This window comes from Gavia stellata, chromosome 26 (assembly GCF_030936135.1).
Source record: "Gavia stellata isolate bGavSte3 chromosome 26, bGavSte3.hap2, whole genome shotgun sequence".
In the NCBI taxonomy this organism is placed as follows: Eukaryota; Metazoa; Chordata; class Aves; order Gaviiformes; family Gaviidae; genus Gavia; species Gavia stellata.
This window is the reverse complement of record NC_082619.1, coordinates 6,271,021-6,343,109: the sequence shown is the minus strand read 5'-3', so window position 1 is coordinate 6,343,109 and position 72,089 is coordinate 6,271,021. Positions and strand designations below refer to the sequence as shown.

The 72,089-nt window shown below is 43.4% G+C and overlaps 1 protein-coding gene across 2 annotated transcripts; it reads right to left on the bottom strand.

Annotated features, from left to right (window-relative positions):
• Positions 1-36,034: 36,034 nt before the first annotated feature.
• On the bottom strand, positions 36,035-57,789 carry ZBTB44 (zinc finger and BTB domain containing 44). Of its 2 annotated transcripts, XM_009809435.2 has the most exons (6): positions 56,772-57,789; positions 51,991-52,075; positions 46,223-46,386; positions 43,592-43,892; positions 40,671-41,483; positions 36,035-36,054 (listed from the first exon to the last, which is right to left on the bottom strand). In XM_009809435.2, the coding sequence occupies exons 1-5, from the start codon at positions 57,787-57,789 to the stop codon at positions 41,201-41,203; spliced, it is 1,851 nt and encodes a 616-aa protein (XP_009807737.1). In that variant the 3' UTR covers positions 36,035-36,054; positions 40,671-41,200. The 2 variants fall into 2 exon arrangements, with proteins under 2 accessions (XP_009807737.1, XP_059685666.1); XM_059829683.1 differs by lacking the exon at positions 36,035-36,054 and having other exon boundaries at positions 41,441-41,483; positions 43,809-43,892.
• Between the last annotated feature and the right edge of the window lie 14,300 nt (positions 57,790-72,089).

Sequence of the window (72,089 nt, the reverse complement as noted above, 5' to 3'; positions counted from 1 at the left end):
CTTGCAGCTTTTCCTCTGTCCAGACCCTCGCTCCCACCTCATCGCTGGTGTGGGCTGCAGGCGTGGGCGCAGTGAGTCCTGCACTGGCTGTTCCTTGTGTGTAGAAGAGCTGTCTGATCCCTGCAGCCCAGCCCAGGCTGATGGTATCACTAAAACAGGAACGGGGAAAGAGGAAAAAAAAAGGTCAGCCAAACACCAAAACTGCTGCTCCCCACCTTCCAAAACTGCTCATGGCCAGAGCGGCTCAGCCATTGTCATCGGTAAGAGACCAGAATTCCGTCCTGGGGGTTACGGCCGCCTGCCCTCGGCTGGGGCACTCGAGGGTTTCCAGCTACACAGTGCTGGAGCAGGAAATCCCTTCCAAACCAGCAGCAGTTTAAGAAATGCAGCACACTGCATGGACTGGTAGTTTGCCACAGAGGCAAGTTCATCCCCAAATTCCTTGCAGGCATTAGGCAGGTAGTGCTGGACATGGAATGGGACTCACCAGCCACGTGTTGTCCAGAGCCAGCTCCCCCCACGCTGCCGGCTGCTGTCAGAGCCGGGGTCTGTGCAGGGCACCTCTCTTGCACAGAGAGGATAAGCAGCAGTTTGCAGCGCTGAGCTACGAAAGCAAATGAAAGCATGAATGGTTTGATTCCACAGTGTCCCAGTTTGCAGTTAGCCCACCCGGACACACGCCCCACAAAAGTTTTCCCTAAAATTGAGGACTTATGGATGATATCCAGGAGATGCCTGGGATAACAGGGTGCCTGACTGAGGACTCCACCCCTGGCACTCCAGTCCTAAATCAGGGACACTAAACTCCCGCACCCCTGTCCTGGCCTCCTGGATTCAGCCACAACTCACAGCCTCAGCCTGGAGCCAAGGGGACTGTACCAAGAGCCACGCCAGCCACCCCATCTCGTGGCAGATTTGGGAACACCAGTTCCTCCGTGTACGACTCCAGGACCTGCGCATCCCGCCCAGCACGGCTTTGCTAGCTAAATATCACAGCCAGCCAAATCCAGCCCACCTCCTGGGGACCTAAGGTCCTCCCAGAGCCAACCACACAGGGAATCCTTCCCATTTTTCTCTCCTCACATTGTCTTATGTGCAAAGGTCTCAACATCACACCCGCCACCGAAGTTTCCAACCCTCCAGTGTGCCCAGTCATGCCTGCTCCCCGCCACACCCCGGGGTACTTCATCACATCAGTTACAGAACAGTCCTGCTTGGACTGGATGTAAGAGAAGAGAAGGAGTAGACCAGCTCACCTGAAGGCATCGAAGCATGGCCGTTGGCTCCCCGGCACCTGCATGCAGGGGAATTGCAGTGGGATGTTTCATCACCTGCCGAGCACAAGATGCAGTGTTTATTCGCTCTCCGCTGCGCCCACACCCGCAGCTCTGGGATCCTGCCTCAGCCAGGCGGCTAGCTGGGCCAAGCAAGAAGAGTGCAGGAGATGCGTTTCCAAACAGAAATGCAAATCCTGTGCAAGCAAAACCAAAAATAAGTGTGTTCATGTGTTCAGACAGGTTTCAGTTTACCGAGTGCAGCGTCGCCCACCATGGCGAGGTGTGACACAGCGTCTCTTTTCCTCCCTAAATGCCTGGAGGACAGGCTGGCACTAAGCACATGAGGGGCTTTCAGGAAGCCAGCTCAGTCCCAGGCAGTGCAGACCCACAGCGGCACGGTGGCCTCCGAGGCCGGCTCTGCCTCGCAGCCTTTCCTGGAGGCACACAGATCAGTGGCGCTTCCCAGCCATCACTTGATACTTAGCCTAGAGCCTATCTCATCTGCCCTGAATTATTGGGGAAGGGGGGGGGATTTCTTAAAAGCATTTTTGGCTCAGGCATCAAATTAATCCTTGCTTTTGCCAGCATATTTCCATTATGCCCCAAACACGCAGACATAACTGGGATCCGATTACCTGGAAAGACTGCGCTCGCTTCTGCTTGGAGCAACCTCTCAGCAAACCTGCTATGAAGGGCTCCTTCCTCCCACCGCTGTGGGCTCACAACGTCAAACCAACTAGAGGGGGATGATTGTAAGCCTTGGGTAATATCATCCGGCGCACGAGGGAGGCAAGCAGAGACGAAAACGCCGCGTTCGCTCTTGGCGTCGCTTTGGACATGTGTTTACCGTGCCTGCAACTCGAGAGGAGTCTTGTTTGGATTGCAGTCTCAAGGGCTTGGGTTTGGCAAAGGGGATATCGAAGAAGTGGTTGGGACAAGAGCCGAGAACATTAACTGATGGCTCAGCTAAGACTCCAGTGTCACCTTCCCCTTGTCAGAGAAAGGCCAGCGCCCTTAAATCCACCTCCACGGTTTGATAACTGGGTCTGGAGTATTTCTATTGTACAGAGAAAGGAGTGAGTACAATTCCCCCTGGAAGAGGGAGGAAACTGGCATTACAATGACCACCCTACCCCAAAGCTTTGCAAGGGCTCGCTGCTTTAAAGCGGTGTGATAACTGCTTTGGATCCCTCCTTGCCCAGCCTTTGTGCTCACCAAGGACTGGTAGGTACCACCACAGAGCTGCAACTCCCTCCCAGCTAGAGCAAGCTAATATTCAGGGTGTTCCAAAACCTCCAGCCACTACCCCCTGGCTTGTACAGGAATCGGGAGAGAAGTATTGAAGTGGCAGAACACACTGGTTTGCTAGCAGCACCCAGTTCTCACCTCAGGTGCCGGCAGCTGACACGCAGGAGCCCCAGGAAGGGTGCATAGAGACCGAAGGGAAAGGTACTTTCCTAAGAGGATCCCATTTCCCTCTTCCTGGCAGCTGCCCCTCTCTGTAAGCCCTCTCACTCATCCCGTATTTCTCCCTCTCTGCCCAAGCTCCCCAGTACAGGAATGGCTGCATCTGCTGAGCTTTCCTCTGGCACCTAACGCAGTTTCCCTCAACCTGGCTGGGGCCTCCCTCCACTGTCATACTAGACAGGACAAGATAACAACAAGACCACTCTGGTTCCTTCTAGGAGGCACCTCGTAGGACCAGAGACCTGCAGGCTCTGGACTCTGGTGGCGAGGCAGATGTGATTTCTCCCCCAGACAAACCCCGCCATTCCCCAGGCTCGCATGAGAACACAGAAACCTTTCCCCTCACGCGCTTTCCTCCCTGCTGCTACTGCTGGCTTATTGCAGCCTATTAGAGCAAGAAGAGGAGGAGGAGTGCCAAGAGCAGGATTTCAATAAGAGACAAAACATTAAGTTCAAGGTTAGCCCTGCTTTGGGGAAGCTGGGAGACATGCGAGGGGCAGGGGGGGCTCTCAGAGGCATGGATCCATCCAAACTAGACAGGTCCTTTTGCTATTGTACAGCCATTTCGCAGGCGTGGTCCTCTCTGCTGCTCCCCTCTGTGAAGGCAGACTCTCCTTCAGCACCCAGATGATGACCAGCTAGTCTCCCAAGGGCTCAACTCACCTTGTCACGACACAAGATGAGGACAGAAAAAACTTCCTCGCTGGAGGAGAGCCACCTCCAGAGAGTGTCAGGGGAACCGAGAGCCCCAACCAAGACTGACACAGCACCAGGTGAGAGTGAAATGCCCAATGAACTGGCCCACCAATGGTCCACTTTGCCCCAGGGCAATCAGTGCAGGACTACTCAGAAACCTCAGCTCCTGCTCCTACAGAAACCAGCCCTTCATAAAGATTAAAAATAAATAAATAAAAATGCAAGAAATGAAAAAAAAAAGGCCAAGTCCCTGAGCTCCAATCCCACTAGATGTCTCTCTCGGCCAAGGCACAAGGGCTCCTGAGGCATCACCAAGAAGAAGGTCCAGGGAAGCAGCAAAGGGGCAGGTCTGCAGGCTGCAAGCCCCAGACCCCTCTCCCAAAGGCCAGAGGAGAGGGAGCCAGGAGGAGAAAGAAAGAAAGAATGAGTGGGCAGGGAAGGGAAACAAGTGTAGGCAGCACTAGATGGAGAACTGAGCTAGGCAGCTCACAGCAGCTGGCCTTGCCTGCAAGGTGCCTAAATGAGGTACTTTGGGGAAAAGCAGCTCTGAATCAGCCTGGAAAGTCCCATCCCTCGTGTTAAAAGTCCAAGTCTAAGAGTTCACTGATGGCCAGCGGCCCACTTGATCTCCACCCCACCCCGCCATCCACCAGCAGTTCCCAAACTATTCCCCCTCTGCCTCAGCACTCAGAGGTGTCAGAGGAAACAGTCCTCCACTTGTTTCACATTAAAAAAAACAGTTATCAGACTCCAAACACTGCATTGCATTTTGACATAGTGCGTTTCTGATACCACGGGATTTAAGCAACACAAACCCAACCCTAGTACTCAGAGCTAGCAGGGGTGAAACGCCGCTGAACTGGGGATGGGAAACTGTTTAGAGTCCCACTGAGAAGCGGCAACACAAGGGGTTTGTATAATCCAGCAGCAGCTTGGAGGTGGAGCAGAGTCAGACTTGTCCCCAGGCACACAAAATATAAGAAGGTCTGACATTTGCATCTCATTGCACCGGTCGTCTTAGAAACTGTGAGAAAAGTAAAGAGATCAGGGAACCCAATGCAATCATTGGGGGCAACCCCTCGCCCCACGAAGCCAACACAAACAATGGGGTCAGGGAACAGGGAGCTGAGAGGATTTCATGCTGCTGGGAGCTATCGGGATACCTATGAGGGGGCAGGGGGGAAGGAAAGGCTGCATCCCCTGGAAGTGAACCCAGGCCTGGAGGTCAGCACCCTGAGTGGCCAGTCCCAAATGGGAACAGATGACTTGTAGGAGGCAAACCACCAGGAAAGCACGCCAGGTCTTTGGGAGAAATTACAACTGATGAATCAAAGGAAAACATCCCACACAATTGCTTGGAAAGCCTTCTCACACAGCCTAGCTGGGGCAGCCCAGCTGCTCCCACAGAGATGCACAGCAAGAGGGGCAGACTAGGGGTCTGCCTCTGCACCCTGAGCTACGTGGACAATCCTGCTCCCCAACCCTGCTCCCTTGGATGCCACAGGCTATTCCAGGCAGTTTCACACACATAGCAGTCTTGGGTACTCAAAAAGACCTTTGGGGATCAAAGAGAATTTGACCCAGGGCACATGAAGCACTTTCTCCTACTCTTTTTCACCTAAAAGCTTTCAGTTTCCTCCAGACGAGCCATTAAGGCTCAGTCTTGCTCAGAGAGATGCCAGCACAGAGACGCCCCGCAGGGCACCAGGCTGACACACCGCAGAGGGCAAGCTGTACAGAAAGGCTCTCTTTGTGCTCCCCCCCCAGCCCCCCGCCGCCGTGCTCCAGCCACGATCGATGGGCACAGCAGCTGCACCCCGCTCTGCTCCGTGCCCAGGCTGCGATTCACTTGATGCCACGCAGCACGGCGCCTGCCACTCTCCCGGCCCCGGATCTCGCGCCAGCTCTCCTTCCGCTTGGCCAATCCTCGTTCTCTTACCTCCTGCCCTTCTGCTTGGCTGGCCCCGGGCATCGATGCACACAACAAGTCCCCAGCTCCCTTACTCTTGGCTAGGCCTTCTACCAGCGGATCTCCTTTTTGCTCACAAAGGCCAGCCCCTCTACCTCTATCTCACCACACAGGATCATGTCCTTCTTCACATCCATTATACCACCTGCTTGCTCACTCCTACAACCGAGCATAGCAAGATTTAGGGGAGACCTTGCTTCCTTCTTGCCCGGCACGTGCACAGCAAACGCCGTGGGGATGGAGAGCCTGCACATAGCCCAAGTAGAGCTGAAGAGGGGGGGAAAACCTCTACAGAGATTTTAGGGCTTGTCTATTTGGGAGACAACAGCCTTTCAAACACATATGCCTGCCCACCAGTAAAGCATCCATCCACACTACCATGTGCTGTAACACTAGCCTGTCCCCACTACTTATGAGCTCTGGAGAAAGCAATTAGATAAAAAAGCAGCTGCGCAGGATCCAACATCCCTCACAAACCAGTAGGCTCAGGTTCTTGCCTCCGTCCTCCAAACCATTTTAGGGCTTGCAAGCAAGAAAGCAGCAAGTTATCTCCAGTCTTCAAATCACCACTTGTATTCTTGCTTTGCAATCACGTCTGTGCCAGCAGGGAGAATCACTTCACATGCCACTGTCTGCCTGCTGATTTGTTTCCCACACATATTCCCCAGCTTGCTGATGGGGAGATGAGCAGGGGAAAAAAGAAAAAATTAAATCCAGCACAGCAGCCAAGACTGTAAGTGGATTGTCTCCATAACATCCTTCAACAACAATGACCTCAATCCACTAGGCAGACTTTCTACCTCACAGTTACTCAAACTCTTATCACGGCTGAAGGCTCACTGTAAGTGCCGAACGCCTCGGCCCCGCTGGGTTTCTCTGCCCAGTAACTCCAGTGTAGGTTGTGCTACTGAACTGGAGCTCTGCAGCCTGGGAGGGCAGGTTCCTCCCTCCCTCCCCAGGCCCAGATCCTGGATGCACTGGGCAAACCAGCTCCCATCTCCTGGGAGCATCACCCCAACAGCGAGAGGCAAATACCTTTTCTCCCCTCCACCCCTTAGGAAACATCAAGTGACACTATTTACAGACATGGCAGCCGCCATAGCGTTCCTGGAAAGCGCCTGACTGAACACACGCCGGTATCCCGGCTGTCTGGCGCAGTTGGCAGGCATCTCGGGAGAAACCCAGGGCTGAGAGCGCATAGCGGGGATGGAGATGTGCTGGGTGGAGGTTCTGCCCAGGTTTGGGAGCACAGACTTTGACAAAACAGCAGTAGGAAAGCTCCAGGGGAGCAGGCTCCCAGCAGCTGCCGCTCGAGCAGACAAGCAAGCCACCTGCGCAGCGAACCAGAGCTTGCACCTACTCCAGCACTTTCTCTCCCAGGGCTCACAGTGGGGGACAAGAGTGACAACAGCTTCTATAATTCAAGAGCACACTGTCACCCACAGGGAACACGAGATGCTTTAGCTAAGCCAGCTCTTACTGTCACCTCATTTAAGTCCAGCTGTCAGATGGTTCAGCTACTCTGAGATAGTGGCTTTGGCTTTCTCCGAAGAGACGGGAGTCTCTCGCTACACACCGATGACCCCAAGATCAAGAATGTAAGCTAAATGCCCACTTTTAAGCAGATGAAGCTGGGTGGAGTCCTTCTGTCTCAGGTCCATATACAAATAAGCAAGGGGGTTCTTTCATACAGAGTTTATCCCCTACCTTGCTCACCCCAACAAAGTACAATCCCCGCAGCAAGAAGAGAACGCCAGACCCCGATTTCCATATTACCAACAGATGAACCTGAAAAGGAAACATAAAAGCAGCCTCTCAATAAGCTGCAGGAGAAAGAACACAAACCTCAAGCCTTGCAGCTCCAGACTGAGTTTTGGCAGTGGTCAACATCGCACTGATGGAGCTCCTATCTAGCATTGTGCGTCTATTAGGTCTAGTCAGAAGATAAAGCATCCACCCTACCCGATTTACAGCCTCTCTTACAGCAGTCCAGAGGACTTCTTCATGGAACACTGGAGGCAGGTAATTGCCCCTCTGAACTGCCAGGTTAGGCATCCACGACAGAGAGGGTAGCTGTTCCTCCAGAGCAATACAGCCAGCAGCTTCTGCTCAAGAGAAGCCCAGAGAAGCCACTATGGGATATGACAGTCTGAGCTGCAGCTCGGCTGTTGCCTTACCAGGAGCACTAACGTTTTAGCGCTGCAAACAACTGCAGGACTGGTAAATCCACCTTGGGACCCCTCATCTGGAATTAGTTCTTTCTGCAGACATGCCAGCGATCCAAGTCCTTGCCTCAGCAGAGATCTCCAGTGATCCTCACGGTAGCCCAGACTCTTCGTGCAAGCACAGCTGGCTACAGACACAGCAACGGGCTTGGGGAGCACGCAGAGAGGGTAACTAGCAGGAGAGAAAGATATTTTGTGACACGATGAGTGGACAGATGGCATCTTTCAGCAGGAAACGCTATACCCGAGGCAGCATTGCTCCTTAGAACAACAGCGTCCTGGTCTAGAGTTCATTGGCACAGGTGAAATCTTTCACATCTGCTGCACTTACAGTAAGAAGGATGACAGCTTCTTTACGAACACACAGAGCTTCCAAAGAAGAACAGCATGGAGGGTTGCCTTGGAGACTGCAGTAAGCAACATGCTGCCAGATGACTAGGTCTCATACCACAGCAGGCACTTGCCAGAAGGGTGATCTCAGCGGTGCACGCTGCATTATCAAACATTCCTGGAGGAAAGACTGAATCCGTGCAAGGATCGGGTGAATCAGGCCACGCGGAAGGTGGTTCTTTATGTTACCGTGAGTCATGTTCTTTGGCTTTGCCCCCTGCCCCCCCTCCAGCATGGCCACAGTGCTTGTCAGAGCAGAGAAACCTCTCCTCCCCACAATAGCAGCAGTTCCATGCTTTGCACCCAAAGGTTAGCGGGACCGGCGCGTGGCACAGGGCTGTGAGGGGAGTGCAGACCCACTAACCACCCTCTGTTTCCCTGGCAGAGGTGCAAATGCAGCATCGCTCCCCACGTGTGGTCAAACCAGGGTAGAAAATAAGGGTTGAAGACCTCACTGCTCATTTCAGATAAACCATGAAACAGCTTCCCAAGCGATCCTTGACAAAAAAAAAAACCACACACCAAGAAAACCAAAGCTTCCCATCGCATGATATATTACACTACCACAGACCTCTTAACCACTACCAACTTTCCGCCCTGCCCTAAATATTTCTGGAATTATCTTAGTAGTGGACCACTGGACTTGCTTCTAGTTTTGTCCCTTGCTCACCCATGCTTTAAACATTTATTTCCCCCTTCTTGTGCGGGCTCCCGTTTGACAGTGTATCCAAGGCCTGATCCCACTCATCTTTCATGGAAAATGGCTTTATCCCGTCATGACCGATCTATTTAGCAGACGATATTTTAAGAATTACTTCAGCATTACAGTCAAGCTACTGGTTACACAGCATTGGCAGCACAGACAGGGTAAGCAAAGAAAGCGATCCATGGGAAAATCCTCAGCTTGTTAAGAAAAAAAAAAATCAAGCTTCTTGACTAAGTGCTAGGCACAAGTAACAGCTAAAATAAAAACAGCAGTTGCCACATGTTTGGTTTGCCATTTAGTTGAATATTTCAGGGGTGATCTTCCCAGTTTCCACCAGTTGCAGGTATGCTTATATTCTGTAAAAGAAAACCTCCCACAAACCTTTAACTCCTATAAAGGACCTCGGCTCTTGGTACTCATGCTACCTACACTATCGATGCTTGTCAGTCTTCAAGATAAGCATCACCATAGTGGCATCATAACATTCTCCTTTCAAAAGCCTTTTTATTCAGGACATGCATTGAAGTGACCCAGAAAGAGTTAACCAGTACTCAAGTAATTTGATGAGCATTAACCCACTGTAGCTTTGTGCAGTCCAGTTCGAGGCTGGAATCAAGGAGGGGAACAGACCAGGTGGAGGATTAGGAAAACATCTCTCATGGTGAGAAATCTGCCAGGGTCCCAAGGGAAACAATGAAAACCCTGCTGCTTGAGTCACTTAAAACTGGACCCAGTACAGGAAAATCTAGTGTAGGGAACAAGCCTTCCCCCATCGGGGAAAAAAGGAGAAGTTGGATGACCTCAGATCTTTCCCTTCTCCAGTTTTTGTGGTTCCAGAAATTTGCAGGGGCGATGCTTACACAGCACAGAATAGGTTAAGTCAGATGATTAATGGTAGCTACCAAACCTGCCAGAGAGAGTCAATCCGATCAACACAGCTCATACAACAGCATTTGGGCCCTGGACTGCTGGGACCACACTCAGCTTGAGGCGAGAAGTGGCTTCTAACGAGAAAAGAAACTTCAGCATCCACAGGAAAACCCACAGCCTATGCAACAGCCAACAAGAGGCAGTGACTTTACAACAGCCACCTTGGCGGCTTTTAATCTCAACTGGTTAAATCTCCAAGCTCAAACATTTGAGACAGAAGTTATCTGACAAGGAATTCACACTTCACATAGTAGAAGTGCGATGTTTACATGTTTTCAGACAAGTTCTTCCACTTACTTACTAAGTCCGAGGCCTCTGAAAAACTAATAGTCGAGGAAACAGCCTCAGTAACCCTGAACGGGATACTGCTGGTTTTGTTGTTGTTTAGGAGCCACACGCTTCAGAAACAGACTTACCTATTACTAGCTGGGGTGAGGAAGAAAAGCTAGGAAAAACTCATTCCTTGATTAGTATCAGCCTCTCGTGCTTTCTTTTGAGACAACTGCTGCTAACGCCTGGAAGTTACTGGACTAGACAGATCATTAGTTTCCCAGCAAGCACAAAGATAACTCGAACACACGGTTCATCCATCAGAGGTCTGCACTGGCCGCTGCATTCCCCAATACACTAGCAGATAAACCCACAAAGAGAAATCAACCTTCCGAGCCTGCCTGCGTCTCTGGAAGGCAGGAATTGCCCATGCAAGGATACTTGCCCTTGACAGAGACTTGGCAGAGCAGCTAGGAGGTCTATTACTATTGTCATTCTAGCAGAGAGCCAGCCTGCCTGTTAAAACAAGGTATTTGCAGGATGATGAATTCTGATTTCAAGATAATTTATAGCCTTAGTAAATAAACAGGCTTACGGCTGTTTAAACACTGTTTAAACAGTCATATACAATAGCCCTGGGCAAGCACACTGAAGAACAGAAGAGCTGGCTGAGCTGGGAACAGATAGCGGAGGAAAGCAAGTGAAACTCAAAACACTTCCCATCAGAAACGACATTCTTCCCCTCTCAAAAACAACACCTCACCCCACTCCCCCAAACACAGCTCTCCTTCACCCTTCTACCCACACCTCTGCACCAGAAATCCAAGACATAATATGACAGAGTATCACATCACCTTTCACCACGTGCCTTTTACGCTGCTCGATCCAACTTGCCGCACATGAGTTCACGCCAGTTTCACCCCCACTTCTTTGGGCAACCTTACAGAGTAAAAATTGTAGTTATAACTTTTGCACTTTCTTGTGTGGTATGGTTTGGTTTTTTAAATAGGATTGATAGGACTGGAAAGCCTGCAGACTGTTTTGGACACCAAATTAAGACACCTTTGAAATCAAGGTCATGGGGATCCACTTCATTTTTGTTCTGTTACCAGAGGTGTTTTAGAGGGGCAGCATGTTCCACAGCACGACTACAGCCATGGTCATCAGAGCTGGGGCAGAGGCAGGGAAGGAGCAGAGATGTCCTTTGCTTCATTTGAGATTTATTCCTGCAGGCAAGCTGCAATAACCTGCTATATTCCAAGAACAAGAGAAATTATTAAGGGCTGGAGGCACCAACTTGGTAGAAAGCAGCTAAAAAGCGCAAGAAAGGAAACAGCGAGCCTGCAGATACTGAAACACACTGATCCGCTGGACAGTGGAATTATTCTGGACAATGCAAGGGACTGGATATTCCCTAGCAGTCATGGGATGAGAGGAAAAGGAAAATTTCAGCTGCCTACCAAGGACTGCTCCCAGGAGGAAGGTTCAGATTAATCTCTTCTTCCAGGGAAGAGACAGAGCGTTCTCCCTGCAACCAGCTTATCACTCTGCCGCGGCACGTGGGAGAATATAGGAACAGCCCTGCCGCAGCCAAGAGCACGGAGAAGATGAACTCATTCCCTCCCCCATGCGCTTGTTCCTATAGATCAAGCGACTCGGAATATTTATCCCACATTTCGACCATGCCTATGGGTCTGCTTGGCTTGCCGCCCTGAAGAGATTACAAGCAAGGAAAGGTAAATTGCTAGCCAAGAGTGGCCAGGTCTCTGGCCCCACACAGCGGTTAGGATGTGCTCAGCAAGACTCCCACCTCAAGCAAAGCTGTTGCAGGCTCCAAGCAGTGTGCCCTGCCGTTTGCTGCTGGGCTTGCTGGCACCTACGCCAGGGACATGGTCAGAGCAGCTAGGAGAGCTCAGCAAGCTGGAAAGCTGTTTCAACCATACCTTACACCACAACCGAAGGAAAGCATGAATTAGAAACAACAGGAGCCACGGATGAGGGAGAAGACAGTCTTGTCCATACAGGATCTGAATAGCCACTCTTGGACAAGAGACAGCTTCTACACCAGCCTGCCGCTGCCTTGTCAAATAGCCTCAGGCAATCCTCTCAGCCCCTCCGTTTACTTCTCTAAGACAGGACAATACTTCAGAACCACCTTTGTAACAAGAAAACACACAAGACATTACTGTTACAGCAGATGACCTCATACAGAAGGCTTCACCCCAGCAAACATGTTTCACCGAGATGACGTTCCCTCACCTGAGGAAAGAGCACAGGGCTGGCAATAGCTCCCGGGAGACTTAAGCGTCCGTCTCTCTCCAATTACTGCATTTCACCTAAAGCAAACACAGCTCACGCGGTGAAGGCTGCCAGGGCTGCCCATCCCTCCCTCGCCCAACAAGAAGGGTTCACAGACAGGTGGAAGGAAGGCTGAGCACATGTCCTGGTGCTGGCCCAGCAGGTTGGCATCAAAGTTCATAGGTTTGGATTTGGAGCAGAATTGCCACAAAACTCAGAGAAGCTCAAACTACAGCCTGTGTCACGTCCATACATGTGCTATGCCTACGTCTGAGCCAGCTGGAAGTCCTGTGGCTGCATTAACTCAGTGCCAAACTGGCACTAAAGGATCCCACCTCTTAACTGAGTTCACCACTGCTGCAGGGTGCCAGTTCAGACCTGGTTCACGTCCAAATGTCTCCAAACACAGGCAAAATGAACATGCATCTACCTGATAAATACGACAGAGCGGCACCCGGAAAGAAACGGGCCAGGTTCAGAGCGAAGTCAGGCTCTCCATCTCAGTCTCCCGAAAGGTTAGTTCCCCGATGTCCTGGAGCACCCTGCCCAGAGCAGGACGAGCCACGGTAGTAAGTTACCTAAAGTCACAGGACACATAAGAAAGATAAACTCAGGGTTGCTAAGGCTTCATCTCACATCTGACCCAGAACACCATGAGGATAGCTAGGGTACCTAACACCAGGCTAGGCACTAGTTGGTGCCACACGAAACACCCAGAGACACCTCTAACTGATTTACTGTCTCCTCTTTCTCAGAAACGTAGAGAGGTTTAGCACATTTCCCAAAGCTTCCCACCAGATCTAGCTTCTGCTCACAGGCGTAGGTGTTACTCAGAATCGCTGCAGCTGGGAAGAATTGTTCAGCAAACACACTTTGAACAGGATCCATATAGAAGAGGTTTGTATTTCCTGAATGGAAACGAAACCCCTTTATATAGGCTGGATTGGAGATTCAATGGCCAAACTGTTCCCTTCAGACCTTATTTTCTTTGGACCTTGAGTATACCCCACATGAGACATCTGGCACAGAGCATACAGGATACAGTTTGCTTTGGCACTGGCTGGGATTTGGAGCTCACAGTGTTTAAATAGGATTTTATGAATTGAACAGTCTCACTCTCTTCTGTAATGCTTCAAATTAAGGTTTCCACATATGCCTTTAATAGAGATTCACTAAGACACTTATTGCATGTTAAATAAACATCACTCAGTGAAATAGAACACCCTCACTGAGGATTAACAAACATACAATTCAGTCAGGCTGCTGCAGCTGTTAAACCTCAAATACAACTTCAATGTCATAATCAGTCATTTTATTAAGATAATAATTGCCCTATTAATGCTAATTAAATGACTAATGCCTTTACACTCCCGCGACACTGTTCACTGATAACCCCTAAAGCAGAGGCAGCAGTCAATTCCCTCTCCATCTCCAGAGGGGCCCAGGTTGGTTAACAGGAGAGCCAGGAGCTGCTCACTGTCCACTGCTCCAAATAAGCTTCCAGACAGAAGTTAGAGAAGCGCGATCTGGTTTTTTGGAGAATGAAGGGGGTGTGCACAAAAAACAAAATTAATATCTTCCTGAAAAATTATGGGCAGGCTAGTTAATCCAAAGAATGAGAGACCCAAGCTTGTTTTTAATCGGGTAAGCAGGGCAGCGCAATAACTACTGGCCAACACCACCAGCTATAGAGCTAGTAAAGTAGAAAGGGACCACTGCCCTAACCACAAGGCCTCCTTACATGCGCACGTCATGCCAAGAACACCTCACCGGGACCGTCTTTGGAGGGCTGGGGGAGCCGAGGCAACCTGCAAGTCCAGCACTCTGCTCAGAGGCACTCAAGCCATCCAGGAGCCAGAAGGGCAATGGAGGATGCCTATTTGGAGCCTGCACCTCCCAGCGCGACCTCGCAAGCTGAGCTCTTTCCCCAGGAGTGTCTTGAGCTATGCAGACTCCCAGCTCTGTGCTCAGTACACCAGACACAGCTGTTCAGCCCCCACAGTCTAGGCACTCACGCAGTAGTCGGGACCAGACTCCGTTGCCTGGCTGTTCAGGCTGACCTTCCATCATGAGATGGACCAGATGTTCCAGCATGGGCTACGAAGGGGCTTAACAGCAGCCTCAGCGCCTGAAGCCAAAGTTATGTTGTAACACTTGGCTTGCTATGCAGAGAGATTCCCCTGCCCCTCATTCCCAGAATTTTAGTAGTGATTATTACTTTAAAAGTTTAAAATAAAGAAAGCAAAAGTGGATTCCTTGCATCCTTGTCATTTTAATTGGAAGAATGTCTTCCATAAATGGTAAACATAATTGACCTCATCTCAAAAGAGGCAGGGAGGAGCAAGTTATCACTTGCCATGTGATAGTAACCTTTATCATAGCTGAGGGATTCAACCTATTAGCACAGGCAGGCTCCCATTTGTTAGACTATAAAATAACACATTGCCAAGCCCTATAATGGACTGCAGATTTAGATATTGATTAATTGTTAAAATATCTCTGAAATGTACTATGTTAAAAGGGAAATGACCTCATGTTTCCTTTGGGACTCTACACCTTCCTCCTGCTCCAAGAATTTCTGCAGCACGGCTTTCTGCAATCCCTGCCACCCCCTTGCTGCATGGGACTCCAGCACGACTCGCATGACCCCTTTTTCAGAGGTCAGTTCACTCTCCAAAGCTATGCCAACCAAACCCAGCTCAAAAAACCAACCCAAAGAGACTCCTTGTTAACCTGTTCACCTCTCACTCAAGCTTCCTCTACTGGCACTGAAGGAAAAAAGGGAAAGAAAAAAGGGGAAAGAAAAGTCAGATTCAAGCCAAAAGGTTTGTGAAGACTGACCTCCATGGTTCAGGTCACTTCATAACTAGACACGCTGTGGTTTGAACATGGAAAACAAGAATGAGAGAGAAGATAGAGCTTCACCGATCCCTTAAATTTTTTCCACAGCAGGTACCGACTGTACTGAGCCCCCGAGCCCATGCATGGTACAGGGAACCGAGACCCCACAGGCCCACCCAGACACCCCACACCTCTGCCCAGCTTGCAAACACAGGGCTGCATCCCTAAGCATACCCATAGGTCATTTTATTTCATTTGCTTCTTTCCTGTTCTTAAGAATCAGTAAGAAGATAAGAGCACAAAAGGCTCTTGAGATACACAAGCACACGTAATCGTCACACCAGCGTGCCAAAGTAGGCACGTTTGAAAATCAAGGTGCTTGGATCAGAGTGTGATCTGAGCAAGAGGAAAACACTGAATCCTGCTCCAAGCCCAGTGTTTCGGAGAAGACATTTGGCAAGACCAGGACGGGGAGTCCAGTAACCATGACAACCACTCAGTTCTTAGTATGAGACAACAAAAATGACTCCTGAAGACACAGACCCCATGACCGCCACCTCCATTTCCCCTGTCCCAGGAGAGCTCTCCATTAGTCATGCCATGCACAGAACTACACCTGGGAATGTAACACAGGCTCCCCCTTAATTCAGAGACACCGCCTTCCCGCCCTCGATTACCATACCTCCTCTCAGCACAAACAGGGGAAGCTGCCAAATTTCATACTTCTGGGTCACAACCTTCCCCATTTCACAACTAATACGGACAGATGCCGGGCAGTCACCTCTGACCATTTGGCTTCCAAAGGCTGAGAAAAACAAATGGAAAAGCCATGCGAAAATTCACAACATGGATGCTAAGAAACAGACAAAGCTTAAGGAAATCCACCATTTTGTGGCAGAGATTCATCCACCTAGAATAGCAGAAAAGATTCTGAAACGTGCAACTTAATTCTCATTGTTATTCACCATACACATCAGGTAAGCAGCTTTCATCTCCACTGGGCAATCACATCACTGATTTTTATGATCTGTGCACAGCGCAGAAAATTAAGAATAAAATTAAAACCATTCAGATCTCAGCACTAACGCGATTGTAGCGCAGACAAAAGGCACTGAACAAAGCAGCATCCTCGCCCTCTCAGCCCACCTCCCAGGCCTCTTAAACAGCTCAAGTAAGTTCTTCCTCCTACCTTTCACTGCCTTTATGTCAGCTGCACCTTCCCAGCACTTAGGGCACCTTTTGATCGTGTTGTCCGCTCAGCATGTTCATCTAGATACAAAACAGAGCTGCTCCAATAAAAGCTTCAGTTCTTCAAGATAGTCATTTGTTGTTGTTATCTGCCCCTGCTTCAGGGAGAGAAAAGGGCTTCTAGGTGCCCAGTCACCTGGGGAAGGGCTCTAGCAGCTGGTCAAGCTAAAAATGGAAACTAAAGAGTGGTGGTGGGGGAAACCCTGCATTACTTTCCCAAGTTGCTTTGAACTTAGCCCCAAATCAGGCTTTTTCTAGGTTACCTTTACTTTTTCAAAGTGAGGGTTTTTTTTCAAAACTAAAACACATGTACCCCTGCCTCTTCTCCCAGCAGCATTCCCTAGCTCTCCACTCCCCAGAGCATGGTTAGATAGAAATATGGTCACTGCACAGCTTTATCCCCCCCACCCCAATTTAAACAGCAGTGGTACTTTAGCATTATGCTGTACTACTGACTTTCTACCTTGGTCTTCCTGCACGTTGCCAGCCACAGGATCCTGAAAGCAGCACAGCTCAGTCTTCTGGATTTGATACAGAGGAATTTCAGCCAGGGTCTCCAACATCCATCTCCTGCAAAATCACATTCCTGTTTGAGCTCTTCTCCTTCAAGCTTCCCGTTCCTCAAGAAGGGCTACAGAAGCTCACCAAGCAGAAGGCAAGGCTAGCCAGCTCTCCTCCCCTGAGAAGCAGCATTTAAGCCCAGCCAGGTACTCACGTTTAGCCTAATTGGCAGATTTGGGTCAAGCTACACCTGGCCCCGAACCAAGCCTAGCCTGAAGTGAACCCACCTTGTCCCCACCACAGACATACACACCCCAATGGCCACCCAATCTAGCCAGCTGCCCAAGCGGCTTCCTCCATGCCAGATAAAACTGCCCCGTGGGCTGGTTCCCAGATAACCGGTTAGCCAGCCGAACCGGGAGTCACGCTGCCTGTGTTTGGCTCCTGGTTCTGTGCAAGTCACACCATTGCCCTGTGCTAAAGCTCCGATGCCAGGACTAGATGCCTGCTCTGTGGAGACCTTTGGGTGGCTATGGACCAGGACACGTACCCTTCCCATGCTAACTCAAAAGCCGATGCAGGGCAGCTTCTCAGCCGCTGCCAAGCTCCTGCCTTCCCCCGCGGCTCTGCCTCAGAGGCCAGCAGTCGCCTGTTCAGATGGGAAGACCAGCCAACAAGAAAACAGCCCGAGAGCCTGTATTTTCCTAGCTAAGGGTTCGTTGTCCTTCAGCACCTGCTTTTCTGGCCTGTGTTCCTTGCAAGGCACTCCGTGCAATCCACATAGCCCAAAGAGAAACTCTGTGCCATAAAGAGAGCCAGGACTGTTTCAGATGTCAGTGTCTACAGCTGCTGTGTTGATTTTGAGGGAACAAATGTGCCTAGAGAAGCAGAGAGGTTAACATAACCCTGTCACTGCTCAACGCTACAAAAAGCATTAAGGTTCAAGGAGTGAGTACAGAGATCTGCGGTGAGCACACAAAAACCTTATTTGGAAATGTACTGATTTAAACACACGAAAGAATAAGAATGGAAACAAAATGCACAGAATTTAAAAACTGACATCATATGAGCTCTGCAGAATGAGCTTTTCATTAAACTATATTAAAGGCCCCTTTTTCAGAAAAAAGGACAGGGACTTAAAGCTGTCTTCTTCTTTAAAAGATTTTGTAAAGTAGTTCTTCTCATGGGGAGACAAAAGTTGCTGAGTTGGGGAAGACAGGTACCACCCTGCCTTTGGCAAGCGGAGCAGAATGGAGAGGAAGAAGGCACTTCTGGCCTGGGACATCATCTGGCTGATCCGGTTCAATCCCTTTCTTTTACAACTAAGTGCAGACCACTCGACCAACAATGATCAGGGGAGAACTCAGGGCAGCATTTTGGACAGAAGAGTCCAAAGCAGACAACTGGTCTGCTTTAACCCCGGCACTGGGGTCTTGTAGGGGCTTTCTATCTGGAGAGCAGATGCACACATGTAGGTTGGGAAATGGGGAGGGCGGAGGGAGAAGATACAGCACGGACAGGAAAGGGGAAAGGCAATTATGGTCTACAACTCTGTGTTGTATTTCGAGCCTGTGGCTGCAAGTTTCTCTTCCTTTACTTTTGAAATACTTCTTAGCCAGCTTTGCCAGGTGCTTTGCAACAGAGAAGAAGGTGCTACATGAACAGAGGGTCTTAATATTGCCTGGGATCCTTCCAGTTGTTGGGAAAAAAAGGAAGAAAATAAAATTTTAAAGGATCCCACAAACAAAAAAAAAAATCAGGAAAAAACTCCGCTGGACTAAATAAGGAAATGAATTCCCCTAATTACCACAAGATGCTCCCCAAGTCTGACAGTATCTCTTGGAGCAGATGTGTTCAAATAATATTTCCTCAGCCTCCAGCCTGCGTGGGCAGATTCCAGCACCAGCCACTAATGTTAAGAAGTACCTAATGAGCATCGACATTAAGAAACTGCCTTGGCTTTTGGTGTCTGCATTTTTCCCATCCTTCAGGCCAAGTTGCAAGCATTTTGTTGGTATTATTCACATCAGAAAGTGCTTGATTTTAAAAAAACCAAACCACTAAAATCTGGACCATGAAAGCAATTGCTAGAAAGGAAGGACTGGAGCCCTTGAAGTTCTTCTTTAGACAGAGTAAGTGCAAAGGGGCAGGTCTGAGCTTTTTCTAGCAGTGACAGCAGACTCTGCCTGCCTTGCTCAGAAGCCCCTGCAGATGTTATTTAGGGATGAAGAATTACACACGCTCACACATACGTCCCAAGCAGGTTTCTCTCACTAATTTCCCGTGTGATTAGCTGTACTTGAAATGCTGCATAGCAGTGGAGGTTCTTGGAGTGATATCGTCGCCCATCAACAAGCAAATTTGCAGCTGCACAAATGCAGCGGATAAAATTATGCCAAGTTTTTCTCCACTGTGCTTCCCTTGCTGCCTGGGAAGGGACTGTCCAAAGATCTCAGAGATTTTGTAGCAGACGCAAGAACAAATGTTCTGAATTCTGCCATCCGTTGCCTCCCCTCTACCACCGGTGTTACATAGCTGCACTACAAATGTTTAAGTGGAGATCATTATAACAGCTTGTAAAGAACAACTTCACAAGAGTCTCTTTTCCACTTCCTTCTCCTCTCTCCCCACTCCCGTGTTCAGAGCAAGCGCTCTCTTTCTCTCCTTAGTAATCTCCATTAAGCTCAGAAAGCAACTGCTTTAGTTAGACGATGATTGCTTTAAACAGAAAAAAGATGCACCGGAATGAGGAGACTCTGGGAAAATTTGCCTTTGCCTGTAGTAGCCACCTGACCTCTTACCAGAGCGATGCTGTGCATGGCCCTCGCAGGGCTCCGTGAGGACACAGATAGGACTGCTTCTTGGAAGAGCTGGCAATTAAGAAATGCTACTTGAAACCTTGCCAATTAATCCTTCAAAGGGTGAGGGACGGGTCCCTACAGCACTAGACTGACAGCAGGTATCTTCCCTGCTTGTTCCGAGCTCAGTTTCAGAATCCAAGATCTTGTCCTCCTCAGGGCCCCCCTCTCTACCCCCACTCTCCATCCTCATTTCTGAACGAGCTCCAAGGTTGATTTCCTGCATGTTTGAATAGGACCAGCTTGACACAGCCTGCCTTGGGATGAAATCACCAACTTGGCTTGCCTTCTGTCTGAAAAACAAATCCTTCTGCAGGGCTTTCATCTAGAAAGAGGACAGGGATTCTGAAACGCAGGCAGGCCTCCGCCAAGTTCCTGTGAACTGCTGCCTGAGTAAAGCTTATGTTTGCTGTGTACTTAGCTTAGCTTTAATAAAGGTTACCTAGCTGAGATTTTACGCTAAAAATAATCACTGAACCTCCTCCTGTTTGCTCCCCTAGTAGCTCAAAATAAGGAAGTAGAAATACAGGTAAGTGAAATAAGGAGTGCTTGCAGGGACTAGCTGTTTTCAAAGAGGAATGGGAAACCGTGCGTGGGGAAATCTCACGCACCGTGTGAGCAAAGGCCAGGGCAAGCTCGGAGAAAGGGAAACTAAGACACCAGCCTCAAAGTGAGAGGGTTCTAAAATAATTCCTTCTTTCCCTTTGCCACCTTCTGTGACCAAATCTTCCAAGGTACTTAGGTACCCGATGGGAATAATGTCTTCTGGGATATCTGGGCTTCGGCTTTCCTGTTACTCTGCAGAAAATGGCGATGATGATGCTAACTTACGGGGAGCTGAGAGCTCTGCACGCATGGTATGCAAGCAGGATCATGCAATGTCATGGTGGTATGACATGCTCTGGGGGTCTGCTGTACACTGTGGTTCCTGCACTGGTTTTGGAACAGGGTTGCTTCTATGACAGTCCTCAAATCTGGTAAGCAATTTATGGTCTGTTCTCTCTAGTGATGGTAGTATTTGCATCCTAAGTGAGTGAGGTGTCAAAATGATAATGTACCTATTGCACTTGGTTTGCCCCTAAACCTTGAAACTAGCCCAAGGCATGTCTCTGCCCTACCCCAATCCCTCTAATCTCCTTTCCCACAACAGAAAATACAGTTTCTGTGCTGACACGGAAAGGAGCAGAGATGGGCAGTACGCTTCCCTCTCCCCAGCAAAGTGCTGGAGCAGAGAAGTACAATAGGAGCTGTGGACTCAGTGATGAGAGTTTGTTACACGAGGGTTCCTGTACCGCAGGAGTTCCTCAGCCAAGCTCATTAGCCCAATCGTCCTCAGCTTAGGTGAAGCTGAACCATAAAACAAGGCACTACCACCGTACCAGGTTGTGAAGGTGTTTGCTGGGAACATGCAAGCAGCTACAGACGAGGCTGGGTTACGTATCTACTCTGCAGGAGCTTGCACTGATTCTTGCTAACACTTCTCCTCGTCGGAGAGCTGGGGTCTGAAAGCCACCATATGGTTATCATTGGTACTGGAGAAGCATGTGGCCAGGACATGTGTAACTCACATTTTCCTCTGGACCACACTCAGTCTGCACTTGTTTATTGTGGGGGAGGGACTGGAAAAATCATTGACTCACCGTCAGGAACAAAACATTTAAAAGCTTGAATTGAAAACGACTCTCTCTTAAGAAAGCTTTTCTGCTGGTGCAGAGAAAGGAACAAGTATTGAATGGGAAAGTGTGGGGGCTGCACAGTGTTTTCCCTCAGTGGATAGAAGTGGGAGGGATATACTGAAGGGACAGCTCTTTCTGGCAGGGCTCTAGCCAATGTCAGGTTTCTACTCTAGCCTCGCTCTAGTCTGTACCTGGTTGAACCCATTCAGAAAAATAAAGAGCCACCCTACCTCTATTCCTCAAGTCATGTCTGGTTTAGGAATTGCTGCATTTAGAAATGTCTCCATCAGAAATGAAACTCAGATGGGAACCCTGTATCTCAAACTACCCACCCGTCAGCTAGGATATAATGGTGTGGACAGACCAAAATGGCACTCTGCAAATAGCCCAGACAGTGCTAAAATGTAGTGTGCTGGGAGTGGAGGGGATTAAAGGTTTAACGTGGAATTCAGTGCATTTCAGGTACAATACACAGCTCTGTGGAACATTTACAGGCAACTTTGTGCATGTCATTTTGCAGCACATTGCTGCAAATGCATTTTGCGTATTAATGGGTCAAAGCTTGCAATGCATGTGTAGTTCTAACAGTCTTGTACGATCTACAGTGGAAGAAGAAAATAAATCTGCAGACAAATCAAAGACATAAAATGTCTGTAGGCAGAAAGTCCTCAAACTTGGGCAACGCTACCCTCTGCCCTGTTCCACAGCTGAATTCAACAGCTGCACTTGTCTGGTTCAGTGAGGCTGGCTGAAATGCATTCATCTACTCACAAAGCTCCTGCAGATCTAAGGAGGCTCTGCTGGGTCTAAGATCTGAGCCAAGCTTAAGCCTGGATTCTGTTGCATCCAGCTCCATTTGCCACGACGGATTCTGCCAAGCTCGCCTGAGCACGGGAAAGGCTTCCAGTTCTAATTCTCAGCTCTGCTCTCTTGCCTCTTTCTGCTCTTCCTCTCTCATTCTGCTGCCGGAAAACACACGAACAATGGAGATTAGCCAGAGCTCAAAGGCCTTTCAAGTGTTTTCCAAAAAGCACGAAACCTCTGCCTCTATGCCTTGCTGGCGTCACACAAAGCCAACTCTCCCCCCACCCCACACACTCTCCCGGACGTCTGAGAACAGTGAGTGCCTCACATAACTGAAGGGGGTTCCTGTCCTCAAATCTAACAAACAATGAGATGACTGAACATCTGGAAGGAATAGATGCTTCTCATATCCCCGGACGGCGCATTTCAATGTGCACTTTATGCCACCCAGCGCATATGTCTACCCACGAAGAAAGGGAATATGGGCTCCTTGGCAGAGTGGAGCCCATCGGCCATGAGTCAGAGAGCTGTTGGTTCACCAATATGTAGATGTGCAGTTGGTGTCTCATTGCAAAGAACAGATCGAACGACACTGTTCACCTGATGATCTCAAAACGCACAGCAAAGATAGGGAGGTATTCACAGCACATGAGGGTAGGATAGATCAGGAATAATAGGGGATAAGCCGCTGGCTGAAGATTGTGCAGACAGGCACGTGCAAAATCAGAGGGCTTGGCCCAACTGCCCCACAGCCCTTCTCTTTAGAAAATCTTATTTCTCAGCTCACGGCAGGGTGCACGGAGAACTGACTTGCTGGTTCAGCCTTTGGACTATCCAATCAGAAAGGCTGATACGCGTTTGTAGGTAAATAACAGGGACCAAACCACAACCATCAACTGCAAAAGAGTGATCTCTTTTTGCAGCCAAAGCCACTACCAGAGCAGGAGCCTTTCGTCTCCTGTTGCAGACCAAGAGCAGACCGGAACAAAATACACCTGTCCTTTAGCTGCGACATCTGAGCGCCCTGCTCAGGTATCACATTTTCTCTGCCGAGCACCCAGGGAAGCAGGAGCCGCTCGCTTCGTTTTCCAGAGAGTACGGCAGCACAGACCAGCGGAGGCTGCCAAGCCAAGGTTTCGTGGGAAGGACACTTTGAAGACAGATCCCGCACTATTTTCACAGCCCAGCCCTTTGCAGTCTCACCTTTGGAGATGGACGAGTGAGATCATACCTGCCGGGTAAGAAAGGGGAGAGGTGTGCTGCGAAGTCCCACCTACTGGCACCAGGAAAGGGAGATGAGGACATTGCAAGTGCCGCAGCTCTAGTCTGTACTCAGCTAAGCTGAGCCCCTGAACTCCAAACTCATGGAAGTTTATAGTTCAAATCCACAAGGTATTAATCTAGTTCAGTCACTTCCAACACAGTCACTAAGCTGCCAAGCAGCAGCGTTGGGAGTTACATAGAAATAATCCCAGCTTGAGCTTCTTGTGGCATCATAAATTGCCTGTGTCGTCAGTCAGCAGAAACCTGAGATGAAATTCTTTCCTTTGCAGTTAATTATTTCCAAGCCTTCGCAGCCTGAGCAGAACTGGTGAAAGGTGCTGAACTGACAGCCCTGGAGAAATAGGCTTTCCATTTGTCCACAGAGATGGGCAGAAGTGAGCCAGTAGCAAGAACTTCAACCTGCTCTGCCAATGTGCTGCAAAGCTTGTGCTCAAGTTGGACTACTCTTCTTTCCTACCAGTCCACGCTAAGCAGCTCTGCTTGCGTGCCCCTGAAAAACCACAGCCTCGAACTTATGTAGCTTTTTCGCAGGACCAAACCCAATGTGAATTTTAGCCCGTGTGTCTGGCAGCCCTCTAAGGGTGAAGCAGGCTCCTCCAGACCCATTGCTGACGTTTATCATGGCCAGGTGCAAATCTTCTTGCACTGGGCTAGCGCCATGAGCCCAGCATGTTTTTAAGAATTTCACCCTCCTACCAGACAGTGTTTTTCAATATTTTGCATTAAATCTTCTGCTGTATTTGATTAGCCTGCAGCAGCTGTTTTCCACTCTCACAACAAATCATAAATCTATAAGCTTATGTGTGAGAGACTGTCTGTGCCTAAGAATGCTTGTGTCTGAGAAACCGCGTGGCTGCACAGCTGTGTATGAGCCTATACCTGAATACAGGCTTGAGTGAGAGAGAGCAAATCAATAAACCCTCATACATAATCAAGTTTGAATCTGTGCTGGAGACCATATTATTATGCAGGGGGGTTTATATATGTTTGTGTATGCATGCGTGTAAGAATTCCTGCTGGGATATGCAGACAAATTTGTGCAATTTCTTAAATGAGTGTTCCACACTGAGAACGTGAGAATCAATGTCAATAAACACTCGATTGCACCAGTGTGAGCTCACGTATGTGCACATGCTTCTACGAAGGAAGGTGAGTTTTAGAACAAGCATGAGCACGGGAATATCCGGGGACAGGTAGAGAAGCGTTACGAAGCCCTGATGCACCCATTCCCATGCACAAAAACACAAGTCCGTGTGCAATGGGGTTTGTGATTGTGCGTACTCAGTCAAGAACTGCTTGTTGTGAAGCCAAGATCTCCTGTCCCATGTCCAATTCAGATAAGGAGAGCAAATGGCTGAAAGAGAAGGGAGGGGAAACTGCTACATACATTAAAAAAAAAAAAAAAAAAGAAAAGGCGTTATTCAAAGACTATAAAAGGCAAAAGTTTGGATGGAGGAGAAGAGAGAGGGTTGCCAAGTCATTACAAAAAAAAAAAAAAAGGAAGGAGCAAGCTGCTGCCAGGTCTTGGCACGTGTGCTTTTACTTGTATAAATCAGTCACTCTAGACCTATGGTAGTTCTTGCTGACAAGCTGTCAAGCTCCTTGGCTGGGGGAATAGGGCATGTGCTTTACATGCACTTACAGAATAGTAAACTGTTATTAAAAGTGGGAAAAAAACCCAGTCTGATTTACTTGTGGTTTTGCCTGCTCGGCTGTATTATCACAGAACAAATTCACTCGTGCGTGGAGTAGTCTGGGTGCATGGAAAACTACAGGCTAACCTTCCTGGGGAAGCACTTGACCTCTTAAGGGGATAGGCAGAAACAAAACATCTCCAAGACCGAGAACATTAAATGAAGAAACAGGCTAAAGCCAAAGCAATGCTTTGCAGATTTCAAACAGCCCAAAGCACCGAGGGACGTGGTTCACCCATGCTTTGAACCGGATAGACGCCTGGGAATGTCTCAGCCTGGTTCAGGAGATGGGGAAAGCACCTCTAGGCAGGCTTAGATCAGGGTTGGGATTGGGCCCATTGCTACGTAAAACCCAGACATATTAGCTGGACCCAGAGAAGAGAAACTGCATAAGCTCAGTTAGCAGCCAGGAGTCCTGAGCTGCCCAGGGGTGCGGCAAAGGGAGGAGAAGGCGTTTTCGATGACGAGGGAAGCGGGAAGGCGTACGCTTTGTCTGAAGGCTGCTGGGACCACTGGCAAGAATGGGCTTTAGACGGCAAAAGATAGGAAGGATGGATGGATGCTCAGCTTGGGGGAGGAAAGGAGAATTAAAAGCAGAAAGGCCAAAAAAGGATTTAGAGAGATGTTACACGAAGAGAATAAATAGATAATTGTCTGAGAAAAACCTGACCAGACTAGTTCTCTCTGTATTGACTTTGCAGTTAAGTAGAGCCTTGTCGCTGCCTTCCCACATTATAGGGCATTCATCCTGTTTTATCACTCAGCGAGCTGCGCAAATGCACGCACGTATATAATCACAGGCACGCACCAGTCTGGACGATCTGCCTGTGTTGCCCCACCAAAACACTGCGTCGGCACTCATCCCGACTCCTATCCAGAACCTGTCAGCCTTCCCAAGACAGATGCCTGTTTTTCTAGTCTATCCCACATAACACACTAACTCATTTTGGGCAGTAACATGGCACTCCCAAGTGTCAGTCCATGCACCAGGTTTTTAGGAAACATGCTTGTCAGGCTGTTTAAACCTACAAGAATAAAAAGTGAAAACCCAACAAAGATACGAAATTTTATGGTGCCGTTTGTAGCAACACTTCCAAAACTTGCTTTGCCTGCAACGCAGAGAGTTGGATCATGCTGATCCAAGACCCACAAAATACACAGAGCATCCTTATTGGAAGAGATTGAGTTTTTCTGTGTGTCTTTTACTGTATTCCTCCGTTTATGGGGTATGACCCCATGCCGCTGCTGTAACCTGTTCTGATCAGTCCCCAGGGCTGGTTTGTCCTCAACAGCACATTTATGCCACTCTCTTGAGTTTTACTGCTTATTTCTTGTAGTCACGTTTGGAGGAAAATGCTTATAAGACGAAAACAGAACTATTTTAAAAAATAACTGTCTGCTAACAAAACAAAAAACAACAACTGCTGGAGCCTAAATCTCAACCCAGATCGAGAGCTTACTTAGCATGCAAGCAGACAAAATTCCAGTAATAATCCTACCACTAATTCACAGGGAGTACAAGTTCTTCAGGACAAGGACTGTGGATACAATGGAAAAAAATCGAGAAATGGAGATGTTTGTGTGGATTTGCAAAGCAAGGCTGTAGCCAAATCAAGCACTCAGGGTTTCCAAATCGCAGCTCCTGGCCCCAGCTGACGGACTCGCTGCCTTGCTAGTAAGACTTCCAACACATGACCAGAACAGCGCACAGGATGCTTTGAAATGGCTTGTGCTGCTGAGGTCTCAGGGTGGATCGTGGGGAGAAGGTCAGGCTTGTGCAAGACTCGTATGTTAAACTAGGTCACTGATCCAACCCATCCATTTAGGGTTATATGCCTTACCGATGACTTCAGCATCTAACTGTCTTGACAACACCAGTGAGGAAGCACTGCTGCCAAAACATTAATGGATCTAGGGCAAAACTCAGCCCCGAGCAGGAAGCCAGTGTAACACCCAGGCACCTTAACCACCTTCAAAACAATGCTTAACCAGGATCTGAAGTTCATATAAGCAAACCAAATCGTTCGCAAGCATGTTCGCAACAACAGTTATGTCCCTGGGTGGTCTCTGCAGTCACACACAGGTCTGCATCTAACGCGTTCAACAACTTTTCTACATGTTACTGAAGATCGCTGCCCGTCTTTTACGGACGGGGACAGTGAGGCGCTTGCCCAAATGGTGGGCTGTGCGACAGAGAACTGTCACTGGACACCATCACAAAAAACATCGGCTCTTACTTTCTGAACAATAACAGCATACACCCAAGCCCAACCGAACCAAAAAATCAAGTACAAACACCTCAGCTGTTAAGTACATAGTTATCTCAGGTCGTTTACTTTGGTCTTCTTTAAAAGGTGTGGCTGTGAACAAGTCATGAGGCATTGGGGATTAAAGGAAAGGGGAGTAAGAGGTTAATTGGATTCTATTTGGAGAGGGATTTAGGTTGGCTGAGTTTTTTCAGTCAGCAGCGCATAGTGGAACATGTCACTTGTAATTGAGCTAATGAAACACCTCTGGAGATAAAAAAACACAAGCTAAATTCAGACTTGGCTTAGAGACTTGAACTTCATTCACCACAAGGTTATGCAGAGATGTAACTGCTTTGTTTAAGGACAGTGGGCTGGAAAGGTAACAACGGAACTGGTTTTACTTTGCAAAATCTGTTTTTTCTCACTGAAGGCTGCTGGACCTAGGAGTAAGATTGTTTTGTTATGGACATTCTTCCAGGATGGGAATCTAAACTCTGCCAATATGCTAATGCAATTTACTAAGTCCAGCCTCTCTCCTGCTCTACTGATATTATATTTGTTTTCTATAAATAGAATAGGGGGGGCAAGCATTTTGCTCCGTGGTTATGGCAATGGAACTACACACGGCTTAGCTGAAAGAGGGCTGCAAATACCTGCCCTTCTCGAAGCACTTTTACTGTGGACCGCCATCTTCCAGCGCACTTCCTTTCAGTTTTCACAAGGGGAATTAAGGGTTTGTTTTCTAGTCTTCAAAACCGTGACAAAACCCCCTCTGCCCCAAAGCCAAACTACCAAACATGACTTGAATGCAAGTAAGGGAGTGCTGGCTTCCTGAGTCTGCCAAAAGGCTAAGCCAGAGTCCTGCAGGGATCTGCGTCCTCTTTGTGAAAAATGTTAATGATCAGAAATTACCATGTCTACCAAGTCAGGAAGAAAACCTTCAATAGCAAGGTATATCATGGAAAAAAAAAGGGAGACATTTTCAGGAGGCAATTTCAAAAACATAGAGATATTTTGTAAAAAAAAAAAAAAAAAGTCTGTCTTTTCAAAATGAACCACCAATTCAGAATGAAAGTTACTTTCTAAATTAAAAAGTTGCAGTGAAAATTAGTTTCCAGTTTTGTGGGTTTTATATTCTTGCTTTGGGGATAATTACAATAATCCAGTAATTTTCTTTCCAAGACATTTTTAGAAAACCAAAACTCCACTTCTTCATTCCCCCTGTCTCCCTTCAGGAGTTTAAGAATAAAGTTAGCTTTAATGAGAAAAGAGGACATACTCGACACCCCTGATAAAAAAAAAAAAACCACACAGTAATGAATTTTATGCAGTTGTATAAAAAATATTACGGGCATGAGGACATCAGTCTCTGAGTGCACTAGACCACTTCTGTGCCAATCTCACAACACAAAGAAACCCTGAAATGATGTGGCTGCACCCTGTGTAAGAGAAAGCTGTAATAGCACACAGCATTGCGTAGAACACTAAGTTACTGCATGAGGAGATAGAGTGTAGACTTACGCCTATAGCCCCTGCATAGATTGAGATGGCAAGGAGATCCAGGAGGCTGGTTTTTTATTTCCTGGTAAGGGTGATGTTTGTTCGGCAGGAACTGCCTCTTTCTCTTTGATTCCTCATGCTGTGGTTTGATTCTTCCCTCTTCCTGCTGAGGTTCGATTTCTCCTTCTCTGGCTTTAGGAAAGAAGACAGATAAGTAGCTGCCTGCTCTACTATCAGGTACCTAGAAAATGGAATGTCTCAGGTCAATTAAGGGCTCAAAATAGCCAAGGTGCTGAAGGAGAGGAAAATGTGCCCTGGCGTGCCAAGCAAGTGGCATTCTGTGCTGTTAGATTCTTTGTCTCTCCCAACATCCAGCTAAGAGTCTCTGTGCTGGACAGCAAACAAAAGAAAGGCTTTTTCAGAACACGGGTCCTGCAACCCCACTTTGAGATGGGAATTCAAGCTGCAGGCTTTCTGGCATCATCACTAGCAATAAAGACAAAAAACGATCGTGCCCGGTTTAAGCTCTGCAGCTGATTCAGTGAATTGGCACAAATGGCAACTGATGGGGAAACGGCACCGTTGCCACCAGAGTTCAGCTAACAGTTCAGCTGCCAGTTCTTGAAAGAAAGGAATCCAGTTCCCTCCCCCAAAGCTGCATTGCTCCTATAGCACTAAGACAAAGAGGGGCAAAACCAGTAGCAAAAAACCTACTTAAGACATCACAGGCAGCGAAAAGGATCATCTCCATGGAACAGCTTTATTGTACCAAGGGCTCCATAGCCACTCCTTTGATGAGAGCCACACTTGAAAGGCAATCTGTCCTGGATTATATACTATATAATATTCGAGGAGCCAAGAGCTTGCTAGTTCACATTAAGTGCTATTAATTGTTCTGGTTATCATGTTGTGCAGTTTGACCTAACCTACTGATTTCCCCCCACTCCTGCTGCAAAACATCCATCACTTTTTAAAGGGTTACATAAAGCTACAGAGAAAGGTTCTGGTTTGTGTTAGTTTGATTGCTATAGACTTTAATAAAGCACCCATCACAGCTGCCTAGCCACACTATAGATCAAGCTCCTATAATTCTTTTCATGTCTCCAGAGGGGAAGGCTAAGCAAAACATAAAATTTAACCTCCCAGTGCTTTATTTCTGGCTTGGAGAGCCGTCAAAGGCCACGCGAGCTTTCACTTTTTCTTTGCTCCCTTAGAATCCCCAGCAACAGACTGAAGAAAAAAAGCAGGAAAGGCAAGCAAGGACAATGATATGGCTCCACAGACCACACTCTTCACGTCACCTCACGGCACACCAAGGGTAACATGCAACAATAAGTTACCGGCCCAGCAAAGACAAGTGTAAACAAATGGCCTTTGGAAACTCAACAGCTAAGGTAGGTAGCTCTGAGATCAGTTTTTTTCCTCAACAACAAGGCTACCGGGGATGAAGCCACCTGTCCAATGTCTACTGTGGCAAACCTGGCAGGGAATCCAGCGCAAAGGCTCATCACAGCTGAGCATGCATGTACGAATAGTAAGCGTGCTATATTTCTTTGGCACTTTGCTCACTGAACCTCTTGCATACAGGGTAGTGAATTCCCTGGATGACTCACGCTAGCACACATGTCAGTGGGATGTGTAGCAAACCCATCTTGTGTAGGAGCCTCCAAAATCTGCTACCTTCTCTCCCAGTGGAAGCAACAAGCTTGAGGCTCCTCTGCCTCCTACCACTCAGGGTGGAAAAGGTGAGGAGGAGCAAAGAAACAACAGGTTTCATTCCTGTCCCCTATCTCTTCCTGGATGCGTTATTCCCTGTATCAACAGGAGAATTCCTAGAGAAACAGAAAAGCCACAGGATTTCTTTGATAAGAGATCCACCCTGGCATTGTTTTGTACACCTACCTCACAACGGCAAATTAATTCCAGGAGGTTAGCTCATGTCCGCACAAAACCATTAATGGTACCGAACCGTAATCTATCAGACAGATCACAGCAAATGAGTTGGGCACAACTCCTGTACAATACAGGCAGGACTCAGGCTTTGCCAGCACAGCCAGCTAGACTAAGAATTTCCCCGAGTTTTCTTTACGTGAATTCAAGCGCTACCAAATGGTATTCGCTCTAAGGAAGCATTCCTCTCTGAGACACCAGACGCTGCCTCGCAATGCGCGGCAGCCACGTTGCCTTCATTTCCACTCAAAAACATCTGAACGCCTGCCAGATGGCGCGTGGAGGAAATAACGTGTATGCACACAGGCATACGTGGGCCCTCTCCTCGGATGGCGTGAATCAGTGACGCTGGAATCACAATACCCAATGATACAATGTGTTAAACAGTTTTTAGAAAAGAGAACTTGAGAAGGAACTTGAGCAAAATTAAAATATTGAATTGGCTCACTGTCAGATTAAAAAAGAAGGAGCTGTGAGCCTTAGAAGATAAACAAAATTCTGCCTCTAACACAAATAGAATTGTTAAGAGCAATTCACTTTGTTCTTCAAGATTTTTCACCCTGGGCTTGCGCTTACTTTTGAAAAAGAGGCTGACCTGAGCATTTTTTTATTTATTTAAAACATAACAAGTCAACCCAAAGCCATTTCTTTTTGTTTGGCTCTTTCTCTGTATTAATTTCAATTCAATCAACCAGGCAGTTGCATAACTCTTGTTTATAATTGCTGTCACGTCAACCCTGAAACTGATCGCTGCAACACTGAAGTTATATAAAAGGTTTTGTTAGGATTTTTGTTATTTTTCTCATTTAAATTGTGGGAAGATGAAGTCCTACCCTGGAGAGATGTTTTGGTTTTCTGAGCTCTGTTGCCTATTAGTCCTGTGCTTTGGTGTCTTTTCTCTCCAGTTTTGTTTTACACAGTGCAAGGGTCTGTTTATGCACACAAACTCTCCAAAAACAGTTCTGTACACCCCTTTAATACACAGGCTATAAAATACACTGTGCTGAGTCAGAGAAGCAACTGGCAAAAGTAAAGTTCACAAAATGGGTAAGCTCTTAAGGAGCTATTTAAACACATTTCTGGAAATTTAAATGCTTAAGTAAGTGGACTGGGATTGTAATTTACCTTATTCTTCTGAAGCCAGTGGACTGTTACCCTTCGGTGGTGTCATATCAAACCCTGAGGGATCATTTCTCCTTGTGTGTGTGTCAAAATGCCTTCTTCACTTACACACACAAAAATGATCCTGGAACTGAGAGTAACCTCCTCCACCAGCCCACAAACACATCATGGTTTCCTTGCTCTGCTCCCAACACTTGCGGTTAGCCCCCTTTGAATATTCAGAGGTGTACTCACCTGGGAGACTTCTCCCCTGCCTCCAAAGAATTCAGATGATCCATTTTACCATTCGTTTTCTGTCCTTCTAGAGGCATGAATGCCAGCGGCACACTCACAGCTATCTTGGGCCCAAGGTAGTTTGAAAGCTATACAGCACTGCAGACATAAATGCTTTAAGCCAACAAATAATTAAGGGCTGCACTTTGTTTTGGTGTAAATGAATACTGCCCATACTTACTCGGTGTTCCTTCATACTTAACAGCAATCTGTTTGTAGCTGACATTGCTTTTTCTTAGAGATAGTCTGGAAAATGTCAGCGTCTACGCAGAGAAAAAACTAAAGAGAAAAATATACTGAAGTACCATCAACACTCCCCCCCCCCCCCAAAAAAAAACCCTCTCAAGACCACAAAATGTATCTGCTTCCTTACAATTAACATCTTGTCCCTAAGTCCTGTCTCCCTGTGGAGGAGAAGCTTGTTTAGAGATGAGCACAGGATTGCAGGAAACAGTGCCTCTCTTCTTCACTCCAAACTCAAGAGGAGTTTGTAAGGGCTAAGAGAAGAGCAAAGCAAGGTTCTTGCTGGAGGTTTAAGCTACTAACCTGTTTCATCCGACGAGAATTAACCAAGAAAAAGACAGTAATACCAGCTGTTTATGTAGGGAAGCAGCAAGGAAAGAGTTGGTCGATCGACGTTTTCTTACGGTCGTTGTTCAAAATTCCATCTGAATGAGCACATTCAGATCGTGTGTTTGTGCGCGCGTGCGAGTACAGGGGAACAAGCAGTACTTTGTGAGAAAAAACTGTTATCTTCTAAATGATGAGAGTATTACAAAACGCAGGGCCTGAGCATCTAGCTTTATGCAGGCATATGGAAGACTGGGAATGCAGTTTAGCCAAATGAGTGGATGTATTCTCAAAGATACTCCCACATAAATCGAATTGGTTGTATTTGAAATGAAGGGGAGGGTGTGTGTCTAAGAGTCAGTGATAGTGGCACAGCCACACAAATTAACATACAGTTGAGCAAAGCACCTCACTTACGCTGAGGTCATTAACTTCAAAATTTGCATAGAAGAGTTCAAATTTCAACAATCAGAGGTAAAGGTTCAAGTGAGATACACAAATAGATGCCCCATGAGTTGCTCTCTAATCTTCATCAGGAGACCTTGTGACTAGGACAAAGGCAACTCATGATCAAGGCAATTAATTCAAACCTTTAGAGTGGTTTTCAAACACACGGTTTTCACTCTGGGTGTCTGTGGCCTATTTCTAAAGGATTTGTGAACGGCAGCTAAGAAAATCAGGGCTACTATCAGCAAGTGTAAAACTGCTATTCAAGACTGCGTATCTCCTCTGAAAAAAAGTGTTAACAGATCCCCAAAATCAGAATGACTGAAAAACCGCATGCCTCTGAGCTGTGTAACCGAGGCTCTAACATGTACACACTTACCCCTGCTCTGCTTGCTCATGGTCTCACAGCAATCTCTGCTCTAAGAATGGTGATGACAAGAGTTATGCTCAGTACTCTGGAGATGCAGCATGCACAAGCAGCTTGTGAAAAACACTTTATACATAATCCAAGCCAGGTTTCTCTTAGCAGCTTCGTTTTCACCCGGGTATCACATATGTAGGAATGGTGCAGTAAGCCCTGGGAGAACTCTATTCCCTGCTCTACTACATTCTCGGTGGCTATGAGTTCAATCTCATCTCAGCTGCTCTCCTCTGTGCAAAAGAAATAGTACTTCATTACCGTCAGGAATAAAATGCTTAAACGCTATAAGGAAGCCACAGAAAAACTTCAATAGTGTACACTTGCTTTGTTAAGGACGTCTAAAAGATGTTTCATACTGAACGTGAACATATGGTTGTGCTTTGGAAAAATCCGCTCGAGTCCCAAGTCTGAACCTTGATATCCATCAAAGGTATGCGTTTTAGCCATCTTGCCTTAGCTTTATGATAGTATATGTTCATATACAGTCATACAGGCTTGAGATTTGTAATGGTCTGCTAAGCATCACTGCATACTCCTAACTGGGTCTGTCTGTCTTCAAAGCAGCAAAACCCTTGCTTTTATGGGAGACCAACAGAGTCAAAGCCTTTACATCTCAAACTTCAGTCTCCCCAAAGCCTTCACCAGGTACGTTCCCTCTTCCAGTTACAGTTGATAAAATACTTCTGTCCCTACGCAAGGTCCTCAGGAAAATGAGAACTCGGAATTTAGAAACTCTCAAACCCCCCCATCCGAGGTTCATTGTGGCTACTTACTCTGCACCATGGAATGCTTTTCCCTTTTCTTTTTCACTCCCCTGTCAGATGCTGAAGACAATTTGACTGCTAGTGTATTAATCATGCCAGCCTGCTTGTTATTCATATAGGCTACTGGGCAGAGTTGTAATCGTTTCAGCCAAGCAGTTACAAAACTTCCATTTTCCTACCTGTGCCCTAGCTATGTGTTGATCCAGCCAGCATTCCGGCTCTGTCAGACAGGTGAGTCTGTAGGAGACAAATTAATTTAATTGCAAGGGTTGCCAGAAACAGCAGAGGTGTATTTTAAGTCCCATGACTCTAGGCTGTTTCGTGACTATTTTGAAGCTCACAGCTGCGATCACGATGACTCTGTCTACTGTCCTTTTTAAACATCTTCTGCTTTGACTAATTTGATTAGGCTCATTCTTGGCTGGCTTTCCATCAATAAAACCCCGTTCAAAAGACGGCCCCACCGCTTTTGCAGAATACAGCCTAAAAGAGAACATTAACAAAAGGAGATGTAATATACAATGGAAAATTAAACAGAAATGTGTACTTTATTCTTAATACCCTTTACTCATGTAACTTCTCCAATCATTTATTAACACTTACTTTGTTTTAAACTACCTTCCTGCCAATGACAGCTTCAGCAACAGTGAGTTCTCCTCATACTCAACTATTTTGAGACTAATTATAAGCAAAAGTTATGAGAGAATGTAGCTCTAGCAACAGAGCTGCACCTTCTTACACAAGGTCAAAGCTCGTCTTTTGTACTATAAAACAAATTCTGGTATAGTTAAATAACGACACAAAGCAAAGATATACTCCATAAAACATTAATATTTTAATGAAAAATCTTAGCTTCATGTTTCTATCCAAAGACACTCAAAACTAGTTTTTCTCCCCCCTTAATTTTGACCTATAATGGGACCAGTTTGGAGATATTTTTTTTGTATTTTAGAACATTTTTTTTTAAAGATTAAACAACCAGGCTAGCAAAAAGGTACCCAATACATACTTTTCTTATATCAAACAAGCTAGTATTTCAATACAATGTAACTATACAGAATATATACATTACACATATGATCACAAAGCAAACACTACAGGCTCAGAACAGATTTGAAAAAACATGATATTCACATTGATTACAATAACTCTAAAAATGATTGTAACGTTGAAACGGCACTTAGTTTACAAAAAAAGTCACAAAAATATATATAGCCACCAAGAACTATGGTTCCTGAAAAATACTAATAGCCAGATAGTATTATATAAAATGTGAAGTGTATTTAAACATCGTATACATTAAAAAACAAAACCAAAACCAAAAAACAATTCTGTTAAGTCAATAAACATGCCAAGTAATCTAGCTGTGGCCAGCATCAACAAGAGAAGCTGTACTGTGGATGAGATGACGACTGGATATACGGCTGGTGACCGGAGACTGGCACAGTTAAGGGGGTTTCACTGTTACTAAAATGCACAAAGAAGCCCAACAATAATTTAATTCACATTTTTTCCTCCAGCTTACTCTTTCCCTCTTTGGGGTTTCACCATAGGGCAGCACCTAGAGTGAAGGCACTGCAGGAACAGGGCAAAGAAGCTGTCCAAGAACGTTGTGCAGCCAGGGCTGTAAGTCAGAATATCAAAAGCATGCATCAGCTAAACGAATGGTTAAACAAAATCACCCCTCTGGGGACTTCAGCAACCCTCAGGAAGACTGTAGGTACAGTTGCCACAGAGGCTGGCAGCACCAGAAACTTACTCGGCTTTTTTTTTAGTGCAACCAGATTTGTAGTTGAGACCTGTGGGACGCTGAATTACTGTGATAGCACACATTGAGTTAACAAAAACCCAGAGCAGTTAAGTACTGTTGCATTAAAAAAATTCACATTTGTTTTTTATGGTACATTTTCTCAAACACTTTGAACTGACTCTATTTACTAGGGACCTCTCATGTGGCTGAGGCACCGTCCGGCCTTGAACCCTCTTATCTGTCATCGAGATGCTATGGAATTTATTATGTCCGTACTTGGAGATGAGAACCCTCCAAAACTGGGTTTCACCTTGTAAGCAAAACTCGAATGTAATCGATCTGAATGAAAATTAGCTATTTTCCATATTCTGATGGTGTGGAAGTTGCAATGAATCTAGGAGCAACAGGTGCTCCTACATCTGCATTTTCTCCATCCCTGCAGGGTGCACAAAGCTCCCGTTCTATTTGCATATAAAATGCTTCATGGTTCGTCTCAGAGAGAGACCGGCAATAGTCTCAGTGCTCTTACATCCTGGGGCTGGAGGGGAAAGCCAGCAACCAAGAAGCGACTGAAGCCCTCATATAAAAACTTTAAACCATAGCTTAAAAACAATAAAATTTTATCCCGTAAGGGACATATAGGGATCATAGTCTTATAAAATATATTTTACTGCATTGGCAGCTATTACTTTTTTAAAAAGTTTAAATTCACACCTTTTAGACTTAAGATACATGTGAACCCAGAACCATTTTCAGTAACTTAGTCTACTAATCTCTCAGTATGAGAGACGTGACCATAGTATCTGCGAGCCTGACAACTCAACTCAAACTGTAGTAAGACAGACAAATCATCAGCAACACCCATCTTTTTTAACGTGGTCTAAGAACAGTGACAAGCAGTTCTGATGGGGAGCTTAATTTGCTGAATCTGTAGGCATCCCCATGGATTTCCAGGGGAGTTGTGCTATGTGTCTGCATCGAAAAACAAAACAAACCCTTACAACTTGGCCAAATCTCCCGCACAGCTAATACATCGCTTCTTCTACTCTTTGCGGGGAAACAGAAAGCTTCTGAATTTTTTCCCTCTCCCAAAACACCACGTTAAGTAAGAAAAAAACCTATCCCTTCCTTTCCCATTGTTCCCATCAGACGTACTGCTCTACACAATATGCAAGGAGTAAAGACCCTGCACAGACTCTGACAATCTGGGTCCCTGGCATACGGCAGAACCTTGCTAGTTCTGTGGTAGTGAAGGCACTCTGCTTGCAAAATAAATGGGTGAGGAAAGGATCTTCCACTGAGTGCAAAGACTGGTGCCACAGGGGAGAAGGATATGCAAAAGCAAGACATACTCAAATCACTTTGTGAATGAATTTGGAGACTACTCATCAATGCAGAAACTGCTCCAGTGAGCTGTATGTGTAGTCATTTGGAAGAAATTCTGAACAACCTAGAAGGGTCACGAATATGATGAAGGGACCAGAGCATCTGCCATCCAGGCTGAGAGAACTCAAGACACTTTTGCCTGGAGAGGAGAAGGCTTTGGGGGATCTTATCCATGTGTAAAACTACTGGATAGAAGGGTGTAAAGAAGATGGAGCCAGACTTTTGTCAGTGGGCACAAACTAAAATACAAGAAATCCCATCTAAACATACTAAAACCTTTTTTTACGGTGAGGGTGGTCAAACACTAGAACAGGTTTCCCAGAGAAGTTGGGGAGTCTCCATCTTTGCAGATATTCAAAACCTGACTGGACTGAGCAACCTGTTCTCGCTGACTCCACTTTGAGCGTGATGGTTGAACTAGATCACCTCCAGAGTCCCCTCCAATCTCAACTATTCTGTGATCCTTGTCAAGCAGAAATATAAATGCATACCAGAGAAAAAAAAAAAGAGAAAAAAAAGAGAAAAAAGAAAATGCAGTCCAGAGTTCAAAACCCTCTAATAAAGTATTGAAAGAAATCTATGCTTTAGGTTTAATCCCAAGTGTAGTTTAAGGCAAGTTTCTTCTAGCTTAGTTAGCTATCTATCTGGCTCAATTTGGAATCTCTGCATATTAGCAACAGAGATTGTTTTAAGATGTCCTATGTATTTACATCTCTCCTGTGAAGAACACCAGCATTTCAAAGAACTCAACACTTCCAACAAGTTAGGGAGGAGAAATAAAATGGTATTTGTATTTAATCTGTGTTCACTTGTATGGAGAAAAGAGATATTAACAAGAAACAATTACAAACAGGAAAATGAACAAGTAAATCCAACCCTACAACAAACAAACAAACAAACAAATCTCTAAGAAGTCTATTGTTCCTGCAGTTGAATCAGATTGAAAAGTGAGAACTAAATTAAGGATGTTACACAAAGATTCCAGGGTTGAAAAGATAATGTGTAACAGTGCAATGAACAATGAAACCCATGAGTTGCCTTGTACCAAGGTGTTATCAGTTAATGACACTCATTTCTTTTCAAGGAAAAACAGATTAGAGCTACAAAGTTTTTTTAACTATTTTTTAAACTATTTTCTCTTTGGTATTCAGAAAGTAGTTTGCCTTCTGACACAAAATTTTAAGTCTGAAAAATCCAATATCCAGATATGTCTATTCTGTATTCGCACATCTCCTCACCGATAACCTGTTTAGCAAAACATCTAATGGATGAAGATCAACAGATTCTAACAAAAGATTATGTCCGTCTATGATTATTACATCTGTACAATCTGGAAACGTGTTTCTGTGTCAAGTACTTTTTATTACATGAATCACAAAGGATTCTCATATACCTGCAAAGTGGAGTGACACTTACCAGAAAAAAAGAAAATTATGTATTTGAGTTCAGTGTCGTAGCCCTATAATTCAGGATAAAACTCAGCAAAAGGCATTGTGTTGTCTCACTGGCTTCTCAGTTATAGAAATCTGAAGTGGAAGAGAACTGGTCTTGAAATTCAGCCCACCAACAGACACTGGACTAATTCACAGTACAGCAGCCCAAAAAAAGAATTTCTCCTTCAAGCCCTTTTAAGAAGACTTATAAAGGTAGACATACAAGACTGAATTGTAGCAGAGAACTTCTTTGCAGCATGTTTCTAAAACACCCTTTGGATCTGGTGGAGAAACTTCATTCTAGTAACTTGGAAAGGACTTAAATCCCAACTGCTTTCGCTCCATTTAACTAAAATGTGTGTTTTTTACCTAAAACACAGCAGAGAAAAATTGTTAAAGTCACTGAAACCCTTTAAGCTCTTTCCAAAGGGCAATAAACTTTTTTTCCTTGCAGAAGTTGGCTATTAGTAGAAACAACTCAGTCCTACAGAGTATCAGAGCTGCCTAAGCTAACTGAATACAAATTGATCTTGCAATATAATACGACTTTTGTGTCTTCTGTTTCTTCAGGAGCAATCTTTCTCTATTGGTTTCATTTCCTCCTCATGTTTGCGTAAAACAAATCCGGACAGAAAACAACAATTTAAAAAAACAAGACTCAAAACTAAGGGGTTATACCATGCCTTTGGAATACTAAGATCAAGTCATACCTACGCGCTCAGCATGTCATCTGTGGGCGATAGGCATTTGGCATCAAACACCAAGTTAACTTCAGAAGCAATAAAAAAAAAAAATCACAAACCTCCTAATGTATTTCCTAATTTAGGTTTCAAAGCAGTACTACAACCCAAACAGCCTCGACAAAACAAGACTCACTGCTCTGAAAATCCCACACCCTAAATTTGCAGCTTTTTCTAAATATGGAAAAATGAAATTGCAAATCTTTCAATTTATTGCTTACTTGAGCTGTGCATGTAGCTGGAGTAATGGCCTTTAATAAACCGAGTTGGCAAGGATTTAAAATGTTTTGAAAGAGGAACAATTCGTCATTGCTATATAGGCTTTTTGTAAACAACCCCCTGTTGGGTTAGAAAGTTGGCCTCTAAAGAGAATAAATTGCTTGTTTTGTCCAAAACAGACTAATAAAAATCGCAGAAACTATACATGCATACGTATAAACAAAAAAATGTGCAATAATGCACAAAAGAGCTCATTTTTTCCCCATCTGTAAACTCCCCTCTAGCTAGCTTGTGGAGATGAGTAAAAATACAGTATATATGATAGGGGGAAGTGACCAGAACTGCAAACAATTTGGCCACTTTTTAAGAATTTCGGTTTGGGAAAACCTTCATTTTCCTATGTGCTTCCCCTTCTACAGAAAGATACAGTCATGAGATATTTGTCAGGCTTGCATGGATATATACTTTTCTATCATCCTCCATTCATTATGCACCATTAGACTTTTCCTGACCATAGTATTTCTACGCCTAACCTTAGATGGGCAAATCTGGACAGGCTATTTGATCAAGCAGTTTCTAAAAGGACTGGAATATAAGAAGTTGGAATACCTGGCATGACATCACTTGGTTTGTCAAAACTGATTCATCTGAGATGAAAAGGGACAATGTGTTTTTAAAAAGTGTGTGACTGTTAAGTTTCAAAAATGCTTACCATTTCCAAGAAAAGGGTTACAGTAAGCGCTTTGAAAAACAGCAGGCACAGAGATAGGAAGTATCATTTTTTTATGCAGAAGATTAAAGCATCCACTCAAATCTAGTCAAAACCGTTCAATAACGATTTCCAACGCATCCTTTTGTTTGTCGTTTTTAAATGGTTTCCTCTGATTTCTTTCCCTTAACGAGACGGTCTGCAGAAGCAAGAGAAACTTAATGAGCTGCTCTAACTGTGGAAGAAGAAATAGTTAAAGTAATCTGAATCAGTTGTTCTTCTTTAGAAGTGTATCACAGCTTCCATGATGTTCTGACAAGATCTTTTTGTGCATTCAGTCTTAAATATTTTCACCGAAGTGATCATTCAGTCATGAAAAATAATGTAACATCTGTTGCAGTTTTCTGTTTAAAGCGTAGCTTACAAAGTAAAAAGGGAAAATCTCCCCACTTTTGTTTAAAAAAATTAAATTAAAATGTACAGGACCAAACACAGGCACTTTCCAAAGAACAAAAATGAAACCAAACCATGAATTATTCAATAGTAATAGATGACAGCTCCGGTTTCGGAGGGTCACCTGTGGCTGCCTCAGCAGTGGCGTTAGTCTTTGGCTGCTCTGGCACATCTTCTTCCTTCTCTGCCAACCCACCCAGAGACCCCAAGGGGAAAGTGCTTTCACAATTCTGAGTTGACGACACCTGTGAAATGACAGGCATTTGGACAGAAGAGTTGCTTTCAAAGCCATGCTCCCCTAGCTCATACTGCCCGAGGGTCTCTTCTTGTTCCTGGTTTAAGTAGTCCGGTACTAGGAAGTCACTAGAAGAGGGGCAAAGGACAGAAGAGAAATGTCATTTCTCGCACAAACATTAGCCATATCAGTTTCTTTTTTACCAGTTACATCGCACAAGCTACATACTGCATTACACAGAGAACAAAGATGCTCATTTCACATTGCTCTAAGATCATCACAGCGACATACTTCACTAAGCACTATAACCTGGTTCTCATTTAAACACACACAGAATTTATTCAAAGGTATCTATTTCGCATTGTTTTGCATCCATATTTCCTACACAGCAACTTCTTATTATTTAGATTGTATCACCTTGATGAGAATGAAAGTTAATGTCTGGAACATCATATGGCACTGAAAACCTCATTGAAAAAAGGGAGCACTCAACCTTTAAAAATAGAAACAAAAACGAGTTCAGCACTGGTAAAGATGTGGGCCTTTTCCACCACTGAGTTAAGACCCACCCAAGAAACAGCAGCAGCACTCCTCTCAGAGTGGACAGGCTGTAAACAGAAGCATGAGGCAAGGAAGCAAGGGTCCTGCTGAAAGCATAAGGAGGCTGCCAACTACAGCCGTGTTTTGTGACGTTGACACGTATCACACTGCTGTGAAAAGAACGTAATTGCATTTCCTTCCCGTTTCAGTCCTTTCTGGACAACAGTTCTGTAACTTACTCTTACCAACTGATGGCTGAGTGTATCCAAAGAAAATCTACCAAACTCTCCAGTAGCATTTTCAGAGCATGAGCACATAATGAAAATAAAATTTCTTTGCGAATTTTCAGTACCAGACATGTAAGTTTGTACTTGAGGCAAGTGTCTACATATTACATATATGCACGTTTGTATGCTTTGGTTCCTCCTTGTAAAAATCCATTTAAAAGCAGTCCTTTTCTTAAACGGCAGCAGCATTCACTGCTTCAAATCCAAATTCACCATCAACTATGCTAAACCTAGTGTTTGTAAATTAAAACTAAAGGAAGGCCTATAGACAACTAAAATCACATACTTTAATCTGACTTTAATTTGGCGACAACAATAAAGTGCTTACCACAATCATGGCATAATCCCTTAGAGTTTTCACTGTAGTTTTGGCACAAGTGCCAAGAACAAGAACTGCGTAAACCCACAGATATGAAGCACTTGCACTTTTAAACAATATTCTGTTGGAAAAACAGTGACTGGCTTTCCTGGTTTGTTTTGCAAAATTTTCATCCTACATCACTTCTGAGATAACCAAATAGAACAAAATGCTGAAATATTTTGTAGGGGAAAAAGCATAATGTCTAGAAATCACGAGGGACGGTATTGTAGAACATCTACAATACAATTCTTTTGCATTTCTGAAGACAGATGACTTATACACACCAAGCTGCATCCTCTCTATAGATTTAAGAGCTGTGAGATCTACCTGCCTCCAATTTCCCTCACCCACTTTCGTATTTTTCTATCTCAGATTCCAACGGTTATAAACATTTATTTCAATATGAGAATACAGTGCTAGTCTCATGCCTCAGAACCCTTTTAATAGTCTTTAGTGAAGTGCATTTGTGAGATATGCCAAGTCTTTTGTGCCCTGATAAACAAGAAATGTCCAACTGGCCTTTACTATTTCAAACCCTATTAGTCTGATCATTTAGCAGTATGTTACCTAGAAAACGAAAAAAGGAGAAGGTATGGAGTCATGCAATCTTTCTACAATATCCACCATCAAGCAAGCACTTAAAATGAAGTCACATGTCTATTCCCTATGTAAGCGAACAGGCTACGTATGAAATTTTGAATAGCAAATCATTTACAGAACTCCACAGACACTATAGCATAGAACACTATGGCTTAACACCATTAGCCTGTCCATAGATACTACTGAAGAGAGAAATTAAGTAGCCCAGAAGCAGCTTCTGCATATCACTCGATTCTTCAGCGCCCTCCTATATAGCTTATATGCTGTAAGACAGATCAGATACAACAGATAGTGGCGCAAGAACAAATTTGACTGGAATTAGCTGGCAACCTGATGAGAGGCACAGCAGGCTGCCCTGAAAGCAGGAAAAGATGATTTAGGAAAAAAAAAAAAAAAGGCAAAAAAAAAAAAGCAAGTTTCCCTGTTAGGTTTTTGCTGTGCACCTCACCTGCTCTGGAAGTAGTTTGCTAGCTCTGACGCTTCATGGTTCAAGCTCCTCAGGTGAACGATTAAATTTCCAGAGTTGGTGAACATGGCGCCACATGTTTTGCACTCGTAAATCCGAGGCTTGCGGATAATATGCCGGGAAACCCGCATGTGGTGTTTATATTCCCCGAAGGAAGTGAAAGTGGCACTACATATCTGGCACCGGAAACAGCGTTTACCTTCGTGCTTCAGGCGATGCATCTTTAGCGAGTAAGCTCGGGTGAACTTTTTCCCACAGCGGTCACACTGAAATGGTTTAATGCCTGCGGAAGAGAGAGCAAAAAAACGTTCACCTTTTGTAATGAGAGGTCACTGGCAAAATCCTTCCAGATTTCTAACAGCAAAAGGACAGCAGCTGTTGCCAGTCACAGCGAAGTACTGTTTCAGGAAGAAAGAAATTCTCTGGTTAACTTTAAAATGGCAGAAACAATTATCACAGAGCTACGCTTTCTCAGAACCAACTGCCAATAGATTTCATAACAGTGTGACCTGTCTGTAACGCTTACACATCTTCTTCCCCATAGTTTAAAATGAACATAAGCTTCCATGGATTATACTATGCTTAAGATCCTGAGCCACAGCCAAAAAGTATCCGATGCAGCAGTCATCTCAAACCATCTTTGAACTCCTTTGATCTCGGGAGATTCTTGTGCCAGACTGGTTCCCAACAATGCAATTATCAGACTACCCTTAATTGCAATGTCTTTTTCTGGCTGCCTTTGGCCTCAGAGAAGTGTTCTGGCAGGGGGACTGTGTGCACAAGGATGCCCCTGTAATGCAGCAGGAATGGTGATAAAAGGGTGAGGTAGCAGCCTTTATATTGCGTGGGAACCTTTCTATACAAGAATCTTCAGCAACTTTGCATGACAGACAGCTCTTTAAGACAGTTTAGGTTCATGCCTCTCATTTTTTTCTCATATTAATTTAGAAATCCTGTCACTAGTTCATTTTTCATTTATTACAGGCACTAATAAAACATACGAGCTCTGCAACATGTTGCAGTGGATGAGAGTACGTAATCACACCCAAACAGAACTATTACAATATAAAAGACTGAATCACCAAAAAGTTCAGATTTAATAAAAAGTCTGAACTCCAGAAAGCGTGAGGCCAAGAATCTGGAATATGGAGCTCTATTCATAATAGGGCTGTCAAGGAATAAAAAAGGTTTTTGAAAAAGGCTGAATGTGCATCAGTCCAGGCTGTTAATTCCACCAGTCTTTCACTCTGCTTTCCTTATGTTCAAAGCGGGAGCTGAACTTTTAATTGGAGCTTTTATACAGAGAAAGCTGTAGTTAAGGTTACACTGAAACTCCTTGTTAAGCATGTGAAAACAAGTTAATATACTAGGATATTGTCTTGCAGAGCTAAAACTTTTCAGGCTTTCGTACTGTCCAAGGGCATCAATTTCCTCTGATAGTTTGAGGAAAATCTCTGCAGCCATTCTGCTTATGTGAAAACACTTTAAACATTTACAAGTTCCGAGAGCTTCTTTTGCATGCTAATTACTCTAGAACAGCTAGTCAAATCTCTCCCAAGTTTGCCCAGCAGTTGCCAGTCGACAGGTCAGCCAGAGATGCTTTGCTGAAACCTGTCTGCTCTCAGTTAAGACTTTAGCAACTGGCTTGGGATAATTTCGCACCTGATACGCCCATAAAGTTTGCTTTTTTAAGTATTAAACACGTATTATTACTGCTGGCCTAAACACAGTATGGTTATTTTGCTTGAAGGGATGTGACAAATAATTGCTGACAGTGAAAAAATTACACCTTGACAATTGTGGTTGCTCTGCCCAAAAATGGTACAGCATCTGTCTGCAGGTAAGAGTCAAGCTCAAACCAGGAGATGCTAAACCGTGAGGCTTAGTGCTCAAGTGCAATAAACCTTTAATACTCCCTTCATTCACTAAAACGTCAATGCTCTTGCCAGATAATGCTGACAAGTCTTGAAAAACACCCACAGCAAAGACATTAGGAGTTCATACTTAGGTTAGAAATCAAAATGAATGCAACAATTTGGGGATTAAGACTCAGAGGAGGCATTCACACAAACCTTTTGCTGCCTCTACTATCTGCAGCAGCTAACTTGATTATCAAACCAATTCAGTTGTCCTGCAATCCCTCCAAAAATTCTGAAATCCAAAGGCATACAACATTCTTCGATGCAAGGATGTAAGATAGATAATACTTTCTTATGGCTGCAAGTTTCCTCAAAAAACACAGCAGACAATTACAACATGTAAGAGGAAGAATTTCAATCTACATCACTTCTTTAGTATAATAAAAAAGCCAAGTATACTATATTTCGTCTCAAATCTTTATCATGAAAATGCCTTACTCTGATGAGTTTCAGGCAATCAGATTTTTTTCAGTCCACACAAATGCTAATCACCCACGAGTAGAGCTATCAGTCAGATCTGATGTATCAAAACAAGCATTCAATGAGACATACCTCTACCCAATCTTTCTGAAATCAATTCTCAAGCACTTGGAAGGTGATTAAGATAGAACTGTGTTATTGTATTTGCTGCACAGTGAGCAAAGCTCTGTGAGTCTATAAATTAGTAATTCTTGGAAACAGTAACATTTCTTACCTGAGTGGATAAGCATGTGTTGTTTTAAGTTCTGAATGCGAGTGAACCGGACCCCACAGGTTGGACACTGAAAAGGTCTGTCTGGACCATTTGGGCTGGGTCTCTCTGTGCTGCTGGTAGAAGGAGCAATGTAGAGTTGGTAGGGATACTGAACGTTCTCCAAACTACAAAGAAAAAATTCACTGATTTACAAGCAAGCTAGAGGACAAAAATAAGAAGCCTTGCCCGTGGAAATCAGAACCTTGAACACATTTGTATGAGAAGACGACCACTGTCCTTTCGCATTTCTGTTGTGACCTATGTTAATGCTGTAAATCTCTGCCTCTATAGCAATACGTCTGACCCGCATCTGAAGTCTTATAGTCACTGACTTTGCACATCTGAACAAACCAGAGAATAACCCGTGCCTTCTGTTTCTTTGGGCAACAGGTCTGAGCACCAGCTGCAAACTGAACTTTATTTTCCAGACATGGGCATTTTTTCAAGCATATCGAAGATTTACAATCAGCAAACAGTCCCTGAGGAAGAATTTAAAGAGCTGAGCAAATTGGAAAGCAAAGGAGTATTCTGCAGCTTCAGTGATGTTTACAAACGAAATTAAAGCCAATTCATTTTCATTTCAATCCAAGTTCAATGAACAAACATTAGTATCTGCAATGATCTATTTCTAAGTTTAAAATATTAATCTAATCAATCAATACTTGCTCCTTGTCTGATTCAATTGGCTCTACGAGAACAGCTCAAGCGCTGTATTTAAAAAACAGCGCACACACACTATAATAAAGGAACAACTTAACTTTCAAAGTAATTTATTTAAAACTGACTAATTGCTCCTACATAGCCTCTAGCTGCAAACTGTTTAAGGGAACTATAGTATTATAATCCAAGTCCTCTGGCAAGGAAATTGCTTCGCTAAAGGGCATAGTGAAATAAAAACAATCCTGCTGGTACAAACATAATAACAATAGGAGTTTGTACTTACCTGGGGTTTCCCTTTCCTGAGCATTAAAGTCTATATTTTTTGTTGAAATAAACATTTCAGCTTGCTCACAGCCTGATGGCAGATCAGATGTCACTGGCAGCAGGGAACTGCTCTGACCCTGAATATTTCATGGCCAGAACAACGCAATTTTAGTTTTACTGAACTGTAATGTCTGAAATGTATGGAGAAAAAAGGACAATGATGTCTCCTGTTGCACATAGTCAGAAAGTCTCCCTAACTGAACAAATCCTTTTGCTGGCCTGCTTCCATCTTGAGCCCAGATTGTTGGTTTCAAGGTTCGGCTGAATTTCTGGACTTCTAACGCTCAGAGGAATGAAACGTGCACTTTGCACAAATACATTTTCCTATGCATCATACAAAAATTCACAGACCAGATCAGCACAGGAGAACAAGAACTAGGATCATCTCTTGAAAATCAATACCTTAATTGCCTTTATCTACTCTGGAAACGGATGTCAATACAACTGTGAGGACTGGGTATCTGAATTCGGAGTACAATGATGGGTCTCAGTGGCAAAAGTTCCAGTTGTAAAATTTATCTGGAGAGAGAGAGCACCAAGCATCTCTCGATACACACAAGATAAGAAAGACTCCTGCAGGAGTTTAGTATCAATCAGTCTGTAAAACCAATAAGGATTCCTGGTCTCATGTGGAATTGGAATAATATTTGCTCTAAGGAAGAAATTTTATTGTCCTTCACTTCTTTTTATACACAGTAGGGTCCTAGAGAGCTGTGGAAAAGATAGATGCAGACAGACTTGTTGATCTTTGCTAAAGGGAATATTTGCAAGAGGGAAGTTACCAGCTCACATCCTGGGCCTGGCAGAATGTAGTTCCCTGCCACTTATGGGTCTAAAAAAGCCAACTGATCGCTCACCAAATGCACTTGAAATAAATGAGGGTATTCTTAAACATTGGTTCTGATTTGTCTAACCAAATTTCTGACAAACTCTGGCACTTCTGTTCCTCTTTGTGAGCGGATCACTAGATAAAGAACAGATTTTACTCTACTCAGATGGGGAAACACTAGTTTTGTATCTGGAGTTCGTATGACCATACGCTTTCCACTTTACCAATGAAAACTCCATCAACACAGACTAACAGACAGGTCTGTTATCCAAAAATAAATACTAAAAAAAAAAGAACAACATTGCAAAAAAAGCATAAGGCATAGAAGTCCAGCTGCCATAATAGCCTAATAATCAAATAGCCAAACTGATCTGGGCCTAGGTTGAACAACTTTCCCCTCATTTGGTATCTGACAAATGTCATGCAGCCTGGCTAAGGGGTAAATCCCTTCAGAAAAGGTTTCCTTGCGCTCAGCTGACTGAAGAATTCACAATTAAAATTTTCACAGCTATGTGCCAACAGAAGTGACAGCTGCAATGCAGGGTGAGAAAGGAACCACTGGCTGGGCAGCAAGAACTCCTGCTCTTAGATGTACATATAGATATACACATGTAGTGTGCTCAAATAAGAATTATGTTTTGGTTTTTTGCGACATTTAACTTGCTTTATAGAGAACTCCGTCTTCGGTAATAAGTTTCTTAGGTCCTTCCTCCCCCATTCCTGCGTTAGGGGATTGCAAAGAAGCAAAAGTGCATCATGCTCCTAGAGCTTTCTAGGGAGACGCTCAAACTAGGGCAGAAATTAGGAGCCACAGCTCTCCTTTTGTTTTCAGCTTTCTCGGGCTAGCTCATCCTCAAAGCCTGTAATGATGCCAGCTTCTCTGCAATTGAAACAGAAAGGAGAAGTGCTATGGGGACAATCTTCCTAGAAGAAATTTAAAACAAAGTTTGTTTTTTTCCTACATAAAAAGCTTCATGATGAGAAAGGCTGGTTAAAGCAGATAAAATGGGAATCATGAGGGTCTCCAGCTACCAGTGACTGGCATGTCTTTTTCCATCCTTACACTGCAAGCGGGCTGAAATACCTATTGGTGACATAACTGCAGACCTTAGCACAATGAAGAAATTACATTTGAAACACAATTATATTTTCTCTCCCCTGCTTCTTTTTCCCCCTATATACTCAATTTTTCATGACTTGCAATTTGTGATAAATGTGGCGTTTAACAGTCGAGATTCGTCTAACATCTCAGACAATTTCTGTAACAGCTAGATAAAGAGATAGGTTTAAAATGTTTTCACTGTAACGCTAAAATATTCTACTTGCAATTTTTTCTGCTTTTCACCAAGAGATTATATACATATTTAATTCTGTAGAACTAAACTCTGACAAATGTGAATGCCAGAATGCTTAGTGAGCCTAGAAATGTTCTCTATTTGTAAATAACAATTATTTTAGAAAAGTGGAGGTTCTCATTATACTGGATCAGAGAGATCGTTTATAATTGAGCCTTTGCAACTCCTTTTTAAATGCAGCCACGAACTGATACAGAGACTAACTGTTAAACCAGCCAAGACTGAATTACAGATCTATGCTAGAAAAGTGTATTGCAATCCAAATGTGAACTATCAGGGAAAGAATGTATCAGACTTACTGTGAAACAGTAGTTTTAACACTCAACAGATTCCTGTGTGCCTATTAAGCTGACAACAATTACATGTGACCTGCTGTTTATGAAACACTGTTTATGGAGGAGGATCAATTAATTATGTTAAATGATTTAACACAGAAACTCAAGAGATAAGATATCCTAAATTTTGAAATATTTATGATTCTTTCCACAGTGACAAGCATATCATATTGAAAGACCTTTAGATGGAACAGTCTTTTGCTCTGTTTTATGAACAGAAATATAATAAATACATACTGAAATACATATTTTTCCAACATAGATTTGCATTGTCCACTCACAACTGAGTTTGACATTTTGAGAATCTCTACTAAAAAAGCAATGCACAACCTGGACTTAAACTAAAGGTGCATTTAAAAAAATACCAAACAAAAAGTGAAGGAAATTTTCTCCATCCATATGATTTCTTGATCATGTTTTCATTTGATTCAGCTAGAGCTGAATGTTTGATTTTATTCAGAATTCTGTACATTTTATGCACCCAAAACTCTGCGCCCAAATAGCTGCACGGTGAATGAGAGGCCGTATTTATTTGCTGTTGTGCCCATCCTGTGCTTGACATGGGAAGTCAAAAGTCCAGAGCTTGAAGGGCTGTCACAGCGTATCAGCATGCACCGACCCACCCTGACAGGCATATACAGGTACGCATGTGAAAGAAAACTTCTTAGGACTTGAAAGCACCATTTTACATGTTTAACTGATTCACAGAATAAGTACAGTCTTGGCACTTTCTTTTGAATTTATAAAATATATCACTTGGTAGAAAACTTTAGTCTGGAGTCTAAAGTTTTCACAAATTCCCATAACTATTAGCTCCCTTATTGTTTATATAAACAATGTGAAAATTCTAGTTCATTTTGTTGATGCTTCTGTTACTCTGAGACTAATTATTTTCAAACTTGGGCATAAACTAAGGCAAATATTCCTTCCTTCTCTGCTTGGAGGAAATATTTTAGTGGGAATTTTCAGTGTGTTAGAAGGATTTATATACTTTGAATTTTCTACTCAGTTTGTGCTGAAGCGCTGCAATTTTACAGGAAATTTCTGAAATAATCCACTGCTGAAAATATATATGCCACTTGACTTCAGAATTATAGCTTTAAAAACCTGGATTAGTTCTAATGCAACATGTGCTCCTACTATCAATTCAAACCCTAAGTGCTGGGTATAATTTTTATACTGAGGTTTGTTAGCAGACAGATAAAATCTTCTCTGTCATACAAAAAAAATCTTATCTAGGCAGTTATTTTCCCTTCAGATTTAATCCTAGAATGGGACAGGTTTTAGATGGAAATGGCAGGAAAGATTTTATGAGCTATGAAAATGCAGCTCTTGATAGTTATCTCTATAGGGAGTTTCACTTGACACAGTTTCTGGAACAACTCCCAAAGGTTCGCACTTCTTCCTCAGACCCACTTGTCTAACAAAACACTGTGCAAAAGCCAGCTTGCCAATACTTTAAAAATTTTCCTTAAAAAGGGAACAGCTAGCTACATGCCCTACTTGACACATACCACAAAAGCAAGAAATAAAAGTCAAACCGGTTGTGTGTACCCTTGTATGCCACTTCAGGTACACCACTTCGTTCTAACAGAACTACGAAGCATCTTCGACCAGACAGACCCATTTTAGTTCGGCCTTCTCTGCCAGCCTTCCCTTATAAGGGATTCCCTTAATAAATCACTCATCTCAGCACAGCGAAAGACCACTAAATATTTACAGTAAGTGACACACACCATCTTGGTAAGAAGCTACATGCAGAAAGTTTGGGAGAAAAGATTTAGGGCTGCTCTGCCTTCTCTGCGGTTTATGGCAATAGCAATGTCTGGTGAAGCCAAGACGAGGTACTTGTTTTCATTTTGTTGCTTTTGTAGCTTTATGTCAGCTTTAGCATGCATGCAACTACCACACCTGTTTCACAGTAAAGGGTTTTTTTCTTATTTATTAACAAAGAGCAGTGATGAAGAAACAGCAAGAACATGAATATCTTTCTTCACCAGTGTTGCCTGGAAATAGACAGGAAATGAAAAGCAACAAGTAAGCAAATTCTGACTTTCATCACCTACATTCTTCTAAAACATCTGAACCTTCAGGCACTGATTGTACTTTGATCAACACAAAGAAGTAGATGTACGAACAGCTAAACATTCTGGGATTAAGGCTGGGTAGGTTAATTACAGCACAGCACTTGCTGCAGAACAGTTTGCACACTATATTGGTACATACCGATCATCATCATCTGCATGAGCGTTAGTGCCAGAGGTACTTTGGAGTGTGGGTAGTCCCTCCGTAACGCCCTCATCTATTGAGCCTAGGAAAAGAAAAAAAGGGCAATTTAATGCAAGTAAGTGTTCAAAAAGGGTTGGGGGGGGGCAAGTAAATACACATAAAGCTTGCTTTCCCAAATCTCGGAGAGACACTGCTTCCTGTGTGATAAGATACTAGAATTATCTTGGAAAAATAATTTAAAAAACGCAGAAGCAATGTGTTCCAGCTCAACTTCTCCTCTGCACGGATTATCTAGTAAAGGACCACTCAATAAAGGGCAAATATTTGGCACACCTAGAAAACTGAAAGAATCTATGTTAAATACAGCCAGAGTTTTCTAAACACATCAAGTACTAACACTGTAAAGCAGAAATGTTACTTTCACCTAAAGGGACTCTTTCATCAGTTTTCAAGACTTCTTGAGCAATAAAGAGTTCAATCCTGCTACACTACATTGCTTTTGTGTTCCCAGTATTCCATATATATATATAAATTTATTGATAATGCCTTCATTTATTGATCAGGTGTTGAGACAGGAAGAGCCCTCTGAGAAATTAGAAATGCAACACAAAAGAGACCAAACATCTCTTTGTAAAAGAAATGTATACACAAAACCATTCCAGAGCTTTGTTCAGCACACCAACATTCAAGCAAATGTAGCTCAAGTGGGTTTTGGAAACAGAATCTGAGGTAAATGCAGCACTGAAGCAAAACTACAACTTCATTCACTTGACGTGTCTGACTGTTGCTCAGACGGGTCTCACTCATCACCACTTGGAGTTTGGCGTTCAATCCTTGTTTGGGTGTATTAAGTAAGGTTATTTTGGCCTGATGTCACGGTAACAGAGAGAGAAGTTGGCAGCACTGTACTAAAACAACTCGAAGAACTGGTACCTGCCCCCTGCCAACCATACACCTCGATAAAAAAAAATCCTCTGGTTTGGTTACGTGTGACCATTTAGATAAACCATGCTTTGTTCCCTCTTCAAGGTGAATGTAGAGAGCAGACTGGATCTCCTCATATTCTTCCTTTTCCTCTGATGACGTCTACGGGTGCAATGGGAGATTATAAAAATGAATGACTGAACTCCGCCCAATTTCCAAAGGATCAGAATTGCTGTCACTCCTCTCCAAAACAGGGGCTCCCAAACCGTGATACATGTATGATTAGTAGCATGAAAGTCACTTGGAAGTAGTAATTCCCTCTTGCCTCCTCCTCTCTCTGTTGAGACCGAATACTAAGCACTGGTTGAACTTTTCTGAACAGCCAAGTAGCCTTTGGGTCTCTACCACTGAATCCATGTGAGACAACAACAAATGGGGGAATGAAATTTCTCTCTCTACCCCTACATCTTGAGAAGGAATGAAGCTTAGGACAGTGCTAGGAACTGATCTTGCTGCTGTGGTAAAAATCATTCTGCTTTCTAAGAGAGTGGTGCATGAGCAATCTGAATTTGGGAACCCTTCTCCAAAGCACGCTAGGAATCATTAGGTCTACGATGACAAGTGTCAGAAAAAATGTAAAACCAAAGAGAAGGAAAAAATACATGGAAAGAGAAGCAGAAAGTGTGCTTATTTTGTCAAAAAGAGGGAGAGTACTGTCTCCAAAAAAAGGCTGTCCCTGTAAAAGACAGTGTGTTCTACAAAACCTTACTGAAGTGAAAGATTATTGTCTTAACGTGACCTCATGTTATGGGGCCAGTGGTGGGAGGAAACTCGCACCTCTTGCAGTTTCAAAATAACACTAGTAGAATCAAAATTTATAATTTTGTTACAAGCTGACAAACAATGTTTGGAAATTCAGCAACTATGCAATCTATGAAGTCACAAAAGTTAATCCTGTTTTTATTTATCCTTGTTTCTCATTAAATACTTGACCAAAAGTCTGCTGAAAAATAAGCCCAATTGCTCTCAGGTTTATTTTTATGCCTTTACCTCTCAAATGGAAACAGTGTTAATGAGTTATGAAAATATCTTCTCGGACACAGCTCTTGTTATAACCATAATGACTTATTTATCAAGGCCCTGCTTCACGTCTCCTTCCATATTATAAAGTGCTTCCAAATATTATAAATTGCAAATGAACAATTCTTGAAATTGCCCAAAGAATGAATAAGAGCTTTTTGCGATATCAGAAAGAGAGGCAGGAATGCTTTTATAAATGCACTATAAAACACTGAGATAAATATATGCAATTATACAAGGAAAATATGTTCAGGGAAGACAAAGCTGTACTTTAAGATATCTTGCTGCCTCCATTTACTGTTCTTGTATTACTGCATAAGGAAATACATCTTTGGGAGGTAAAAAGTGCTTTCTAGCTACAAAGCGTGCCTTATCATATATTAGGTACATGTGAACTGTGCTAAAAAGTAAGAGCACTGTTTTTCTTTATAGCAAAATGTGAATAAAACTACTGTGAGGATAGTTAATAACGTTATGCAAAGACCACTAAATATTAATTCAAACACACTCAAGGACAAAGAACAGATTTGCACTTTGAAGGTTTGGGGCTAGCATACTTTTTTTCTCTCTGTAGCCATTTTAAGGAAGAAGATGCTGTACTAATATCCTCAATAACAGACATTTAAGTTTAAACATTATAATCACTAAAGCCTAAGATCCTCTGCCCCACGCTGTACAAATGGTCAGGTACATGACCTCAGTGGTACAAAACCTAGAATAGGAAATAGGAAATAGAAAATGGAAAACATTCCCAAAAACATCATGTGGCTTCAAAACAGATACTTTTTGAAGACAGATGTGCAGTTGCTTGTCAACAGAAATCATTTCAGGAAACTGGCTAAGCAAGAACAGAATTCAGTAAGGTGCCTGGCTATTGGAGTTATGTTTCAAAGTACTTTTTGTTTAACACTAAGACTCTCTTTGAAAAGGAGATTTTATTATAGCATTCAGTGGCACCTCTCTCTCTACAATTCAGTCCTAGTCTCATATTCTCATGTCCTAATTCATTCAAGCCAATTTGACGTTGCGATTTTTCTGATATTTCTAATTCCAAGAGATGTCCTCTGAAAACTTCCGTAGATCGTATGCTGTTCACTGTAATCTAGAGTTTACACCCAGTTTCTTCTTTTAAGCTGCTTGAGTATGATATTTATAGTTGGTAAAACTCCCTCCTTTCACTTGGCATGCTATTTTTAACTTTCCTTAATCATTATTTCTACTTGTTCTATTTTGTCTTTGATAGTACACTTATGTTGATGAAATAATTTGCATCTCTTATCACATGGCGCTGGCAAGGCCTTTCTGAAGTTCCTACTATAGTGAGTTAAAAACTGAGTCAAACTAACCGTGTTCTTGAACAAGGATCACTCTTCCTGGAGACTACCCAGCAAACAAATTGTTTCTTTTAGGTTTTAATCTATGCACTATTTTGGCAAACTACATTTAAAGATTTATATGTAAACTGATATTAAGTCTGCTTCTCAGAAAAGGTAAACAGCCCTGTCTCCAGTAAATAAAACATTTTCATTTGGAAAAAGCATTGCCGATCTAAATTATCAACACATGAGCTACACGAACTGACAAACAAAACCAACAACATAAAGTCTTGAAGGATGGGATAAATGGAAAATATTTTAATTTCTTTTTAGTGAGTATTACCTAAATAGTTTAACAACACTGATTATATATTGCAATCCTGGAATGGTCAGACTGATCTAACACTCACTTTCTTCAGAGAAGCCACAGTGTTACGCTGACCAAACAAAACAAATAATGCAGGCTACTAGGCTGCATTTATTTACTTTGTTGTAGTTTATTTATTTAATTTACTGAAGCAGCCTTTCATGTATACATTATTTGAATGAAGCAGACCAGTACATTTGCCATTCTTATCATCTTCAAACAAAACAGGCTTTATTAAAATTCTTTCAGTAAACAAACACTACCGAGCACAGGTCAAGCCATTTAAGTGAAAGCAAAATAGCTGACTTAAGCAAAAAGTTGGTACTTAAACTTAAATTGCAAAACCCCTATCTTCTGACTTACTAAAAGCCTTTCAATGCATGCTGTGCAAAGAGGGAAAAAAGGATTGTTACAGTAACCTTTAAGCATTAGCTATTAATAAACAACAGCCTGTCAGAAGAACCCGAAATTGGCTTCAAATTGTCTTTCATGGAAAAAAGGTTTCTCTCAGCAACTGGCAGTATTTGAAGAAGCAACTTGAGAACCAAATCCCACAGAAATGGAAAGATTCTCAATATTATGACTGTGTGATTTTGTTTTCGTCTGGGGCATTAAGATGACAGTGTTCCACCGCTTATTTTGCAAATCTTCTTACAAAGGCTCTCTGTCATGATTATACAAGATTTTATGTCTGATGCAAAGTACCACTCTATCCCTCTGTGGCTACAGCCATAAGTCTTTCAGGTTTGGTGTTGCAGCTCAGCTGAGATCATGCCTTTTGACACTACTGGAAACAGAATTATTTTCCCCAGTCAAGCAACCAGAGGTAAAAAGGGGTTATCGATCTCTTCTGAATACGGAGGTCTATCAACAGGCTTACCTTTCTTAGCTGCCTTCTGCAAAGTTATTTAGAGAGCTCCAAGTCCCGTCCCCCCACCAGGGGTTTATATGTAACATTTCACAAAACAGGAAACAAAATGCAGTTTCACAAAAGTAAAGCATGAAAAAACACGAATCAGACTTCCTCCAATAAAATCACAAGTGCGCACATACCTATTTGTACGTATATCTAACCCCAGAAATAGTCATACCTATAGAGGAAGACTGTGGGCTGATCAGGAGATCTTCCTGCACTTGCTCACTTCCTGGGACTGTCTGTTGATCGCTCAGAGAGCTCTGGGATGCGCTAACAGGCTGCGACACCTCCTCGTGAACCTCCTCGTCGCTTAACCTTTCCACTTTGACACGCACGTCTTCTTCAATCACAAGGGGAGAACTGGCTTTTGTGCTCTCACAAGTCACGTAATCTGCAATTCTTCTGTTGGACTCGGAGGGCCCAGGCATTTCCAAAGTCCTAGAGTTCTCCGCCTGCTTCACCTTCTCAGACTGAAGTCTTCGATCAATTCCAAAAGGAAAAGTCCAGGGAAAAGCTAAGGACGAGTCCACGGGCTGATTTCTGGACTCCGGGTAAGACGTCGAAGGATTCAGCACTTGGGGGGAACTTGTTTGCGTGTTACACTTAAGGGGGCTCTCGGGAGACATAACTATGTAGCTTTTGCGCTTTCTTCGTGACTCTCGGCAAACAGGAATGGTTCTTTCCACTACACTGCACTCAGACGAAACTGGAGAAAGGCTGCCGTCTCGAGAAGTAAAATTGCAGTTTGCGCTGTTCTCCTGTCCTGCGTCCAGCACCTTCTCTTGCTGGCTGTTGGGCGTATTCCATAAAATGCTGGACTTCATGAATTCTGAGCATGTGCTAGCAACGCTGAACATCTGCATGTAGCTGGCTGCAGCCAACACATCAATAATGTTTTCTGTATTAATAGACAGTGTTGCTGTGTAAGCATATTCCAGAAGAGGTATAAAACCAGTCACTGTCACATGGTGCAGGTCTAACACGCTCTTGCTCTCATCTTCTGCTTGGCCAACAAGTTTGGAACGGAAGAAGTCGCTGCAGGCTGCCAAAACCACCTTGTGCGCCCTGAAGATTTTGTCCTGGACGCGGATGGTGATATCACAAAAATGTCCATCGTTGCGGAGCATGTTCAGCTTTCCCAGCATCTCCTGACTGTGAGCAGGGGAATTATGAGTAAATGTTTTAACACCCATTTTTTCACCTTTCTGCTAGCGTTCTTTCCACATACGAGAGATCACAGGTATCCTAAAACAAAGAGGAAAACTGTCATTTTCATCTCTGAAAGCAAAGGCAAAGTGGCTTCGTGATTACAAGACTCTGTACAGCAGGATTTTCTAGGGTCACATTTTTCTGGGATCCAGACTGTGCAATGGACTAACTCTACAGAAACGCAATTACCTACTTACAATTTTCAAAAACGCAGATCAAATTATTTGCAATCTATCACCAATATCATCTTCCACGTTTCTGCTACTGCCCACTCAAAACAAATTCCTAACACTGTTTAGAGAAAAACAAATGTCTGTAATACAAAAAAGAAAGCATTTTTGAAAGTCTCATCTGTATAAGAAACCTGTGTTTTTATTTTCTGGGCTCAGGAAACTATTGCTCACAGTTCTTAAATCTGACAGACTTTGTCAAATGCTTCTTTTAAGTGGAAAAGACATTAGCTTGGGTCCACTTACAAGTGTGCAGGAGCAAGCAAATCTCCCAGAGAAGGTATTTAATACCAGAAAAGCTTTAGAGAAACTACAGCATGAATTTTCAGAGGGCAGAGTTCAAGCTAGTAAACATAAAGTAACAGTTGCCAACAGCTCCGCTTTCCTGCTGTAGTGCAGGTACTGATTGCCTAAGGCTGCTTTTAATAAATAGTTTTGGACTAGGATGAGAAGTTATTGAAAATTCCTTCAAAAACACAATAGATTATAAACCTCAAAGGAGAGTTTAGGTTTAAATCAAATCTACGCAAATTGATTTTATATAGGTGATAAATAATACAAGGAGGGCAACTTCTTTCTTCCGAAAAACACAAAACTGCCTTCTTGGGGACCAGTTCCCTCCTACGTGTGGGAGCAAATGCATGTTTTTGGCACAAGGTCCTGTAGGAGACGAAAGGACTGTATGCCCCACACTGTCTGCGAGTTTTAAGGCTGCAGCAGTACCTGAAAACTAAATGCCTTCGATTTGTGGAGGATGAAGCTGATCCACGGTTCACTCCCTCTGCAATACACAGGGGAAAGACACTGCGCCAAGCTAGGTGCAATATGCCCAGATATCCTCTGACCCTGCAGTGGAACTTCCGCGGCCAGCAAGGCTGTCTCTACTTGCAGAGAGCGGAGCATCTCCGAACAAGGAAAATCAGTTCCTGGGTTATTATTATTTCTGAATTATTTCACTGTAAAGAAAACATAAGCCACCATGTTTCACCTTCTTAAGGCCCTTCCAAGCTCCCATGAAAAGTCTTCTGTGCTCCACATGACTCACGCAATTAACATGATACAGAAATATCATCTCAGTAAAGTTGGTGGTTAAACATCAACAACATAATTGGATCTGATTATTTCCTGGAATCAGCCAGCTTCTTCACATCATCCTTCTCCTTTCCCTTACACGTATGCAAAAACATACCACGCTTGCAAATTGCTCATGCGGAGCTTCGCAGATACAAAGAGCACTGCAAGTTTGGAACAACTTACCACAAATCTCACCAGTCTTAGCACGTATTTAAATGGCAGCTGTCAGAGCCTACCTTGTTCTACAGACATTTACACTTGGCTGTGTCTTGTTCCTATGATTTTGCTTTTCATACTGCAAACCCTTTCAGACAGGAAAAATATCTATTTGAAAGAACAGATTAACTAACACTTAACAATGTATAGAAAGTCTGAGTGAAACTATAAGGGCCACTTGGATTTAAAATGAAATTTCACACTACTGCAGAGGAAGAAGTTAAGCACAAGCAAAACACTCCCTTCAGTGAAAGAAAACATATTGACCTCAAGAGGCATCTGAAGATCCAGACTGTTCTCCAGCATGAATCAAATGAAAAGCATACTTAATTGATCTCAGACCCAAACACTACAGTAAAATCTTGTAACAGCATATTCTAAAATGGCCTTGGGATACCCCTCCTTCTGAATTCCCAGTCGCTGCAGCAATTCCTTGGCACATCAGAAGTCCAGAAGTACTTCTGTTCAGCAACTGGCTACAAAAAGAATAATACATTTGCAAGGACTATCAACGGTATATGTGGTATTTAGAAATAGTACCAAGACGTAATTACAAACAAGGAGAAACATCTTTCTTATACTCCCAGAAGACTAACCCATTTTCCTTCTCTGTTCATCTGAATGAGTAATGCTCATCCCTCCAGTCTCTGAGAGCTCTAGTCCGTTACCCTGCTCTGAACCATTCCTTGTCCTGCTTCCCCCTCCCTGCCCGCCTCTCCCCTCTTCTGGCTTCTTTTCCCCTTCTCCTTTCATCTCTTGCTTCCTTGACCTTGATCCGGTTACAGAGTTTAAATTTAAAATAAAATAGCGGAAGTCCGTGATGTGCAATATTGATCTAAATTTATTACAGGAGCAGTGTGCCTGCCATGAATGTGGGATATTGCTCTCTTAAGTCACTTCTGTAAAATGACCTTCCCTCTCATTGCACTGACACCACCATTCAAACAAGTGGCTCCTACACAGGCTTCAGTGTGGACAAAGGACGTATGCATATGTACGCTATTTTCAAGAAAATCAAAAGGGGCAGGCTGAGGAGGGGAAATAATATCAGTTCTTTACAGTTAATGAGGTAGTAAAAATGTCAAATATTTTTAGAGTGTAATTTAAAAAATATGAAAATATTTTCCGCATGAAAAGATGAGCATGCTAAAGCTCAGCCAGGTTATAAAATGGTTCAATTCTCTTTTAGTGGCATAGGGCACTTTTATAGCTGCACTAAGTCACAGTGACAAAAGAGGATAAAGGGCTGCAATGCTGCAACTTCACCTCAAGTCTAACATATTTGGATCGTCATCATTTCGAAATGACATTTTGTCACGTTTTATTACCGGTTATTAGACAGTCCACGACAGCAGTCGTTAGACCATAAGGTATAGGGTACTACATTCAGGAGTGATTAAAGAAACATAAACTAGAACTAAATATACACAGTACCTTGGGGGTGTTTGGGGTGGGGAGATCAAGGTGCACACACAAACTAAGTGATAAGTGGGCTGGAGCTGGAAAAGTTGTTCATCTTTGAGCCACAAACCATCAGCGATTCTCTGAGCAGGGTCTTGGTATCGAAGAAATGGTGGCTTGCTTTTCCTTTCCAGGTGCTGGCAGCATGGCTCCTCCTCCCCACAATCCCCACACTTGTGACCTGGCCCACAATACATTAGAGTATTTCAAAGTTCAAGAGAAACATGGTGAAATTTGAAGAGACTTTTGAAAGTTTAAAAAATATTCTCGCGGGACACTTCAGCATGCAGCAGAGCTGTATTTAACTTTGCTGCAGACACAGTTCAAGAGAATGGTTTTCCAGCATGCATTACTGCACTGGAAATGTGTGGGGATTCACCACAGTGCCAAAGCGTGGATCACTGGGCAAGGTGAGAATTCAAACACGAGCACTGCAGGACTTCAGGGCAAGGAGAATTTTCTCCACTATTAGCCGAAAGCAGTCTGAAGGTAAATGCTACCGCACCAAAGACTTCGTACAATTCATTTGAAAATTAGTTGTGTTTTTTTTTTTTCAAACCTACAAGCACTAATGTAGACCTGACCTTTAAGTAGTTCAAAGTAACTTAGCTCATTCTTACTGTTTCAAGGCTACTGAAAAACAAGTTTTAGCAACAGTTACCAAATCACTTACACTGTTTTGGGACAATGATTAAAGGCATGTCAAGTTTCTGTGCTTACAAACAGTAAACATGTGAAAGTGTATACTATGTTGTATAAATGGAAAAGAAACTGTAGGAGAATTGAAAAATATTGTTTATGTGACCTGCCTACTTCCACGTACCCAAAAGTTAGCTTCTTATTCACCTGCTGCCTAACGTTACGGTGCAAATCACTGGTTTTGAAACATGGTACCTGTAATAATCTTAGTTTTTTTCTTTGGAACAGTCAGTGAAGTGAACTCATAAAGCTGTTCACATTCAGTTTGTCCCTCAGCTACATCATTTTACAACAGAAGTGAATAATTTTTTAGCACCACAGAACTACCACCCCACCTTTAACCTCTGTATCCTGGCCCGTGGCAACTTACAAAATACCATGAAAACACTAACTTTTCTGAATACTACAACCAAGAGACTTCAGATACATAAATGCCACGGTGGCTTTAGGGCCCAAAAAGCTTAGGATATTCCCACCCTCGTGCTCACCAATCCCTCAGGTACGCTCATTCAACTGTGAGGCCATGGTGTAAATCAGATCACTAGTTATCGTCTTTTGAAATTTCTCGTTAACCCAGACCACTCCTTGGGCACTGGTTACAGCACCATCCCGTAAACAGCAGCAACAGCCCAGGCACAGAAAAATCTTCTGTGGGGATAAATGTGTGAGCTGGAAAGTCCTCAAACGGTTCAAGTAGGAGTAGGAACGATGTACAGCTACACTCTTAGCAGAAATATTAATCTGATAACATAACTTTAACAACACAACTCATCTCTAACTATTCCTTCAACAGGTAATAACTGGCTGCTCTGAGACAGAGAGGAAAAAAACCCATCTTATCTCTGTCAGTATCTCACTGTGCTACATAGGTACCAGCACCCTTACTCCCTCAAACCGTCTAACTGGTTAGTATAATTAAGTTTATAATTGAATTAGAACAACTGCTCTTAGTGTATACTTAACTTCAAGTTTGCTATTTCTATTTCAGACTTGAAACACTTGTGTATCTAAACACGCATCTGTTTCCCCAACACCAGCTGGCCTAATAAAAGGTACTATCTCCCACTACAAATCTTGCCTTGCTTCACTTGAAAAAACTGCTGGCTGGAGCTGCCAAACTGTTCTCGTTTCAAATGAAACAACAGCACTTTCTAAACTTTGTTTAAAACCGTATTTTAAGTCAGGTCAGTAGACCTAGCGTGAACTCAGCCCACCGCTGCCGAGCCTGACGGTATTTATGAAAAAGAGAAGGCAAACACAAGGTTTCTGTACTCAAAATTACGTCAGTGTGCAGTATTCACTTTGGTGTCCTGGTATCTGTGGAATGCAAACCTGTAACCTTTAGCTGCAGTGGGTGACTGGACCAGGGAAATGAAGCATCCAGATAAGTATGCAGTGTTTCAGAACCTCAATTTCCTCTAGGACAGCACACTTCAAACTGTAAGTGCACAAAGGAGCTAGTGTTAAGTTAGCTACTTCAGAAGCACCGTTACATTAAAACCTGAAATAGATGCCAAGCTGCAGTCTATAAATGGAGGCTGAGGTGATACTATACCCTGCAAAAAACACGGGAACATTCAGTACTGGGTCTCTCGGTTCGGGAACCAGACTTCTAATTCTCCAAACCACTCCCACTGAAATACCCCAAAGACACTGAAATTGCTCCTGCGTCCCTTTCCTCCCAGCTTCACAGAAAAGGACAATTTTCAGGCATTTTCTGTTTCAAGGAGTTTGTGGGGTGCTTTTGTTCTTGGACAGGGCTCTTGAGTGGCATGTTGGGCAGTCCTCTGGGAAGACCTCTGTCTGCCCAGCAAAGAATCGCTGACAGCGAGATAAGTAACTCCAGAGAACTCCAGTTGGGAGCTTTAACATTACAGCAGTTTCACATAGCAAGCTGAAGACTTGAAATGCTACAATCCATCTATTTATTGTTAGCAGTAGTAGTCCCTTTCACAGAAGGCGGCATATAAAAGAGTGTGCTGTGCTTTTCCTACGTACTCCAGAAGTACTGCATTTGATAAGATAATGCCTTTTTTTTTTGGTAAAAAAGTGGTTTTGGCACACCACTTTTGACAAGTTCACGTGCCAGAGCTCTTGAGGCCACTGACTCCATCTACCACTCCTGTTGCTTGCAAAAAGCATTTGTTAGCTTCTTTGTACTCATGCACAAGTTTCTACCCAAGTTCACCACTTAATTTTTAATTATTTTTTTTTTTTAATGAGAGCATTTTCCAATGATGCTACAATGGCAAACTGCTTCTGAAGCAGCCACCTCTTCCTCTGAAAAATTCCTGGCAAAGAGACTTCCCAAAAGAAGATTTTCCTAAATTTCAGTTACACACCACCAGAAGCTGCTGCAGAAGGGTGGCAGGCAGTATTTCAGAACTAGAGTTAAGCTTCATAGAGGCAGACTAAAACACTATCGGGAAGCAGCTATGGTTTCAAATGTGTAAGTGCACGCAAATAATTCTAACTGATCCAGGTCTGTGTAAATAGCCTGCATAATTTTCAGATGAAAGGTGAACTCTATGCACCCAGGCCTCTGTTTAACACTTGTGGAAACTGCATTGTGGCAAGAAGCTCCCCCTCAATTTTAGATGAATTTGTAAGGATCTAGCTAAAAGTTCCTTGTCAGAGGTTTACAAAGCCCAAGCACCAAGGCTGCAACTTTTCACAAAAAATTGTTGAAAAGATTTGCACTTCTGGAAATCCTGAGCTGCGCCAGGGTCCAAGGTAACTTTACTTGCTTGGTACCAACGAAGGTAAACCTCTGCAGTACAGGAAACAGAGGCAGGTGCAAAAGCACACTTTATTCCTTTACTTTAAGGTTCTTGCAAAAGGGCAAGGAGAAAAAGCATCCAACAGCTCCTCTTCCAAAATAATTACTCAGGAGCAAGGAAGGCCCAGACTGTCTATGAAATACCTGTTTCATATTCCTAACGCATCTCGTAAGTTTCCCCAGAATTAAACCCTATAATAATAGAAAGCAAAAGCTTTAACCATAACATGCCATGAGAAGCAAGAAGATGTGTGAGGGTGTGGCAAGTCCTAGATCACAGTTACAGCACTGACTCACATCATCATTGCTATTGAAAACGTTAATCTTAATGTGGATAGGAAAAGAACGACTCAGGTCTCAGATGATGGAAAAGTGGATTTGCACGACGTAAATCTGGTAGGTGCATTTTAATTCTCAGAGCTGGTGAAAGCATTGAGACAAGTAGTAGGGTGCCAAAACCAGCAATTTATTCTACAAAATAGTTTTATTGTAAATTGAGGCGATAGGTCAGCTGCAACAGAATAGTTCTGAAAGGATAAAATTAGAAAACATTTACATATACATTTTAAGGGAAAGTTCAGGGTGTAACTTTTGCAGTAACAAGAGACTTCTTTCCCCTCACAGCAGAATACAGACTATCTTAAACTGGTTTGCATGACTGGAGCTTCAGCTGAGTTTTGAATTTAGAGGGAGCTGATACCCCTCCTCTTCAAGATACCGTGGCTCCCAGCCACTTACCTCTCCTAAAATTTATCTTTCAAAACCCAGGTACTGTTTTTGGCAACTGTGCCTTAGTTGCTGGTTTTTTGTTGTCTGGTTTTTTTTTTTTTCAAGAAGTTAATCTAATTAACTTCTTGAAGTGTATTCCCGTACAAGAGACAGCAAAAGATTCACCTATTCTGGCTTTCAGTTTTAACTGTTATTAACATCCAGTTGTAAGCTTTGGTCAGAAACCAATGCTGCTGCTGAATGCACTGAACTTGAGCTCTCCACATGCTGGAACATGTGATTTACTCACTGATGAGGAAACTGATATGCACTAGGTATGAGGCTAATGAAAGAGCTCCCATTTCTGTGCAAATTCTTAAAAAGTTACAAAAATTCTCAGCTCTCTCCTCAGCTTTTGTCATGATGAGCCCAGGGCCTGCTCACCAAAACCGTTCTGTCATCCTCATTCATCACTTTTGACTGAACAGAGCGTGCTCGTGGCCAGCGCTCTTTCAAAACTCCAGCAGCCCGTCCCTCAACTGCCACTGCCCTCCTGGCACGCAGAGTGAGAAACATGTCCACTTAGCGTGGCTGGCTTCACGCAGAGCTGATCTGAGCAGAACTGAAGGGGCCTGTGAGAGAAGCCAAAGTATCTTGTTAGAGACCCTGGTAACAGCGTATTACCAACTCTCCGCTGCAAGGCAGGACAGGGAAAGGCACTGTTTTTCCAATCCACTTCTGCACATCCCTGTTACCTGATTTCAACTTTGTTCACCAGAGGACGGGCAGTACCTTAGCATGCTCTTCTATTTCCTCCTCGGTTCTGCAGAATTTTCTTTTTTACACCATGGCTATTAAACACAAACAGCACGATACCTGCTGTTAAAGCAATAAAGACCAAGAATAAATCAAAAATATTTGCTTAGTTCCAAACGCCTCGGTTGTATTGGTTTTAAACTATAAAGCTCCAAGTAAAAAATGTACAGATTCTAGAGCGAGAAGACCAAAGTCTTCCTCATGCTACAAGACTGCCTCAGCATATAAAAGCAGGATATTTGCTGGATACATGAAAAAAGCAACATCTACTGTAATGAAAAAGAAGGAAACATGTCTACTACCTTTATTTTAGAATATTAAAACCAACAGAAAGCATATCACAGAGCTGTTGTTCTTGTACCGTGAGGTCAAAACAAAGAAAGAGCTGTAAACCATTAGTTAAACCATCACTATTTTGCAGGAGTTGATGTTTCTACATATAATGTGAAGCACAACGTGTCTTAGGATTTTTGTTTTGTTTTCCTGATTAGTCATTTGCATGGAAATTAAGAAGTCGGATGTAAAAATTCAGCAGTCATGTTCTGACAGCTTGGCAGATGTTAGATAAAGAGAGCCTGGGTGCAGGCTGATAGGAAGAAGTATTACAGCCTAAAGAGGAGCCTGCATTAGAGCCCAGCACACAGCAGAGAGGATGGAAATGCGTGCACCCAAACCAAGTGGGATCTGTCAATAACAGCGCCTCCACAAACCTTCGAAAACTTCCCAGTGATGGAACAGAACAAACCACAGAACTTACCAATTTGGCCGGACACATCTTCCAGCGTGTCTTCTGCAGACTGTATCTGTTTGAAAGCCCCAATCATGTCCTGGAAATCAGAAAGGAGCTCTTCCAACCCCTGCATCCGGCAGAATTAAGAAGTCATCTGCCTGACTGTAATAGATTACAGATGCCAAGGCCACATTCATTAATTTCACCAGCAGCCACATACTTGCAGCAGACTCTCGTGCAGCTCTGGCTTGTCATTTCCTCATGAAAGTGACATTTCTGGATTTATTCTTGTCCCCTATCATCCTGTATATATGGCCTACAGGAAGCGGCCTGCAAGAGTTTCTTCTGACCAATCTTAAATTGGCAAGAAAATTTCATCCTACTGTAAACATTTCTTTTTTAATTTCTATTGCAGGAACCGCACACCACTTATGTCTCAGGCAAATGAGAACAAATGAGACGTTTGGTCTATACAGCTGACAAACTCACAGCTGTCATGAAGCAGCTCTATAGCAGATAACCAATTCACAGATAAATCGGGAAATTATTAACTGTGGAAGTGTCACAGAGCTGGAATTCAAGTAATACATAGCAAAATTCAACCTGCTAAATGGCCCCTTGGCTTCTGGGCAACAAAAATTAGCCCACCCAGCATTGTAAATGGCCATGGCCAACAGCAGACCCTTCTGACTGATGGGATAAGCTGAGGGCTGACAACAGCTTGTAACCAAAAAAAACTTGGGAACCACTGACAGACAACCGAGAGCTCTGTGTGTAGGCACTGAGTGTGTTGGATTAACGCAGCAAGAAGATTAAAGCATAGCTACAACTCCTAGTCTAGATAAAACTCGAAGATTAAAGATCACGTTGTAGGTGTGTAAAACATGTTACCACTCCTGTCATTAGAAGTCAATCTAAAAACGTTTCCATTAGACTCTGCTGTGATTACAAACGTGCAAACCGGTATTTTAATTCTAAAGGAAAAGGTGCTAGTGTACCGGGAGAAGAGGCAGGACTGTTGAAAGATTGTCTCATTTTGTGGTACACACCTGCCAGAAAGCTCGGCAACATGAACGCTGTGTTAATTTCATCTCTCAAATATTTAGTGCAGAAGCTCTGATTATTTAAAAATATGGAGATGTTTTCATCTCTCAAAGATACATGATTATAGGTGTTTGTATACAACTGCAGAAGTCTGGTTAAATGAAGACAATCTGAAGAAAAGAAGAATGAAGAATAAGAAAACAAACAGAAAATGGGACAGCACCTGTGTTTACTGAAGCTAAAGTATGTCAAACTGACTTGATCATTTATTTTTCAGAAAAAAGGGAAGTGCCACATACGATGAGAACTTCATTAAAATGTTTGAAAAACATGACATATAGAGTTATTAGTGAAAACAAGGAGATGAATAGACAAACTGAAGCTAAGGAGCTGACTGGGAAGTAGTAATTCATGTACTTGAAATAACAGGTTAAAGAATTTATCTGTGAAGTGCCATAAGGACTTGTTTTAGCAATGATCTCTGAGTGTTTCTGTAGAGACACTGGCTCAAAAAACGCTGATGAAAAGGTTAAGGTGTATCGTCAGCACAACGCCTAAAAACAAATGACTGAGAACTGGAGTCCTAGGAACAGAACGAAATTCATGGGTAATCCCAACACTATGAAATTTAAACCTCGACATTATATACCAGGGAGCTAGTAACAGACTTGACCTATAATCTGGAAGCTAATTAGTTAAAAGTGACTTTGGAGCAAGATCTCCACACTATCAAATTAAATTGAACAGTGCACAAAACCAGACTATTTTAATACCTCATTTTTGTCAGGTATTTGGCAATATCTATTTTAACCTCCTGAAAGGTTCTCAAAGGGTTTTTTTTGGTGTTTTTCTTCTCTGTGCAGCTCCCCCTTAACGTGTCTGTAAAGTAAACTATGCTTAGATCTTTTCAGAGCATCTGACTTAACCAGACAGCGTTTCAGCTAGAAACATGTACTAGCTAGAACTGATAGGGCATACATTAAGTGCACTGATCAGCAAGACAGTTCTTAATCTCAGGATCTAATTAAAAGAAGAGATTACAATAATCAGGGCAGTACAGTAGTGCGTGACGTATGTAAATTGTTGATCTGACACCACTGACTGTTTTTATGCAACAGCTAGAAGACAAGATGTTTCTTGAAGCCATTTACAGATACATAAAGGAGAGAGACGTCCTTTCCTTAGAAGACTCTGTACCTTTCTACACAACTGAAGTTCGCTGGCTCCAACAAATTCCATGTTTGATGAACCAGCTGAACTCTCAAATAAGATTTATCTGGGGAGAATTTAAAACGGTAACTTCGCACCATTCTGGTGCAGAATGGGCAAGGAGCTTCAGGAACGCTATCAGGTTCAATATTCTGGCTACTCTTTATTCCTAACGACATGCAAGAAACTCCACACATTTTCACTGCCTCGCCCCACCCCACCCCAAGTCTTGTTTTCCCTAGCCATGACAGTTTTTCAAGTTTTGGTGTGATCATTTGAAGTCTGCTCTTTCAGAGAACAGAATGTTACCATTCACTACTTCAAAGGACCCAGATTTAACTTGTTGCCTTTTTGAAGCTGCAGTGCAAAGTATAAACTTTATGTGCCTAATATAGCTTTCACATGGTTGAATAAGCAAACGAGATAAATGCCACTTTCCCCAGGCTCCAGCACTTTGAACTTTTCATTGTAGGAATCTCACATTAGTGTTCCATATAACACATAAAAGCAAATTTTCTGACAGTACTTAAAACTGAGGATCATTTAACAATACGAGCAGTAACTGCTAAAAGGTCTTGTTATATACTGAGTTACGTTTATTCTCATAATAAAAATTAACATGCAAACTTCACTAGATAGAATGTATTGAGCTATTTCACAACAGATTCACTGCCCTGCAATTTCTGGTTTTCACCAGTTCTCTGAAAAAGCACAGGATCAAACTATTAGACCACCAGTTTAAGAGTGGCTTGCCCTGAAAGCGCACGCTAGAGATGCTTCTACTATCAACATATGAGCAAATCTCCATTTGGGTTTTTTTTTACTAGAATAAAAGCAACAAGTGAATTCATAGCCCTCTTCGTATCCTCACGTAGGCAAGCCCCACATAACATAATCAGATTGTACTGGATAGACTGATGTGTTACATCCCTGAAGCACACATTCAAATTTAACCACTCTCTGAATGACAGTGTTCATGCATAGTTTTTATGCGATCTAAATACCTTCTTCATGCTTTTGCTCCGTGCAAATTCAGGTTTAATCTTTCCCAAATTTCTCAGCATAGAGAAGCCATTACATGACCATTTCCCACTCCGCGTAATAAAAAGCGAGGCTTCGGTTTTATACTCCCTGGTCTTTAGCAACAGTACATGAACGACACAAAACAAAAACAAAACCAAGTTGAACATTCAATTCTTTTAAGTACTGCAAATTGCCAAAAAATATCCATAAAGTACTTTTATTTGTCACGTGGCAGCAACCTTCTAGTTTAAACTCATTCCAGAAAGCTATTTTTTCTTGTTTTACCATGGCTACCCATAGCATTTCAGTCTTCACTTTCAGAAGCTCTGCAAGCATATCAACACAAACTTACGAAAAATATACATCAGAAAGACTACACAAGCCAACCTCCCAAATTAGTAACAAAAGCAAAAATCTCCCAGCCCTTTTTGGTGGCACCATGTGAAAGAAATAAAGGAAAATGGCATGGGTTTTTGTATCTGCATACCAAAATAATTCTAGTACAGTTCCAGATTTTCTTGGTAGCACTGCTGCATTGGATCCATGAAAGAGTCAAAAGGAAAAAAAAACCCAACAGAAAACCCTATCTGTGCTTCCTCACACACGTGTACGCCTATATACAGAATAGTGCCAAGTCCTACTACATGTCTTTGAAGAGAGGAAAGGGCACATGCCTCGTGTTTTCAGACAGAAGAGGGTCAATTTCAGAGATCATTTTAACTGACGGCACAATGAAAACTGTGCTTGAAAAAGAAATTATTTCTCCATTTCCTCCAAGGCAAAACCAGGGCCTAACTGGGCGCGTTATGCCCCAAGAGCTGCCAACAACAGCCAAACTTCGGTTGCTGAAGAATCCCTCCTCTCCGCTATCACCCCCAGGCTGTGCCTCCCACCTTATTGTGCGCGAGGCTTTAATTTTCGTCACTTGGAAATGACAAACCTGTCTCCTCATTTTACAGAAACAAATGACTGTAACTGCGTATCACAATCATTAGGTTTGTGACAGCCAAATTTGGCTAAGTGCTAGTTCTTACTAGTTCAGCACAAAGCTTACCTGTCAACCGATGTGTTGTTTGAAGTACTCAGGTTTATTACAAGAAATGACAGCTTTCCTTCTCTCACTTTTATTCCAGATTAGCAAGGAAGCGTTACACCTTAATGAAATCCATGTGACTACAATAAATGAATTTTTCTGGAGTCCAATGCAAATCTTAAATCTCCCTGAAGCATGCTAGCGCCATTAACGCCTGAAGTACTGGAAGCCTGCGCTGACAAGCAACACGACGGAAAAACCTACGTAAAAAGCAAAGGGGAGAGATCAAGGCAAAGTCACACATAGTGTACAATCTGAAGAGGGGAAAAGGCATCGCTAATCCAGACAGCATGGACCGCGGCCAGCTAGTCAAGGTGTCACAGACACATAAACAAGCAGCCACCTTTCCAACGGAAGCGGCTATAAAGAATCCTGAACAAGTTTAAGCAAGGCAGGAATGTGGTTGTGTCATCACCCTTTTAGCACTATGTGTACCCTTTATTTTCCTAATGACTCATTTATGCAGATAAACTTAAATGCCTAAAAGGAGTTCTTCTTGGCCCTGAAAACTAAAAAACCTTGTACTCATCCACAAATCATGTCATCAGGTGAGCAGCAACGATACAGGCTTTCTAACTTTCTTCCCTTGTATAGCCAAACCTGGACTGACAGAACCATATTCATAGTTCAGACTGGGGATAAGAAGAGTCTGGGGGTGCGGGGGTGGATTTGTTCAAACCTTTAGCATCTTTACTAACATCTCACAGAAACTTCTGAGGGTAGGCCTTTCTTAACAGGGGTATTTATCCACTTAAAAAAAAAAACCAAGACACTGAAAGAAAAGTGCAGAAACTGTCAGACCTGCAGAGCTCCAACACTATGCAAGTATCTGCCCCTAACACAACTTGCCCCTTAACCCACCAGCTATTCCCAAACCCACTAGTGATTTCTAGGGCTTTTGGGTCTCCATAGGACACGGCATCTTCATGCTTCCAAAACCTTCCAGAAGACTTCACTCTGGCAAGTACCCACTATAATTGCAGTTTTTCCATAAAGCACTCTTGGTAATATCCAAATACAAAATGCCACATCAACTACCATCTGTAGCTAGATTTATAAACTAAGATCTTCTTCAGTATCTGTATTTCCACTAAAATAGCTCTCACTACAATTACTATGTTCATTTGTACTTTTGAATATAAAACATTACGCACAGTGAATGTTTATAATGTTATCACAGACAAGCTACAAAGTGTCTCTTT

Excerpts from the sequence above, each read along its gene's own strand:
- ZBTB44 (XM_009809435.2), bottom strand. The coding sequence starts at position 57,789 with ATGGGTGTTAAAACATTTACTCATAATTCCCCTGCTCACAGTCAGGAG. Across the intron at positions 43,893-46,222 it reads ACACATGCTTATCCACTCAG|GCATTAAACCATTTCAGTGT; the intron begins GTAAGAAATGTT and ends TCTCTTCCGCAG. Across the intron at positions 41,484-43,591 it reads GCAAACTACTTCCAGAGCAG|TGACTTCCTAGTACCGGACT; the intron begins GTGAGGTGCACA and ends CCCCTCTTCTAG.